The sequence below is a fragment of the Lathyrus oleraceus genome, chromosome 1 (genome assembly GCF_024323335.1).
Source record: "Lathyrus oleraceus cultivar Zhongwan6 chromosome 1, CAAS_Psat_ZW6_1.0, whole genome shotgun sequence".
Lineage (NCBI taxonomy): Eukaryota > Viridiplantae > Streptophyta > Magnoliopsida > Fabales > Fabaceae > Lathyrus > Lathyrus oleraceus.
The window spans coordinates 399,191,354-399,263,442 of NC_066579.1; the positions used below are offsets into that span (position 1 = coordinate 399,191,354).

The 72,089-nt window shown below is 39.3% G+C and overlaps 1 protein-coding gene across 1 annotated transcript; it reads left to right on the forward strand.

Moving 5' to 3' along the window:
* Positions 1-37,085: 37,085 nt before the first annotated feature.
* On the forward strand, positions 37,086-38,678 carry LOC127074796 (uncharacterized). Its single transcript, XM_051016163.1, has 2 exons — positions 37,086-37,333; positions 37,651-38,678. The coding sequence occupies exon 2, from the start codon at positions 37,729-37,731 to the stop codon at positions 38,302-38,304; it is 576 nt and encodes a 191-aa protein (XP_050872120.1). The 5' UTR covers positions 37,086-37,333; positions 37,651-37,728; the 3' UTR covers positions 38,305-38,678.
* The last annotated feature ends 33,411 nt before the right edge of the window (positions 38,679-72,089 follow it).

The window sequence follows — 72,089 nt, forward strand, 5'->3', positions numbered from 1 at the left end:
GATAGAAGAATCCAAGAACCTTGCTAAAATGAAGTTGGAGGAACTTCAAGCTTCATTAGAGTCTCATGAGATGAGATTGAAGCAAAGAATTTCGAAAGGGGGGGAAGGTAGCTGAGGAGGCTTTACAAGCAAAGTTTGCAAAGAAATCTGGAAAGGGAAAAGAGAAACAGAAAAGAAATCAAGTTGTAGCTGAGAGTTCAAGCAAGAATTTAAATAATCATAATGATTCCACCAAGAAAGACATGATAAACAAGTATGCGAGGAAGAAAGTTGACATGAAGGGGGTGTAGTGCTACAACAGTCAAGGATTAGCTCATTATGCACGGGATTATCGAAGAAAGAAGGAATTAAGAGCAAAAGATGATGAAGAAATGCAATATGCACATGATGGAGAAAGCAAATAAGATGATGTGTTACTCATGGCCAATACCCATTCAAATGGTGAACAAGTCAATATGTGGTATTTAGACTTAGGATATAGCAACCACATGACTGGGAATACAATTTAGTTTATCAAGCTAGATGATTTAGTTAAGAAAGTGATCAAGTTTGCAGATGGTAGATATGTCAAATCAGATGGAAAGGAAACATATTTATGGTTAGAAAGGATGGGCGAAAGGCTAGTATCAATAATGTATTGTATGTACATTCGATGACAATAAGCATGGGTCAATCACTTGCAAAAGGGTACAACATGAAGTTGGAAAAGAATCATAGGAAGGTGTATGATGGAGAAGGAAATATGATCTTGAAAGCACCACTAGCAGACAACAAGACCTTCAAAGTAGATATTAACATGGTTGATTATCAATGTCTAAACTCGACTATTAATAGAGACAAAGACTGACTTTGTCATCATAGATATGGATACCTAAACTTCAGAAGTATAAGTATGCTCAACCTGGAGAAGATGGTGTATGGTTCACCTCAAGTAAAGGAACCAAGTCATGTGTGTCAAGAATGCTACAAGTCAAAGCAGGCAAGGAAAGCATTCAAACATAACTTGCCCATGAAGTCGACACAGAAGCTAGAACTTGTTCACATTGATATGTGTGAACCTTTTGAAGTCATATCAAATTGAGGTAATTGTTATTTCCTAACTTTCATAGGTGAGTTTACCAGATATATGTTGGTGTGAGCCTTAGAGGCCAATACTTTTGGTACTTGTATCAAATTATTTATTAATAATAAAAAGATTTTTCTTTATTATGTTTGTTTAATAAAGTCCCTAGAATAGCTAGTCCGTTTAATGTATCAAGTGTGACTTAATCATGAGATCCCATTAAACATAAGGACAATATTCTTAAAGTATCCGTAGTCGAGCTTTGTTGTGAAGTAGGATAACATTAAAACATTAAGACTATTATGTACATAGACTGATGATCACATTTCATGGATCATGGATAAGGAGTTATCAAGTCTTAAACATAAGTATGAATATTATGAGTAATATTTATACTGGATTGACCCAATATGAGAATACTACATAGAATGTTATGCAAAGTGTCATAAGTTATTCTCATGGTGATAATGGTGTATACCATCCTTTGACATAAAACCACTATGGATCCTAGATGTAGAGTTGAGTGCTTTATTGTTGATCAAACATTGTCCTTAACTAGATGACCATAAAGACAATTGATAGGTACTCCACGAAGCATGCTGAGGGACATGAGTGAACTAGGTGGAATTTGCACATCCTGCATAACAGGATAAATGTCTAAGGGCCCAATATTGAACTGGACAAGGATAACACGGTCTATGCCTTGTGTTCAATATAGACATAAGAGCAAAAAGGGTAATTGTACACACAAGTATTATCATAAAAAGGATTTGTCAGATCACGTGACATTTTCGTGTCTTGGGTAGCAGTGATGTGTTGCTAGACACCTCTCGTCGTTTATTATGTTAAATACGTGATTTAATATAATTGCCAATGTCGCGAAAACCTACAGGTTCACACACAAAAGGACGGGTTGATGAGAGATAGAGTAAATAAGGAACACCATAAGGTATGGTGCACTTAAATAAATTATAGAACATCGTAAGGTACGATGCACTTAAGTAGAATACAAAATATGGTAAGGTACCACGCGCTTAAGTGATTTTCGGTATACCATAAGATATGAGCCACATACACTTAAGTGGGTATCATACCCCAAAATTTGCCCGTCGATACTACAAAGCATTCCTCAAGACCCTCTGACTTGTTCCGCAAGGCACTGATATCAAATAGACAAAAGCCCAGCTCACAACAGGCCCAGTCCAAAGGCGGCCCAAAACAGCTTGCTCGCTAGGCGAGCAGCTCCTTCGCCTAGCGAACATTTCATCATGCCGCTCGCCCAGCGAAGCATTGGATCCAGAGAAAAGCCCAGACCTAGCTTGCTCGCTAGGCGAGCAATTCCTTCGCCTAGCGAAGCTTGCGAGAATTTGAAGTTTTGGACCTCATTTTAAGCCCATTAGGTCACCACTACCACTACTATAAATACCAGCTCCTCTGCCACGAAAAAGACACACACAGACCCAGAGGGAAAAACACGGAAACACACAAACAGGCGGACGAAGGACGAAACCCTGGTGCAAAAACCCTGGCATAGAAACCCTGAAGGCCGCTCATTCGCTCTGAAGCTACCGCCGCCCAACTCCGCCCGATACCAAAAGCCATCTGCCAATCCAGTGTTACCGTTCAGCTGCCACAGGTTTGCGCATCGCTATTGCTTTATGCTTCTAAATTATAATCTCTATATACATAAAGCATCATGATTGAAGTTTCGAATGCAATTTGGTTTCACATGCAAATTTAAATGTACTTGAATAATACTGCCATGCTGTTCATACAATTAAAATGCTATGAAGTCCAGGGTTACAGAAGCCATGCTATTGTCAAACTCAAAATCTGTTGCCGCTCGCTAGCACATCGCTAAGCGAGCCTGTAGCGAATGTTCGCTAATCCTTCGCTAAGCGAAGCAGAGGCGAACGTACCAGTAGCTGTTCTTAGGTTTCGTTTTATGTTTGTCTTATTGTAATCATGCATTATTTGGCCTTGTGACTATTGTGTTCATTCTGTAGTGCAATTTTCCATTGCACTTTAACTTGGTATTCTCACCCGTGTGTTTAATTTGTGTTAAAGCTCGCATATTCTCAAGGAAGTGGCTGGTTAGGTACTCCACTTTATGTGTGGGAGACTTTCATGGAGATAGATTCTAAATTATTTCACTTTAATGTGACGATTCATATTGATTGCCTAACCAATTTTAATGTATTGATTCTTAATGTATTGATTTTAATGTATCGATTTAATGCGGAATCATCATAATTACCTAATGAACTTAAAATATGGACTTTAAATAAACAATATCGGACCTCTCTTTATTACCCCACGATTACGATCTTACGGTCATGTCCCGCGAATATGGGGATATCCTTAGCAAAGACCCTTCGGTAAAATCATCATAGTCCCTCGGACGTTGCCTTCGAAAATACGATTTTGTCCCTCGACGACCCTTCGGTGTAGCCTACGGTTAAATGATGATAGTCCCTTCGAATGCTAAGGTATCCTCACAACTGTTGCCTTCAATGACCTATCGATGACCCTACGATGACCCTTCTACATCCCAAGGATAAAACTACTTACTTCTCAATAGTAAGGACAGTTTTACCCTCATAAGGATAGGAAATGCCCGGAAAGACCTCGGACAGGTATAACCTTAATTGCTCATTCATAATCTAAAAAAATACTTTTTCACACCTCACACCTTTCAAACATCTTTTTTTGGAAAATCACCACTTAGCATACATCCGTACTAGGATCATTGCCGAGTTATATTTTTCTAAACTACTTTCAAAAAACTAAACGAGATAACCACTTTGTATACATTCATGCAAGAATCATTACAAAGTTAAATTCTCATTTTCAACATATCTCCTACACATTTCTCAAAACACTTCTTCAAACAAGGAAAACATAAATGATTGAGCAATTAAGAGCCCATGGATAACCATGGATAAAAAGGGTGCTAATACCTTCCCTTTGTATAAAGTACCTCCCGAACCTAAGAATTTAAATTAAGGTCTTTCCTGTTCTTTTCCACCTTTCCTTATGGGATAAAAGAAAAGTCGGTGGCGACTCTTGCTAACCGCGACATTGCGATAAAAAAAAAAAAAAAAAAAAGTCCAGTTCACCGTATGACAGAACTGGCGACTCTGCTGGGGATGCTTGATTTCAAAGAGAGGTCCATCTTAAAAAAAAAATCATTTATGTTTTCCTAATTTTCCTTTCGTTTAAGGGAATTGTTGAGTGAAAGATCCTACACCCGGATCTAGTGTACCTTAGGTAAGTAGCAATAGATCATCGCGACTATCCGGCGTATACTGGAATGGTTAAAATGATGGCTACGGTTAATGTGACACTTTGGTTGTCCTGATGTTCCTCATGTTACTTGAGGAAAAATTTGGCTTCCGCGTGGTGTCATCAAAGCATTAACCAGACCTTTAGAACCCTAATTGACTCATCCTAGCCATTAGAAAGTAGTGAGATAACTGGCTTCGGTTCCGACTGAGTTTGGTTGATACTCGATACTACACTCTTTGAGATTGGACTTTAGGGAAGCTTCGGTCAACCACTTGGTGTTGCACTGAAGTGGACTTAAAGAAAGGTCGATGATCTGAGATCCTTCTAGAACCCGGTTACTACTCTAGGACAGGTTGAACCAACCAAACTTCAGTGGGGAGGGTACTTACCTATGGAACTCATGCAAGCCTTAAAACCTAGGATTGATTGTTGTGTGACATGTCTCTGCTTGCATAACAGCATAACATCATAACATCATAACATCATGGCATTATACTAACCATTTCAAGGACTTAGGAATTTAGCTTTGCTCTGTTAAACAGGTCATGGCTTCCAGGAAGACTATCCGGATCAATCTTGTAACGATCTCTCCTCAACTCAAGGATTTGGTGTCAGAATTTCCCGATCATGCTCAGTTCAACAAGAAACATGGTCGTCTCCTCAATTTGGTTACCACTGGTTTCAAAGAAGATATGATGAGAGTCCTATTCCAGTTCTTCGATCCTAAACATCATTGCTTCACTTTCCCAGATTATCAGTTGGTACCCACATTAGAAGAATTCTCCCAGCTGCTTGGGATACCTATCCTGGATCAAATACCTTTCAGTGGTTTAGAAAAGATGCCAAAATCCGAAGAAGTTGCCGCAGCTTTACACATGACAAAGTCTGACATTGAGACCAATTGGGTAACGAGAAGTGGAATGAAAGGTTTACTTGCCAAATTTCTGATAAGTAAGGCCCGAGAATTCCTAAAAGTTATGAATGTCCATGCTTTTGAAGATGTTCTAGCATTGCTAATCTATGGTTTGGTGCTATTCCCTAATCCGGACCAATTCATAGATGTGAATGCTATCAAGGTATTCCTCACTCATAACCCTGTGCCTACCTTGCTTGGAGATGTCTTGCATTCCCTTCACACTCGTACTACGAAGAGACAAGGGACTATCATGTGCTGCGTACCTTTGTTGTCTAGGTGGTTTATTTCGCACCTTCCTCAATCAGTCCTGAAGAATGATCAAAATCTGAAATGGTCTCAAAGGATAATGGCACTCTCTCATTCAAACATCCGGTGGTGTTCTAACCTCAGAGAAAATGTTATCATCATCGACCGTTGTGGAGAATTCCCTAATGTACCACTCATGGGGATAAGAGGAGGTATTACTTATAATCCTGCCTTAGCCTTACGTCAGTTTGGGTATGCTCGAAGAGATGGTCCGCATGAAATGATTATTCAAGGTATAGTGTTTGATTATGACAATGACTCTCAAGGTCTCCGCCAAAAGTTTGTGCGAGCTTGGGGCATGGTAAAAAGAAGCAATTTAGGACAGAAAAATTCTATTCCTATGGAGCCTTATCTCAGATGGGTACGCGCCAGGGCTCGTGAACTCGTCATGCCATATCTTGCAGTCGGACCATTGATTGTTGAATCAGAGGTCGAGGGAGGTACTTCCCAGATCATTCCTTATCCAGATATGCCTACTGATGTTGAGGAATTGAAAAGATCCTGGACCCAGTTGAGAGAGGAGAGAGATACTTTCGAAGCTCAGTTCAATGCAGAAAGGAAGAACGTACTAGAGCTCACCAGTCAGCTTAACGAGGAACGAAGACTCAATGCATATCTTCGCCCAAAAAGAAGTCGCCCCTGGGAGACTTGAGCTTTCATTGTATTTTATTATTATTCCTTTTGTAATGAACATTGATCAAAAATTAGCAATAAACATTTCTCCCTTGTTGGTGATTTACGCAAAGTTAAATTCCAAAAGTCCTTGAAAACATTTCATGCATTACATCGCATAACATAACATAGCATAACAGGTATTCCAAAGGACCATATTCTCACGGTCTGCCTCTTAAACAGAAAAATGGATCTCGAACAAACTGTCAAAGATCTCCAGGCTCAGAATGCTCAATTCAAGGAGATGATGCTAAGCTTATCCAAGGGGCAGGAGGAACTGAAGGCTCTTTTGGTCGAAAAGAAGAAAGACAAGAAAGCTGTGAGTTTCATTAACCCGGGAAGAAGGCGTAAAGGACAGGCTACGGGAATCAAATTTGGAATCCCGAATGGCCCAGAAGAGGGGGCGGAAAATGATTCAGAGGAGGAGAATGCTGATTTCTCTAACCCTGAGGATGATGATGAAGAGTATGAAAATGAACAGTACTCTCCGAGAGATGATAAGCACAAATTGCTGGAAGAACGTATGCTAGCCATGGAAGGTCAGAAGGCGCCTGGTCTAGATTTCGAAAGTTTGGGTCTGGTCTCCGATGTGACCATTCCCCGCAAATTCAAAATCCCCACTTTCACTAAGTACGATGGTGCGTCCTGTCCTCAGATGCATCTAAGAGCTTATGTGAGAAAGATTCAGCCGCATACCACTGATAAGAAATTATGGATCCATTTCTTCCAAGAAAGTCTGTCTGGCACTCAGTTGGAATGGTATTATCAGCTCGAGAGCTCTGACATCCGCACCTGGACTGATTTAGCAACAGCTTTCTATAAGCAGTACCAGTACAATTCTGAATTAGCACCTACTCGGCTACAGTTGCAGAACATGGCCATGGGATCTAAAGAAAGCTTCAAAGAGTATGCTCAGAAATGGAGAGATTTGGCCGGCAGGGTCAAACCCCCTATGACTGACCGAGAATTAGTAGACCTGTTCATGGGTACCCTGACTGGCCCATTCTACAGCCACCTACTGGGGAGTTCTTCATCAGGTTTCACTGAACTTATATTGACAGGTGAACGAGTGGAGAGCGGCATTCGAAGTGGAAAATTACAGGCAGCTACTTCTACAAGCAGTAAAAAGTCCTACCATGGGAAGAATGAATCGAATGCTGTGTATGGACAAAAGAATCCTAACAAGAAAAATGGTGACCATGCCGTTGGAGCAGTAACGATCGCAGCTCCGCCAGCTCAAAACTTCCAGCAAAGACAAGACAGACCAAGAAGGCAGTTTACCAAGCTCAATATGACTTTAGCACAAGCACTGCAAAGTATGCTAAAGGTAAACCTAATCACTCTCAGAGGTCCTCCTGCAAATGTCAACACTGCTTCGCCTCGTTATAATCCCAATGCCAGGTGTGCATATCACTCCGATAGCCCCGGGCATGATACAAACGATTGTTGGCTGTTGAAGAATAAGATTCAGGACATGATCGATGCTGGGGAAATTGAGTTCGAGCCTCCGGAAACTCCTAATGTCATCACTGCTCCTATGCCTAATCATGACAAGGTTGTTAATGCTCTCGATGACGATTCTCTCATCACTACTGTAGCAGACTTAACATCTCCTCTCCCGATCATAAAGAGGAATTTATTGCGAGCTGGTTTATTTCCAGGTTGTACTGAAGATTGCAATCTCTGCATACTCCGGCCCAAGGACTGTCTGAAGTTGAGGAATGGTATTCAACAGCTGATGGACGATCACACCATTCTCTTTGAAAGGGTTTCTAAGACGAAAAACCTTATTGAAGAAGTATCTGTGATTGCAAGGTCCAAGGGTCCAGTGAAGATTACTGCTCCCCGAATACCTGTGAAGATTATTGCCGAGCCCAGGGTAGCTCCTCTAATCATCACTGCCCCTGGCCCAGTACCGTATTCTTCAAGCAAAGCCATTCCGTGGAACTATGGAGGTGATGTTTACATCCATGGCGTAAAGCAAGTTGGTGACTCTGCTAATCCTAATGACATTGTGGGGACAAGTAAAGTTACTCGAAGCGGAAGGATCTTCCCTCCAGAGATCTCGCCTCCGGTTCCCGATAACCGAGGGAAGGAACCAGTCAACCCTTCTCAGTCAGAGATACCGATCAAAGCTACTACTGAAGACGTTGCCAAACGAGAAATGGAAGAAATGCTGAAAATCATCCGCAAGAGTGATTTCGATGTGGTAGAACAGTTGGGGCATACTCCTTCCAAAATCTCAATGTTGTCCTTGTTGTTATCTTCCGAATCTCATGCCAATGCCTTGATAAAATTCCTGAAGACTGCTCATGTACCTCAGGAGACCTCCGTCGATCAGTTCGAAAACTAGGTTGCTAATCTGACTGTCGACGGTGGCCTAGGTTTTTCCAATGCTGACCTGACGCCGGCGGGAAAGAATCACAATAAAGCTCTGCATATCTCCATTGAGTGTAAAGGGATCACCCTGTCTCATGTGTTGATCGATAATGGATCCTCTTTGAATGTGTTGCCGAAAGCCATGCTCGATAAACTTGACTGCAAGAGCATTAAATTGAAGCCTAGTGACATTGTGGTGCGTGCTTACGATGGTGCAAAGAGTGTTGTCCATGGTGAAGTGGTTCTCCCTATCAAGATAGGGCCTCAGGTTTTCGACACTACTTTTCACGTAATGAACATTCGCCCCGCTTATTCCTGCTTACTGGGACGCCCTTGGATTCATGAGGCAGGTGTTGTAGCTTCGTCTCTCCATCAAAAGCTGAGATATCCAATAGAGGGTAAGATCGTCACTGTGTGTGGGGAAGAAGAATACATTGTCAGTAGTGTGCATACCTTCAGATACGTTGAGATGGATGGTGAATTCTTCGAGACTCTGACTCAGTCATTTGAAGTGGTTCCTCCGCCTAGTCCTGTCCTTAAGCCAACTCCCCTTGTGCCCGAGGTTGTTCGAGCTCCTCCTGCCATGGTTTCCCTGAAGGACGCTCAAGCTGTGGTTGAAGATGGTGGCTGTACAGGCTGGGGTCAACTGATCAGCATACCCTACAAGTCTGATAAATCTGGTCTGGGATTTAGCTCTGAAAAGATGGTCAAAGATCAAATCAATGCTGTAGAAGATGCTGACAGTGATTGCGACCTGGATAGCTGGATCTTCCCAACAATTGGTGACGGACTCAACAATTGGAAGGCTGAAGACACTATCCCGATCTCCTTTAGTCAGGAGTAATTGTTATTGCCCATTTAGTATTGCAAATTTTAATTTTTCAATTGAACTTCTTAAAGCGTTGTGTCTATGCCCGGGGCACAATAGCTAATTTGTTAAGGGTTTTGTCATTTTCATAAGCATATTCATATTCAATAAATCAATGGACTTTTTCGCATTCGAATATTGCGCTCTTTATCTTTCCTGTCGTCTTTCAAACAAGCTATGCTTTCTTACACACACTCACGTAACAAATTGCAGATCTGTATCCACTCTGGATCCTATTGATAATAATTCCGCTACTGTTCATTATGACTTTGAAAATCCAATCTACCAAGCCGAAGATGGAAGTGAGGAAGATTGTGAAGTCCCTGGAGAACTTGCCAGACTATTACTGCAAGAGGAAAGGACTATACAGCCGCATGAAGAGCCCCTCGAAGTTGTAAATCTGGGTACTGAGGTAGACAGAAAAGAAGTCAAAATAGGAGCAGATTTGGAAAACAGTGTAAAAGTAAGATTGATCCAGATGTTGCACGACTATGTAGAGGTTTTCGCCTGGTCTTATGAAGACATGCCCGGGTTGGATACTGATATAGTGGTGCATCGGCTGCCTACGAAGGAAGACTGCCGTCCTGTCAAGCAAAAGGCTCGCCGCATGCGTCCTGAAATGTCTGAGAAAATCAAAGCCGAGGTTATGAAACAATTCAATGCCGGTTTCCTATCCGTTACTTCTTATCCCCAATGGGTTGCTAATGTGGTGCCAGTGCCCAAGAAGGATGGTAAGGTGCGAATGTGCGTAGATTACCGAGACCTGAATAAAGCAAGTCCCAAAGACGACTTTCCACTCCCGCACATTGATGTTCTGGTAGATAACACCGCTCAACACAAAGTATTCTCATTCATGGATGGATTCTCGGGTTATAATCAGATTAAGATGGCACCTGAGGACATGGAGAAAACTACGTTTGTGACGCAATGGGGCACTTTCTGTTACAAAGTGATGCCATTCGGTCTAAAGAACGTCGGGGCCACGTACCAGCGTGCTATGGTGGTTTTGTTCCATGATATGATTCATCATGAGATAGAAGTATATGTGGATGACATGATAGCTAGATCTCATACTGAAGAAGAACATCTCGATCATTTATACAAACTGATTGAGAGGTTGAAGAAATACAAGTTGAGATTGAACCCGAACAAGTGCACCTTTGGCGTAAGATCCGGTAAACTCTTGGGCTTTATTGTCAGTGGTAAAGGAATTGAGGTTGACCCAGCTAAAGTGAGAGCTATTCAAGAAATGCCAGTCCCTCGTACGGAGAAAGAGGTCAGAGGTTTCTTAGGACGCTTGAACTACATTGCCCGATTCATTTCCCATCTGACCGCTACCTGCAAACCCATCTTCAAATTATTGAGGAAGAATCAGGAGATGATATGGAATGACGAATGCCAAGAAGCTTTTGACAAAATCAAGAAATACCTCCAGGAACCTCCGATTCTGATACCACCAGTTGAAGGAAGACCTCTAATCATGTATTTGACCGTGTTAGAAAATTCAATGGGGTGCGTATTGGGGCAACATGACGAGTCTGGTCGAAAAGAGCATGCCATATACTACCTGAGCAAAAAGTTTACCGACTGTGAAACAAGATACTCACTGCTCGAGAGAACTTGCTGTGCTTTGGCCTGGGCTGCTCGCCGACTAAGACAGTATATGTTGAATCATACCACTTTGTTGATTTCTAGGATGGATCCCATCAAATACATGTTCGAGAAGCCTGCTCTCTCCGGAAGAATAGCAAGATGGCAGATAATCTTAACAAAGTACGATATCCAGTATACTACCCAGAAAGCAATCAAAGGAAGCGTGCTCGCTGATCATTTGGCTCATCAAGCGGTGGATGATTACCAATCTATGAATTTTGAGTTCCCAGATGAGGATGTCATGCTCGTTACTGATGAGGCAAAACCTAAACCGGATGAAGGACCCGAACTGGGATCCCAATGGACTATGGTTTTTGATGGATCTTCTAATGCATTGGGCCATGGTGTTGGGGTTGTACTCATTTCTCCCAGAGGTTACCATACACCTCTCACTGCTAGACTATGTTTTCATTGTACCAATAATATGGCTGAGTATGAAGCATGTATTTTTGGACTCAAAGCTGCTATAGATTGGCGAATCAAGTTTTTGAGTGTGTACAGAGATTCGGCCTTGGTAATCAGTCAGATCAACGGAGAATGGGAGACTAAACATCCAAATCTCATCCCTTATCGAGAGCGGGTGATGACATTAATCCCATACTTTGAAGAGATTACATTTGAACATATTCCATGGGAAGAGAATCAGTTGGCAGACGCATTGGCTACCATGTCATCTATGTTCAGAGTCAGATGGGACAGCGAAGCTCCCATGATCACCATTGAACGGTTAGATGAACCAGCATATTGTTATGAACTTAACGCTGATGGAGTAGAGGAGAAACCTTGGTTCCACGAAGTAAAAAGATATTTGGAAACTCAGGAATACCCTGAAGGGGCATCCATCAATGACAGGAAATTCCTGAGGAAGTTCTCCGCTAAATTCTTTCTGAGTAATGGAGTGTTATACAAACGTAATCATGACTCGACTCTGCTTCGCTGTGTGGATAAAAAGGAAGCAGAAAAGATTATGGAAGACATGCATGACGGTATTTTTGGGACTCATCCTAATGGACATACCATGGCCAAGAAGACTCTGAGATCAGGATATTATTGGTCTACCATGGAAGCTGATTGTCACCATCACTCCAGAACCTGTCACAAGTGTCAGATCTATGCGGATAAAGTACATGTGCCTCCTGCTCCATTGAACGTGTTAACAGCTCCTTGGCCCTTTGCAATGTGGGGCATCGATATGATCGGAGAGATTAAACCTACGGCTTCTAATGGACATCGCTTCATTCTCGTCGCTATTGATTACTTCACGAAGTGGGTAGAGGCAGCCTCATTTGCTTCTGTCACCAAGAATGTGGTGGCACGGTTCATCAAGAGTAGTCTTATTTGTCGGTATGGCATCCCTGAAAGAATTATCACTGATAATGGTACTAATTTGAACAACAAGATGATTACTGAACTCTGCACGCAGTTCAAAATTAAACACCATAACTCTTCTCCGTACCGGCCAAAGATGAATGGCGTCGTGGAGGCTGCTAATAAGAACATCAAGAAGATCATACAAAAGATGACAGTTGTAACACCCTTCTACCCAAACGACATATTTAAATAGATTATCAGAGTACAACATGTAGAAGAGTTTACATTTCATAAAAACATAACACTCATTTCATCACAACATAAATCATATTATTTGTTTTATTAAAACTTCGCAGCGGACAACAACATAATTATTTATTTATAATGTGCCAACATGATCTCAACAAATCATTCATCACAAACAACGTAAATAACAATAATATGGCTATCGAATCCCATAATCCCCGGTGTCACATGACCAGAGCATTGACTCGACTCTGTAGAATGACTCTACTCTTATTCTTCGAACCTCAACAATAGCTACTCCACATTATCTGCACATTGCTCATCATAGATGAACAGAAACACATGCAGAAGGGGTGAGAATTACATTATTAAATAATAATATAACGACAGAAATATAAACATAAATATATGTTTCACATAGGCACACACAACTCATCATCATCATCAAAATTAACAAACTCATGAACGTCAACAAAGCAACACATCAAATGCAATGCACAAACCCATGCATGACTCAACACGACTCGGTATACCCATTTTGTGATCAACTACAGGATCACCACTCCCAGATTCATCACCATAGAATCCGAGTCCCCCGTAAGGAACCAAGCCTCTCAACAAGCCCGGAGTCAACAACATCATTGGAACTCATGTCCGTTCATCACTAGGCATCGGCCTTTCATGAATGCATGCACATCAAACATGCATCATAATCATCATAGCAACAACAACATCATTGGTCATGTTATCATCATCATTAATATCATGACATACAACTCAACAAAACAACAACAACATCATAACGATATCACATCGTCACAAAACATATTCATAATTAAACACATAAGTTCAACGTAGCATCATCATAACACCTCATACAATTCATATAATCACTATTAATGGTTTATAGTACAACTACAGCGACTTACTAAGAGTCTCGCAACTCAACGTACTCCAAACCCACCAGCATTAGCTTCTGCATTTCGCCAGTTCGCGCCGCCAACATAGGGACGCGCCGCGAACTCTCCAATACAACACAGTTCGCGCCGCGAACGAAGGATCGCGTCGCGAACAACTTATTTCGCTTCAGTACGCGCCGCGAAGCAGGGTTCGCGTCGCGAATAATGAGTTACAGAACTCCTCTAAATCCTGCCCAGTTCGCGCCGCGAACTAGGCTTCGCGCCGCGAATCGCGCGCGACAGAACCCCTCTGCTGCAGAATTCAGCGCAGCTTTGCTTCTCTACTCGCCATAAACCGTACCCCACAGCTAACCAACCAAAATCGACATTTAACAGACATATATACACAACATACTTCGACTACAGTACATATAACGCAACAGAATTCACAAATCGGAGGGTTTTCCCTCAAAACCCCAACTTTCTCAATCTCCCTAAAATCCCCAAAATCCATCAACAATCACACAGATAACACGAAATTGCTCGCATATTATCGTTTCATAATGGTTCAGACCCCTTACCTCTTTGGATTGAAGGAAGCTCCGAGCAATCTTTGGCCTTTTCCTCTTCCTTCTCTTTCTCTGCAGCTTTTCCCTTTCTCTCTGATTCTGAGACACAATACGTGAAAACAACCTAAGTTTCACTTGGACTCTTTCATCCCCTTTCCACTTTTGCCCTTCCACTCTTCATATTCCCTTTATTTATTTATTTAATTATTATTAAAATAAATAACATCTTATAATAATAATAAAATATTCCAATAATCCAACTTTATTTAATTAAATTAATAAAATAATATTAACTCAATTAAATAATTCCCTTATTTTAATCGGGGTGTTACAACTCTCCCCCACTAAAAGAGTTTTCGTCCTCGAAAACATACCTCAAGCGAATAGAGCCGGATACGATTCCTTCATCTGATCTTCACGCTCCCAAGTCAAGCTCTCACCAGCTGGACCTCCCCAAACAACTTTCACTAGAGCAATCTTCTTACCTCTCAGGGTCTTCTCTTCTCGGTCATCTATCCGAATTGGCAACACCTCAACGGTCAAATTATCCCTCACCTGGATATCATCCAACTGAACAACATGCGAAGGATCCGCAATATATTTTCTCAACTGAGATACATGAAACACATCATGTAGATTAGAAAGCGACGGCGGTAAAGCTATCCGATACGCCACTTCCCCAACCCTCTTCAAAATCTGATACGGACCCACAAACCTCGGAGTAAGCTTTTTAGACTTTAAAGCTCTGCCCACACCTGTCGTCGGAGTAACTCTCAAGAACACATGATCTCCCTCTTGGAACTCAAGTGCCTTTCTCCTATTATCATGATAACTCTTCTGACGACTCTGAGAAACCTTCATTTTCTCCTGAATCATCTTAATCCTTTCAGTCGTCTGCTGCACAATCTCAGGTCCGAGTACAACACTCTCACCTGATTCGTACCAACACAATGGAGTCCTACACCTCCTACCATACAATGCTTCATATGGAGCCATACCGATACTAGCATGAAAACTATTATTATAAGTAAACTCCACCAACGGCAAATAACTATCCCAAGAACCACTCTGCTCCAACACACAAGCTCTCAACAAATCCTCCAAGGATTGGATGGTTCTTTCAGTCTGACCATCAGTCTGAGGATGATAAGCTGAACTCAACCTCAACTTAGTCCCCAACGCTTTCTGCAAACTTTCCCAAAATCTAGAAGTAAATCTGGGATCTCTGTCAGACACAATACTGGATGGAATACCATGCAGCCTCACTATCTCCTCAATATACAACTCTGCCAACTTCTCTAAAGAGTGATTAATCTTCATCGGCAAGAAATGCGCCGACTTAGTCAATCGATCCACAATCACCCAAATAGAATCATTACCTTTCACCGTCCTCGGCAATCCCGTCACAAAATCCATGGAAATGCTATCCCACTTCCATTCAGGAATCTTCAAAGGTTGCATCACACCTGCCGGTTTCTGATGTTCAATCTTTGACTTCTGACAAGTCAAACAGGCATACACAAACTTAGCAACATCTCTTTTCATACCAGCCCACCAAAACAACTTCTTCAAATCTTGATACATTTTAGTTGCACCTGGATGGATACTCAATCCACTCCTATGACCCTCTTCAAGAATACTCTTTTTCAATTCAGACACCTCAGGAACACAAACTCTACCTTTAAATCGCAGGATGCCATTCTCATCAATCTCAAAATTACCACCATTACCCTGGTTAACCATAGTAATATGATCAACTAGGGCGACATCAACTTGCTGACCATTCCGAATATCTTCCAGAATTCCACTAGTCAACTTCAGCATACCCAACTTTACGCTATCAGCGGGAACTTCACAACCCAAACTCATATCACGGAACTGTTCAATTAACTCAAGCTCCCGAACCATCATCATAGACATATGTAGAGACTTTCTACTCAGTGCATCTGCAACTACATTAGCCTTATCGGGATGATAACTCAATTCAAAGTCGAAATCCTTCAGTAATTCTAACCACCTTCTCTGCCTCATATTTAACTCTTTCTGATCAAACAGATACTTCAGACTCTTGTGATCACTGAACACTTCGAATCTGGAACCATACAGATAATGCCTCCACATTTTCAACACAAATACAACAGCTGCAAGTTCTAGATCATGCGTAGGATAATTCCTCTCATGAACTTTCAACTGTCTAGAAGCATAAGCTACAACTTTACCATTCTGCATCAAAACACCACCAAGACCCATCAAAGAAGCATCACAATAAACGACGAAGGACTCACCAGGATTAGGCAAGATCAACACTGGAGCACTGGTCAACCGCCTCTTCAACTCAACAAAACTCGCTTCACAAGCTGCATCCCACACATACACTTGACCCTTCTTAGTCAACTGCGTCAACGGCAATGCCAACTTAGAGAAGCCCTCAATAAATCTGCGATAGTAACCAGCTAACCCCAGAAAACTGCGTATCTCAGTAGCAGACTTTGGAGTCTCCCACTGTAATACAGCAACAACTTTAGCAGGATCAACAGAAATTCCACCACTCGAAATCACATGGCCAAGGAAACTCACTTCCTTCAACCAGAACTCACATTTAGATAACTTTGCATATAATTTCTTTTCTCTTAACACCTGCAAAACAACTCTCAGATGTCCTGCATGCTCTTCTTCCGTCTTAGAATATATCAATATATCATCTATGAACACCACAACAAAATTATCAAGGTATGGATGAAATATACGATTCATATATTCCATAAACACACCTGGAGCATTAGACACACCGAACGGCATCACAGTGTATTCATAATGACCATACCTCGTACGGAAAGCAGTCTTCGCAATATCATCTGACTTCACTCGGATCTGATGATAACCCGACCGCAAATCAATCTTACTGAAAACATGAGCTCCAACCAACTGATCCATCAAATCATCAATCCTCGGCAATGGATACCGATTCTTGATAGTCACCTTATTCAACTGCCGATAATCGACACACAACCTCATCGTACCTTCTTTCTTCTTCACTAGCAATACTGGTGCACCCCAAGGAGAAACACTTGGACGCACAAACTTCTTCTCAAGCAATTCTTCAAGTTGCTTCTTCAATTCAACTAATTCAGTTGCCGACATTCTATAAGGAGACATCGACACTGGACTCGTACCTGGTACTAAGTCAATGGCAAATTCGACTTCACGTTCTGGAGGTAATTCACTTACATCCTCCGGAAACACATCCTGAAATTCACAGACAACAGGCAAATCTACACTCACCACTTTCCTATCCGCTTGCAGAGACGCAAATAAAGCGAATACCTGAGCTTCATCTTTCACAAATTCCCCCACCTGCCTAGCAGATAGAAATCTTGCCTCATCATTCTCGCCAACTTCAGAAAACCGCACCGTCTTTCTATAGCAGTTGATAGACACGCCATAGAATTCTAGCCAATTCATTCCTAGAATAATATCAATTTGGTGCAAGGGTAGGCACACCAAATCAACCACGAACTCTCTCTCAAAGATCGTCAAATGACAACCTCGACAGACAACAGAAGTCTTCACAGAACCATTAGCAGGAGTATCTATCACCATACTTCCGCCTAGGGACGACATAATCACACCAATCCTGGTCGCACACTCATACGAAATAAACGAATGAGTAGCACCAGTGTCAACAATAGCAAGCAATTCAACATTATTAATCAAGCAAGTACCTTTAATCAGATTATCTTCTTTAGAAGCTTCAGTCCCACTCAGAGCAAACACCCTACCAGTAGTATGAGCCGCAGTAGCCGCCTTCTTCGGTTTCGAGCACTGCGAACTGATATGGCCTTTCTCGCCACAATTAAAACATGTCGGACCAGCATCCTTACATTCCGTAACTCTATGACCAGCCTGACCGCATCGGAAACATCTCAGCACTTTCTTGGTACAGCTATCAGCACGGTGGCCTGGCTCGCCACACCTGAAACATTTACCAGCTATGGGAGATCCTCCCCCACTTGGCTTCTTCTCATCTACCACTTTCTGCTTACCTTTACCATTCGGAGATGCATAAGGACTACCACGATCCTTATTCTTCTTCTCACTAAGACTCTTGTAATGAGCAGTCCTAGCCTTGCTATCTTCATCGAATATCCTGCACTTATTAACCAGTGTAGGAAACCTACGAATCTCCTGGTAACCAATGCCTTGTTTGATCTCTGGACGCAACCCATTCTCAAACTTGACACACTTGGATTCCTCAGCATCAGCATTATTATAATGAGGACAATACTGCACCAGCTCCTCAAACTTCGAAGCGTAATCAGCAACAGACATGTTACCCTGCTTCAGTTCTAGAAATTCCATCTCCTTCTTACATCGCACATCAGCAGGAAAATATTTCTCCAGAAAGGCCGTCTTGAACCTTTCCCAAGTCATCTCAGTACCTGGTACTGCAATTCTCTGGCGAGTGTTATCCCACCAGTTTTCAGCCTCTTCAGATAACATATGCGTACCAAACTGCACCTTCTGTGCTTCAGTACACGTCATCACCCGGAAAATCTTCTCAATTTCCTTCAGCCAAATCTGAGCACCATCTGGGTCATAGCGCCCTTTGAATGTAGGAGGGTTATTCTTCAGAAACCTTCCCAAATTCCTAAACTCGTCGACCGGCGGATTCTGCTGCGCCTGCATAGCCTGCGCCATAGCAGTCAAAGCCTCAGCAATCGCACGGTCATTTTCTCCAGCCATACTCTGCACAACACAACCACAACCGTTAAATATCGACAGTGTCATTCACACTAATCGACCAACAGGGAAAACCTCACATTACGACTCGACTGGACTGACCATGCTCTGATACCACTAATGTAACACCCTTCTACCCAAACGACATATTTAAATAGATTATCAGAGTACAACATGTAGAAGAGTTTACATTTCATAAAAACATAACACTCATTTCATCACAACATAAATCATATTATTTGTTTTATTAAAACTTCGCAGCGGACAACAACATAATTATTTATTTATAATGTGCCAACATGATCTCAACAAATCATTCATCACAAACAACGTAAATAACAATAATATGGCTATCGAATCCCATAATCCCCGGTGTCACATGACCAGAGCATTGACTCGACTCTGTAGAATGACTCTACTCTTATTCTTCGAACCTCAACAATAGCTACTCCACATTATCTGCACATTGCTCATCATAGATGAACAGAAACACATGCAGAAGGGGTGAGAATTACATTATTAAATAATAATATAACGACAGAAATATAAACATAAATATATGTTTCACATAGGCACACACAACTCATCATCATCATCAAAATTAACAAACTCATGAACGTCAACAAAGCAACACATCAAATGCAATGCACAAACCCATGCATGACTCAACACGACTCGGTATACCCATTTTGTGATCAACTACAGGATCACCACTCCCAGATTCATCACCATAGAATCCGAGTCCCCCGTAAGGAACCAAGCCTCTCAACAAGCCCGGAGTCAACAACATCATTGGAACTCATGTCCGTTCATCACTAGGCATCGGCCTTTCATGAATGCATGCACATCAAACATGCATCATAATCATCATAGCAACAACAACATCATTGGTCATGTTATCATCATCATTAATATCATGACATACAACTCAACAAAACAACAACAACATCATAACGATATCACATCGTCACATAACATATTCATAATTAAACACATAAGTTCAACGTAGCATCATCATAACACCTCATACAATTCATATAATCACTATTAATGGTTTATAGTACAACTACAGCGACTTACTAAGAGTCTCGCAACTCAACGTACTCCAAACCCACCAGCATTAGCTTCTGCATTTCGCCAGTTCGCGCCGCCAACATAGGGACGCGCCGCGAACTCTCCAATACAACACAGTTCGCGCCGCGAACGAAGGATCGCGTCGCGAACAACTTATTTCGCTTCAGTACGCGCCGCGAAGCAGGGTTCGCGTCGCGAATAATGAGTTACAGAACTCCTCTAAATCCTGCCCAGTTCGCGCCGCGAACTAGGCTTCGCGCCGCGAATCGCGCGCGACAGAACCCCTCTGCTGCAGAATTCAGCGCAGCTTTGCTTCTCTACTCGCCATAAACCGTACCCCACAGCTAACCAACCAAAATCGACATTTAACAGACATATATACACAACATACTTCGACTACAGTACATATAACGCAACAGAATTCACAAATCGGAGGGTTTTCCCTCAAAACCCCAACTTTCTCAATCTCCCTAAAATCCCCAAAATCCATCAACAATCACACAGATAACACGAAATTGCTCGCATATTATCGTTTCATAATGGTTCAGACCCCTTACCTCTTTGGATTGAAGGAAGCTCCGAGCAATCTTTGGCCTTTTCCTCTTCCTTCTCTTTCTCTGCAGCTTTTCCCTTTCTCTCTGATTCTGAGACACAATACGTGAAAACAACCTAAGTTTCACTTGGACTCTTTCATCCCCTTTCCACTTTTGCCCTTCCACTCTTCATATTCCCTTTATTTATTTATTTAATTATTATTAAAATAAATAACATCTTATAATAATAATAAAATATTCCAATAATCCAACTTTATTTAATTAAATTAATAAAATAATATTAACTCAATTAAATAATTCCCTTATTTTAATCGGGGTGTTACAACAGTAACGTACAAAGACTGGCATGAGATGTTACCGTTTGCTCTCCACGGTTATCGCACTTCAGTACGCACTTCGACAGGGGCAACTCCTTTCTCTTTAGTCTACGGAACGGAAGCCGTCTTACCAGTGGAAGTTCAGATTCCCTCTCTAAGGATCATGAAAGAGGCGGGTTTAAGCAAGGACAAATGGATTCAGACTCGACTCGATCAGATAAACTTGATGGATGAGAAGAGACTTGCGGCTGTTTGTCACGGGCAGATATATCAGAAGCGCATGACCCAAGCATTTAACAAAAGAGTTAAGAGACAGGTGTACCAACTGGGCGACTTGGTGGTCAAGCGTATCATTCTACCACAAAGTGATCCCAGGGGAAAATGGACTCCCACATACGAAGGGCCATTTGTGGTTAAGAAAGTATTCTCTGGTGGAGCCATGATACTTGCTACAATGGATGGCGAAGACTTCCCGCATCCTGTGAACGCGGACATAGTTAAAAAATACTACGCATAACAGAGACCCGCTAGGTCGACGTACCTAGGCAAAAGTAAGGGCATCCCGGCGAACCAAAATGGTTCGGGCAAAAATTAGGGATAAACACATAAAAATGTACACCCGGCAAGTCGAAAACCTGAAAAGGCGGCTTGGGCAAAAAGGGGTATCCCGGTGGACTGAAAACCTGAAAAGACGGTCCAGGCAAAAGTTAGGGATTAAAGCGTATGACTATGCCCCGTTCTCTGTCAGCTTCAACCAAGTTCAAGGGACTGAACAAGCCAACCACTTCTATCCGACAGCAGGAGATGAGACGCTTGAAGACATTATAACAGTAGCAGAATTAGAACCAATAGGACCTTTCCTGCATAACTCTCTCTTTTCTTGACGGTTTCCTCTTACTAGGATTTCTGTCTCCTTGTACACAAATTGCCTGTTTACAGGCCCTCTTTCAAAATCAATCCAATTTTATTTCCAAAAAGATGCTTTTACTTCCTCTGTTTTGATTTGCGTAAACGTCCATTGATTTAATTTGAATTGATTTATGCATTTGAATATGATTAATGTTTATCAAAAGTACATGCCTAAAATGGAAATTGCAATTACTACGAGACTTCAGGACCAAGGAGAAGGTCTAAACGCGCTTTCCAATGAATCCGTTGCTAGTTCGATTCCCCGGCAACACCAATTATCCCCCAGAAGAGGTCGGCACCACCAGACAGACAGGTCATCTCTTCTATCCCCCAGCCAGGCTCTATCAAGTGTTTCTACCATCAGACAGAAGTCAAATCCCAGTTAAGGGAGGGTCTTCCCTACAACTATCTCCGACCAGCAGACTGAGATTTATTTCCCCAGTAGAATTCCCTGGAGGAATGTTCAGACGCATAGTGCATTTATTACATCATTTCATATTACATACCTGCATACAATGCTCACATTTGCTTCATTCCGCATCATATACTTTACATCATTTCATAACATATACATGCATACAATGCTCGCATTTATTCCAGACGCATAATTCACTCATCACATCATTTCACAGCACACGCATGCATACAACATTTGCATCTCACGCATCATGACATTGCATGAAACTAACTCTATTTTTCAGGCTGATTATCCTCCTGATCGCATTCAAGATTCGAATACAGCTCTCAGATATAATCCATCTGACGAACGTTCTGGCATCTTCCCAATGGTGGCATCTCTAAGCCCACCCCAGATATTCATTGCAAATACAACAAAGATTATCAGATACAGCCTAACGTACGGTTCATTCTGATTCAGCCCAACATATGACTCCTCCAGCTCAGATACGATCTAACGTACGATCCATTCTGACTGTCAACAACTCCAATACGGTCTAACGTACGACCCATTTGGACCCTCAAATCCTCAGATGCCGCCTAGCGTACGGTATATTCCGGGTTGTAGTCTAGCGTACGACTACTCTCTTCTTCAGATACAGCCTAACGTACGGCTCATTCTGCAACTCCAATACGGTCTAACGTACGACCCATTTGGACCTCCAGCTCAGATACGATCTAACGTACGATCCACTCTGATCTTCAACAACTCAAGTAAGGTTTAATGTACGACCAAGTTAAACCTTCATCTCCCTTACTCAGATGCTACCTTCGGACAGGTACATTTCTGAATGGTAGTCCAGTATACGGCTACTCCCTTACTCAGATGCTACCTTCGGACAGGTACATTTCTGAATGGCAGTCCAGTATACGGCTACTCCCTTACTCAAATGCTACCTTCGGACAGGTACATTTCTGAATGGTGGTCTAGTATACGGCTACTCCCTTACTCAGATGCTACCTTCGGACAGGTACATTTCTGAATGGTAGTCTAGTATACGGCTACTCCCTTACTCAGATGCTACCTTCGGATAGGTACATTTCTGAATGGTGGTCTAGTATACGGCTACTCCCTTACTCAGATGCTACCTTCGGACAGGTACATTTCTGAATGGTAGTCTAGTATACGACCACTCCCTTTTCGGCAGATTCAGCCTAACGGACGACTCATCCTGCTCAGATATGGTTTAATGTACGACCAAGTTAAACCTTCATCCCCTCAGATGCTACCTTCGGACAGGTACATTTCTGAATGGTAGTCTAGTATACGACTACTCCCTTTTCAGCAGATTCAGCCTAACGTACGGCTCATTCTGCAACTCAGATACGATCTAGCGTACGATCCATTCTGATCTTTCATCCCCAGCAAAGTCATCCGCCTAATGAACCGCTCACTCTGGTATTCAGACACGGTCTAATATACGATCCATTCTGATCCCTTATCCCCAGCAGTATATAGCATACTCTGACTCCCCAGCGAAGTCAACAGCATAATGGATGATTCACTATACGGTCTAGCGTATGACCCGGTATGACATCCATATCTTCAGACATCGTCTAATGTACGACACAATCGGAAGCTCGTCATCAAACTTCCTGGATGGCATCTCTAAGCCCATCTCCATCAAGACTCGCCCCTGATTGACAATCGCAAATTTTGGGGCATTATAGTGTTCAATAATCTTTCACCTCCAGACCACAAACGGCACATACCATTCTACTCTCTCGGTTCAAGAATATTGAACAGGGGCAGCTGTCATACCCCAAAATTTGCCCGTCGATACTACAAAGCATTCCTCAAGACCCTCTGACTTGTTCCGCAAGGCACTGATATCAAATAGACAAAAGCCCAGCTCACAACAGGCCCAGTCCAAAGGCGGCCCAAAACAGCTTGCTCGCTAGGCGAGCAGCTCCTTCGCCTAGCGAACATTTCATCATGCCGCTCGCCCAGCGAAGCATTGGATCCAGAGAAAAGCCCAGACCTAGCTTGCTCGCTAGGCGAGCAATTCCTTCGCCTAGCGAAGCTTGCGAGAATTTGAAGTTTTGGACCTCATTTTAAGCCCATTAGGTCACCACTACCACTACTATAAATACCAGCTCCTCTGCCACGAAAAAGACACACACAGACCCAGAGGGAAAAACACGGAAACACACAAACAGGCGGACGAAGGACGAAACCCTGGTGCAAAAACCCTGGCATAGAAACCCTGAAGGCCGCTCATTCGCTCTGAAGCTACCGCCGCCCAACTCCGCCCGATACCAAAAGCCATCTGCCAATCCAGTGTTACCGTTCAGCTGCCACAGGTTTGCGCATCGCTATTGCTTTATGCTTCTAAATTATAATCTCTATATACATAAAGCATCATGATTGAAGTTTCGAATGCAATTTGGTTTCACATGCAAATTTAAATGTACTTGAATAATACTGCCATGCTGTTCATACAATTAAAATGCTATGAAGTCCAGGGTTACAGAAGCCATGCTATTGTCAAACTCAAAATCTGTCGCCGCTCGCTAGCACATCGCTAAGCGAGCCTGTAGCGAATGTTCGCTAATCCTTCGCTAAGCGAAGCAGAGGCGAACGTACCAGTAGCTGTTCTTAGGTTTCGTTTTATGTTTGTCTTATTGTAATCATGCATTATTTGGCCTTGTGACTATTGTGTTCATTCTGTAGTGCAATTTTCCATTGCACTTTAACTTGGTATTCTCACCCGTGTGTTTAATTTGTGTTAAAGCTCGCATATTCTCAAGGAAGTGGCTGGTTAGGTACTCCACTTTATGTGTGGGAGACTTTCATGGAGATAGATTCTAAATTATTTCACTTTAATGTGACGATTCATATTGATTGCCTAACCAATTTTAATGTATTGATTCTTAATGTATTGATTTTAATGTATCGATTTAATGCGGAATCATCATAATTACCTAATGAACTTAAAATATGGACTTTAAATAAACAATATCGGACCTCTCTTTATTACCCCACGATTACGATCTTACGGCCATGTCCCGCGAATATGGGGATATCCTTAGCAAAGACCCTTCGGTAAAATCATCATAGTCCCTCGGACGTTGCCTTCGAAAATACGATTTTGTCCCTCGACGACCCTTCGGTGTAGCCTACGGTTAAATGATGATAGTCCCTTCGAATGCTAAGGTATCCTCACAACTGTTGCCTTCAATGACCTATCGATGACCCTACGATGACCCTTCTACATCCCAAGGATAAAACTACTTACTTCTCAATAGTAAGGACAGTTTTACCCTCATAAGGATAGGAAATGCCCGGAAAGACCTCGGACAGGTATAACCTTAATTGCTCATTCATAATCTAAAAAAATACTTTTTCACACCTCACACCTTTCAAACATCTTTTTTTGGAAAATCACCACTTAGCATACATCCGTACTAGGATCATTGCCGAGTTATATTTTTCTAAACTACTTTCAAAAAACTAAACGAGATAACCACTTTGTATACATTCATGCAAGAATCATTACAAAGTTAAATTCTCATTTTCAACATATCTCCTACACATTTCTCAAAACACTTCTTCAAACAAGGAAAACATAAATGATTGAGCAATTAAGAGCCCATGGATAACCATGGATACAAAGGGTGCTAATACCTTCCCTTTGTATAAAGTACCTCCCGAACCTAAGAATTTAAATTAAGGTCTTTCCTGTTCTTTTCCACCTTTCCTTATGGGATAAAAGAAAAGTCGGTGGCGACTCTTGCTAACCGCGACATTGCGATAAAAAAAAAACAAAAAGTCCAGTTCACCGTATGACAGTGGGCTTTTTAGCTTGCAGCCCACACAAATGGTTCTATAAATAGAACCCTTGTGTATAAGCATTTAATTAGATGAAATTTTATCTCTCTCTCTCTCTCTATCTCTCTCTCTCTCTCTCTCTCTCACACACACACACACACATACACACACACACACACTCACTCACTCACTTAAAGCCTCTATTCGAAGCAGCTAGCACGGAGACTGAAGGAATCTGTTCGTGTGGACTGAGTAGAGGCGTTGTCACCATTCAACGCTCGTGATCACGCCTTAGATCTGCATCAAAGGTTTCAATCGCCACAAGAGGTAACGATTTCTATCACTGATTATGTCCATTCGTAAGGATCACTAAAGGATATTTTTTTAATTTTCGTTGTGTTTGGGATCACAATTTTCCTTCAATATATGTGGATTTATCTTATAAGAAGAAAGAGTGAGGTATTCACACAATTCAAGAAGTTTAAGTTGCATGTTAAAAACAAAGTAAATGCAAGTTCAAGAGACTAAGAAATGATAGTGGAGGTGAATACACTTCTATGGAATTTGCAAGATTTTGCAATGAGGTCATTGCACCATATACACCTCAACATAATGGAATATTTGAGAGGAAACATAAAAATATATTGAACACGGCAAGGATTATGTTGAAATCCAAAGAAATGCCAAAGATATTTTGGGAATAAGTAGTTTAGACAATAATATACATACTCAACAAATATCCAACCAAGAAAATAAAGCACAAGACACCTTATGAGGCTTGGGTAGGATTGAATCCAGATGTTAGTCACCTTAGAGTATTTGGATCAATGTGCTTCAGACATGTATCTGAGCAATTGAATAGGAAGCTAGATGATCAAAGTCAAGCCATGATACTCATAGGTTATCATTCAACTGGTGCATACAAGTTGTATTCACCATATGATGAAAAACTTGTGATCAATAGGGATGTTTTGGTGGACGAAAGCAAATGGTGGAATTAGAATCAATGGTCAGTTCAACATGAGCAATAGACTGTTACAAATATGCTTGAATCAGACCAACAAGATAAAGCCACGACCACTCAAAATGAAGAACCACTCGAGAAGAATGTTAGAAGATCGACTAGAATAAGAACTGAATCGACAAGGCTAGTTGGATATGAGAGACTTCTAGATTAAGTAATTTATGCAGATGGTGACCTCATAGAAGAAATGATGATGATGGTTGAATCATAACCAATAAATTTGGATCAAGCCATACATGATTCAAATTGGTTGGCAACCATGAAAGAAGAACTCGGGGCAATTGAGAAGAACAAGACATGTAAACTCGTTCAAAGTTCAAGAAAAAGGGCAATTGATGTGAAATGGGTCTATAAGTTGAAACTTAGGCCAAATGGTGATATTTCTAGGTACAAAGCCAGGATGGTGTCTATAGGCTTTCTACAAAAACCTAGCATCAACTTCAATGAAGTCTATGTACTTGTCGCGGGATTGGGCCATTAGAATTGTTATAACTACTGCAACAAATAGAGGATGAAAGATATACTAATTGAATGTAAAGTCAGCATTTCTAAATGGACCATTAAATGGAGAAGTTTATGTTACCCAACCACCGAGTTTTGAGATCAAAGGACATGAGTAAAAAGTGTACATGTTAAAGAAAGAATTGTATGGTTTAAAGCAAGCTCCTAGAGATTGGAACAAAAGAGTATATAATTTCTTGATCAAGGCATGATTCACAAAATGCACTTCAGAGCATGAAGTGTAAGTCAACAATGCAAGTAGACTCAGTCAATTCATTCTATGTTTGTTTGCAGATGACGTATTGATCACATGTGTAGATGAGGCAGAGATAAAGAGGTTTGAGACTAAACTGATGCATGAATTTGAAATGTCAGACCTAGGGAACTTGTTGTACTTCTTAGGGATGGAGTTTAAAAATACAAGTTAATGAGTGTTCTTGCACCAAAAGAAGTATGCTCAAGATATCCTAAATAGGTTCAACATTAGCAAATGCAATGAAGCAACCACACCATTGGAGACATGAGAAAAATTAAGAAAGGATACAAATGATGATTTTTCAAATGCTACATTGTACAAGAAAATCATTAGATCCTTAAGATATATGTGGAACATTAAGTCCGACATTTTACAAAGTATTGGGTTGTTGAGCATATTCATGGAGAAACCTCAAGAATGTCATCTAACTGCAGTCAAGAGAGTGTTAAGATACATAAATGGCACAATTGACCATGGCGTGTTTATGTCATGGCAGAAGAACATTAGTACAAAAGAAGAGATACATGGTTACACTAACTCAGATTTAAATGGATATCAAGATGAGAAGAAGAGTAATGTGTGTTACCTATTCATGATTGGAATTGCTCCAATCTCTTGGGGCTCAAGAAAGAAAAACATTGTAGCATTATCCTCATATGAGGCTGAATATGTAGTTGCATCCTATGTAGCATGCCAAGCATTGTGTATAAATAAGCATGTGATGATGTAGAGTCATAAGCATTGTATAACAATTTTCTCTTTTCTTAATACAAACATTTTTCACTTTACTCTTTCTTCTTTATTCTTAAACAACCTTTTGTTCCAACAATTTGTTTCCAACTGTTTCTTTTTTATGAGCATCAATTTTGACACGTTTCTAATTTATCTATAACAAATTATTTTGTTTTCAATAAGTTTTATTGACACAGTTTTAAATAAAATTAATTAAATGTTTATATTTAACTTTCTATTGCACTAACTTTTACTTTGATGTCAAAACGTTAACTCGGTTAACACTATATCCTTACTCATTGTTTTTTCTCTTCCCATGTCTGTTTTTTTTTTGTATAAACTGAGCATCCTCTACACATAAGTGTAAAGACTAATCCCTTGAGTCGTGTACGACCATAATAGGAGGAAAAACTCTCTCTCAAGAGATTTAATATTACTCAGAACTGAGTTCAAACCGATAATTTTTGTTAAGTTGAAAGATACCTCCCGCTATCTCATCCAAGTGCTCTTGGATATAAATATTTTTCTTTTCTAAAAACGTTATAATAAAATCTACTATCTATCATAATATATTAAATTAGAAACGCATATTCTGATGTTAACACTTCAAATTAAATTGTGCCACATCACTCATATTTTATGTGACACCTTTCAAAATTAATCTTCATTTTCAAAAGGTAAAAATTACATAGTGTTAGAGGTCATGGATTTCAATCCTTACATATATATATATATATATATATATATATATATATATATATATATATATATATATATATATATATATATATATATATAGTCAGGATCAAATGACACAAAAGTGTTAAATTTAATAAGATGATATCTCCGATAACTCTTCAGCGTATATTCGTAAAACAAAATTCACCGTTGGATTGATATGCATTATCATATAGATCATCTCTATAAAATTTAACATCAATCGATTTTTTTTTTAATATGTTAACGAAATGTATAAAAATTAATGTATTACAAAACTTTAACAAAACCGTTAAATTTGATGTTTCTCTTTAATATATCAAATGATTTTCAATTGATGTTAAATTTTATAAGGATGATCTATATGATAATATCTTTTAATCAAACGATGAATTTTGTTATATGAATACGCGTTAAAGAGTTATCAGATGTGTTATGTTATTAAGTTTGACAATTTTTTATCATTTGATCATCACCCATATATATATATATATATATATATATATATATATATATATATATATATATATATATATATATATATATATATATATATATATATTAACAATTATTTATTAACTTTGATACATATAATTTTTTTCAAACTTATAGAATAATATTTCTATTTTTCTTGCAATCATTTTTTAATTATAAAAATTAATGAAAATAAATTTTGATATATATTTTTTATATAATATCTTTAAAATTATTTTATATTATTTCTATTTATATTCTTTATATCACGTGAGACAAATAAATTCAAGATAAATAACAATATTTTTTATTTTTCATATTATAGTTTGCCCAACATTTTATAATAGTCGTAGGGAGTATAATAAAAAACATAGGTAGTAATGATTAAAATAAGAACTCTTATTTTTCAATTAATATCAACAACAAAATCATATAGAATTTTTACAATATCATTAATAACAAATTAAGATAATTTCTTTTAGAAAAATAACATAAAAAATTTAAATCTAACAAATACTTACTAACTTTAATATATAGTATTTCAAAGTAACGTCGCTAAAATAATTTTAGATTCTTTCTATTCTACATTCTTCATATCATATCAAACAAATAAATTAAAGACAAACAACAAGAATATGGAGTTTATAGTTTGCTCAATTTTTTATAACAAATTATAGTGTATAATAAAAAATAAAAAGAATATTTTTTTTAAAGAACTCTCATATTTCAACTAATATCATCAAAAAAATCACAAACATTTTTCAATAGATTAATAACAAATTAATAAAGTAACTTGTATTTGAAACACTTTTATTCACTATATAATTAGTGTTTGATAATATAGATAAATTTGAAAAACTTTTGAAAGTTTTATTTGATAATAATTATAAATAAAATTTAAATTTGATTCAATATTGAAAATAAATACATATCATTATCAATCTAAAATTAAATATCTAAAAAAGAGACTAGTTCCAAAAAGACATGAGAATCAAAATTTTAAAAAAAAAATCACAAGTGATACCTTTTTGAATTATTTAATTTTTCAAAATTATATTCTAGATGTTATTCTTAACTTACAAGTATATATTTTTTCTTTCAAATAAAATGTATTTTTATTTGTGATTAATTGATATCGCAGTCTCAATTATAATTTATAATAAATTATTAATAATATAAAATTACTGATCATATTTATTAAAAAAATATTTTTAACATAAATAAAATTCAATAACAAACGAATAAAATTAATTTACAACACCGTATCGTTTAGGTCTTAATCTAATTATTAATAAAACTCTAAACACAAGAAGTAGTTAGACAAAGAAAATGAGAGAGTAACATTGATTGAAGAAACATAAACAACTCAAGTTAAAGAAATGCAAACAACCGTAATTAAAGATGAGATTAATTGAAATACACTGTCAGTGTAAAAGGGTTTTACACCGTCAGTTAATTATAGACGTTGGATATTAAAAGAAGTTTGACTTTTATTTTAAAAATTTATAAAGTAATACAAACGGGTGATGGTGATGAACCGACGGTGTAAAACTTTTTACACTTACAGTGTATAGTAATTAATCTCATTAAATATACAAAATAAACAGAAAAAGACACATATTTAACAATAATGAAAATGAATTTAAGAACAATTAAATGAGATGGTAATATATGTATTTCCTCTTTAATCGGAGGTTTTAGATTTGGGTTCAATCATTAGCATGCAATAGAGAATTTTATTTTTATCTAAAAAAATAAAAAAGAGAAACAAGAGAGCAAATACCTACTAAATATCCAAACAATTAAAAGAATAATAGCACCATTGATTAATCTTGCAAGCAAAGATTTTATCATTGTATTTGAGTACTTAGGATAAATTCTACTGTTTTTTAACAAAAGATCAAAATTAAAAACCTTTTGCTAAAGAATGATAGTCTTATATTTTCAAAATTAATCAAACACATGCAAGAGTGTGATCAACATGTTATATTAGTCAAGACGCTTTGAAACCTAAAACAACCTAATATAGATCTCCGGGCCTCGCTAAAATATGATCATTCACCCAATAAATGATATACAACTTCCTATTTGTATCCAAATTCTCATTTGACAAAACAATATTGTAATTCACCAAATTGTTTCTGGTGGATAATTTGTTACTCAATAACTTCCAAGTATTTTTAAGGGAATCAATTTATTTCACGTTACATCATGAAATATTGATAAGTCTCCTTAAAAATATTCAAGAAGACCTAATATGCTTCTCTAATTAAATACTCATTGTCAGAAGACGAGTTTCAATTTCAAGAATTTTTCACACTAATCTACAAAGAAACATTAGATAACAACAATTGGAATCTCTAGTTGTTGAATATCCTTCAATCAAATGGAGTATCTACTAAATTCTCTAACCACTTCACCCTCTCAAACCCTATATTTACAGGATGACACATTATACCACAATTTATTCCTACCAATCTTACACCACAAATTTCATTTATCTAAAAAAGGAAATTTAAATGAATGAATATTACAAGCATCAGACTCATCTTAATTATATGATCTCGACAAATTTGTTAGGCGGCATGATCTATATAATCTAGAATGAGTTTGTTATGTGCTAATGAACAAATACAAATTGAAAGCCACTTAATAGAATGCAAAACTAAAAATTTGAAAAATAATAAGCAATATAAAAATTTAGACACTTACCAATTGATCTTGTTTTCCTATTAATAGAAAAAATCATGAGATCGCACAAACACCATGCATCAAATGCAACACATTCCTTATCTTTTGCTAATGTGACTCTTGTTACACATTGCATTGAGTAGTTTGGCGCAGTGTGTTTTTTCCAATAGCTCACAAGGAATGTGACTTCATGAAACATAATGATAATTTGAAGATTTCATCAGGTTATTATTTTCTCATAATTCTTGTGTCTAAATCTTGCACCATTACTGTCATAGTAACTTCTACCATGAAAAATCCATAAAGTCTTTTTTGTTAGAGTAATTTTGAAACAGATCGAACTTTTCCATAATGTTTTGTATCCTAATTAAAAAGTTACAAAACCACAAATTATTAGTTTTTTTAATAAAGATAATTTATTGAATAAAAAAAGGAATATAAAAAGGATGGATGAATAGAAAGTGAATTCCACGAAGTGTCATAATCAACCAATTTTTTTTACATTGGCTAATCTAACATGAAAAGTGTCTCTATCAAAGTCAATTTTACCATTTTGAACTTGATATTATTTTTTTGTGCCAAGTTTTTCAAATAATTATTATGATAAGAGTCACAAACAAAATCTGAATTTGAGAGCTGCAACTTCTACCAACAAGTTTAAATAAACTTTTGTAACTAATTTTATCAATGTTCGTACCAAACAACCGCTCCATCAAATTTAAGAAAAGTAAGGTGTACCCACATATAACAAATAAGTGATATGAAATTTTCATATCATGATTGCAGAGAAGGCACCTCGAAACCATATGCATTCTCCTTCAAAGCAGATTGTCTTTTGTTGCAATAACATTATGCATTAGCTTCCAAGTAACAAATAACTTCATATATAGTATGTAGGAATGTCAATTGAATTTTGTCCATGAAGGCTCAACTTGATCCCTCATGATATATTCGTATGCATCTTTAAAAAATATATCTCATTTGCAGATCCTATCCATATGAGTTTATTAGCAATAATATTATCAAATGACAATTTAATTTTCAAAATATCTTTAACAATTTGAGGAGGCAAATGGATAAGGCATAAGGAATGTTAAATTGATGTCTTGGATAATTGAATTGCTCTGAGAAGTTTTCATAAGTTGAATATCCATTGGCAATACTAGGTGTAAATCTTTAATTTTGTATTTCAACCAATTGTTAACCCGTAAAATAATTTTCTTCCCATTACCAAACCGTCATCTATTATGTTCCTCTAGAGAGGAAAATGAATGGTTAATGTCATGTCATATTGAAGAAGAAATATGATGCATTATTGGTTTTTTATTCCTAAAGTATCTATCAATAAGCACACAAGATCATTGTTTATTGATAGTTAACAACTTCCAATAAAGAGATACATAACCAACTTTTTTTTATTGTCTTAATTTCTCCCAGACCAAGATCTCCTTCAAACAAAGGTGAGTAAATAACCTTCCAATATGTAGTAATCAACTTTTTAATGTCTACGCTACCTATCCCCACAAATTTTTTGATGCAGAAATATAGTTTGTTAAGAAGATTTATTGTCCATTTATAAATTCTAAGACTATATAGAAGCATACATTTTATGACTGACTAGACTAATTAAACTCTACCCATGATAGAAAGAAGGTGGCCCTTTCAAGTAGCTAGTTTGCCCAATACTATATTTCCTATGATCTGAAGATAATGAGTTCTAGACTTACCTTTGAATATAGGAACTCCGAGATAGTTAAATGGTGTCTGTCCCACAGTGAATCCAGGAATATTTGCAATGTGTCTCAGTCTAGATAAAAAAGCACCACCACCATAAAGCTCACATTTAGTTGGATTGATGTGTGAACCAAAATTTTGATCATATTCTTGAAGGAGATGGTTAATGACTTAAGCATTTTTTTATGGTAGCCTTACAAAATATCATAAGGTCATCTGCAAAAAAAATGAGGCTAGGAATGGTTGTCTTACCAACGGATATACATGTTGAAATTTTGTTCTTATGGGACAGATGTTGGACACGATGTCTGGGAAAACATGTGCACCAATTTAAAATAAATTAAAAGATAATAAGGAATTAAAATAGAAAGCAATAAAAAACACAATATAATCGGTAACCTAGTTCAGTGCAACCACACAAACATTCAGGAGGCTTCTAACCCAAGAAAGAAAATTCACTCTCAATAGTATTAGAAAAATTAGCTTAGATGAATAACCCTTGTTCAATGCCTACTTCCTAATACTACATGTGTATTTCTATTTAGGACTCTCCCTAAAAATGAGAACCCTTCTCACTTTCTCTTAATCATAACCCTAGAGAGGTATGTATATTATACGTCGACGATGTGACTTTATTTATTAATGATACTTTGAAATTAACTTATTCTTTTTTACTTTGTTTGTTACATGACCGTATTGCGCTTAAGGTGCCTACCCATGGGTTAAAGCTGAAGAAATTCTTTGATATGGAGATGCCACCACATGTGAAGGAAATAGTTAGGGAGTGAGGTCTCCTTCCACCGGTTGACAGTTCACTTACCATGCTCGACAATCAACTATTGACAACCTTTGTTGAGCGATGACACAAAGAGACATCTTTCTTACATCTTCCATTTGGTGAGATGACGATCACATTGAATGATGTCTCCTTGCTTTTTCATATTTCGCTGGTAGGTAGTTTCTTCACCTCTCCTATCATTAGTTAGATGGCCGCACATATGACAATTGTACAATACTTGGGGGTTACTGAGCAGCAGATGATAGATGAGTTTATGCATATGTGTGGTGCTCACTTTCGCCTATCTTGGCTCCAGGATATGTATAAAGACCTAGTGCGTGAGGGTGTGTATAAGGAAACCGCTAGGGAATATATGCTACACCTTGTAGGATGTACTATATTAGCGGATAAGTCTCATGTATATATTGATGTGAAGTACATGTGGCTGTTCAACAATCTTGAGCATTTCAGCTGGGCATGAAAGTGTGTTGTATTGATTGTTCTATATGTTTCCCTTGGAGAGGCAACTGTTTTTAAGACCAGGAAGCTTGCCGGTTATATGAGTCTATTTCAGATATAACTAAATTATTAATTATTATTATGTTAGTTCTATTTGTGACATTATTTCTTATTATTTGAGTCTTTGTTATTGTGCACTACTGGATATATGAGCATTTACCGTCCATTTGTGACAAATGGGTCATTGCTGCTATTATTGGTTCCCATTGGCCAATAGATGGAGGGAAAGCATGCACACCTAGAAGGTGTTGTGGAGTACATAAGGAGGAACGATGAACTGACGGTAGGTGATGTCATTTGGACACCCTACACAGGACATGTGGTGGATAAAGGGGACAAGGAGTTCGATGACGCTATACTGTTTTCTAGTTATCTACGATGGGATGAGTTAATGGATAGACACTTACCTGAGAGGTGTATGCACTAGTATGAATACGTCTAAGACATCCCACGACTAGTACTTGTTATCTCATTTGAAGGGCATTGGTAGCTAGTTTAGTGGTAGGTGCCATTAAAGATCGTGTTATGGAGGTTCAATTCCCTACAGAGTTTCTGGATGGGTATTTGGAATGGATACCTTAATGTATCACACCCTCACATCATCCCATCTAGCCAACATGGAGATGATGTTGGACCTTCTCATGTAGGATCTTCACATGTTGGATCTTCTCAGGCGGATGTTGGGGTACCTTCATGACGTGTCGCCACCTCCACCGCCTCCACATGATGCAAATGACGGTCAACGCTTGCAGATGATATCACTCATTATGGATAACCTCATGGAGTTGGTTAAACCAGATGGCGGCGTTTATAGTTTGACATCGCATGAATCACACATATCTCACGGGGACCTATTTAGACATTATTATTGTTTTTATGTATTCGTTGCATATTATGTGTAACATTACTCAAACATCTACACAATACTTTTTATTAGATAACATTTTAGAACTTATATTGATGCATGATGAACATAACTTAACATTTGACAAACAGTTACATAACTTAGATAGAAGATTACATAACTCAAGAAAACAATAATAAATAAGAAAACATAAACACTACCAGATGATTCTGAACGTTTCAACATCTTGATTATGTCGTCAGAAAATCTAGAAATTCTCGCATCAAACTCGATAGATCCCTTAGTAAGCCTATGGTGATATGATATCCTCATAACTTTCAAATCTTCATCGATCTTCAAGTTAATAAGGTTATATTTCACCATTCCATCAATACCAATCTAGTCTTCACGAAACTCAATATTAGTCACCTTTCTGTTATCGGTGTCAGACAATAAATCATTCAACTTAGATCTCAAGACGGAGAGGCATGCAGTGCCCATCAAAAGTTGAAACTCAACGAGAGGTTTCACTCTATTGAAGTACATATCTTCCTTGATCGAAAACTATTACCCATATTTATACAACTTTGGGTTCATTTGGACCATACAAAATGGTTGGTGCAATCACAACCGTACAAAAGTGTCGGCAAAATCTTAACCTTTTAATTATCATTCTTTTATAACTATCATTTTTTTCAATCATGGACAGTACCTTCCAGATGTTTTAAAGAACCGATACAATTATATTTTTCTCTTATTTTAAAAATTTCCTTATACCGAATATTTTATTCGGATTTTGACTCAATTTCTCACAACAACAACATTGTTATTATTGAAATATGAGAGATGTCAGGTATAATTTGGGGTGACAAGAAGAAACGTAGACAAAATCTGATAGGATTGTTATCACAAAAGCCCAATCTACATCTTTGTGAATAGGCCCATCATTCACTAAAGACTCCCTTGTGAAGTTGTATCACAAACCAGTTGGAATTCGCAGTGATATCAACTCGCCGGAGAAAGCAAAATCTGGCCGGCAAATCAGGCGGAGCATCGTCGCAGGAATTAAGGGTGAGAAAGTTCGTTATTTTTCCGGCTTTAACTTTTCCTTTTTAGCTTCCACTCTCCTCGTAGTTACATCACAGCAGATTAATTTGATGTTTAGGGTTTAGATTTCAACATGTACTTTGCATATATTGACACATTTCATGGGAATTGGAATATGAATTGGGAATGTTTATTGAAATTGGATGTAGTTTGAAGTTGATGTTTCATGTATTTAGCTTTCTCTGCCATTTTCAGGATTATATGAACCAATTTGATGCCATATTTATAATCTACAATGTTTTAGAATTAAGGGGCATGAACTGTTTGTTTTTTTGTTTCAGTGGAAAACTGGTTTCTGTTCGCATGTTAAAACTGCATATATTTTCAACAATTAGTCTCCATTTTGATTGAACAAAGACATGAGGATTACCACCCTTTCGAGATATATCAGCCGTCTCTCTCGGCCTGGAGCATTTGCGCCTTTGCAATCTCGAGCCTTCCAGCCTGATGTTGCTACTAGAGATTCTAATGCCAGACCAATTAAGTACAAAATTCCTCAATCTTATGACCCTTATGGCCCTAGACCTCCACCTTCAGACAAAATCGTCCAGCTTGCAGAACGTATCGCAGCACTATCAGAAGAAGAACGCGGTCATATTATGCCTGCTTTGTCAGAACGATTAAAGCTTCCAAAGTTGGAGCCAATTTCAACAGAAGGTATGGACTTGGGTTCAGAAGGCGGTGGTGTGGGACCAAAGGTTGAGGAGAAAAAGGCAGAGAAAACAGCTTTTGATGTCAAGTTACAGAAATTTGATACTGCTGCAAAGATCAAAGTGATTAAGGAGGTAAGAGCATTTACTAACCTGGGATTGAAAGAAGCTAAAGATCTTGTTGAAAAGGTACCAACTGTTCTTAAACAAGGAGTCACAAAAGAAGAGGCAAATACTATTATAGAAAAAATAAAAGCTGCCGGAGGAGTTGCAGTTATGGAGTAGATTTTTCAGTCGTTGGGTTATTGGCCTAGATCACAAATTTTACATGATGGTCAATGTGTTTTTAAGTTACCATATGCATGGTGAATTAATGGTTAGAAGAAATTTCTCAAGGGATGAAGTGGATTTAAAGTTTGAGAACTGATTGTTGGATAATCTATTTGAATAAAAAAAATTCTTAGTCTGAGTTTTTCTTGGTAATCATGCTCTCACATGTAACTGTTGTTTTAGTTTGACATTTGTAATAGTCGCATCTATTTTTACAAATGGGAATTTTCTGGAACTGTAGGGAAAATTGTGGATTATCTGATATTTCTGTGATTGATATACCAAACTTTTTGGTCTTCTATATAGATTGATGATCTACTTATCTAGAATTGAGCCTTTATTTTATGTTATACAGTCTTTTAATCTAGGCTTCTTCATTCTTCTGGTTATGAATGTTTTTTGTTTATCATAGTTCTTTTTAGATTATTTAAGTATGGCTTTTTGACATGGGGCATGTAGATTTTCGGTACTGAATTGGAATTGGAATGTCACCTTATGATTTGTTGATTGCTGAATATTGAAGGATGACTTGAAATTTGAGTATGATATAGAACACAACCTTCTTTAATCCATGGTTATGTACTAATCAATTTTTCTTTTCCTCTGTCTTGTGTCTGTCAAATGGGGAATCGATATTCTCATAATATGAGTTCGATCCGCCTTCAATTGAAAAGAAAAGAAAATAGGTTTACAGTGAAATAAATGGAGAAAGGACAGTGAAATAAAATGTATTTTTAAATATATATGAGATGGAGAAAGGAAAAGAAGAGAGAAATTTTAATATTTAAAAATTATAATTTTATCTCTCAAATAAAAAAAATATTATTAAATAAAAGATATTGCATTGATAGTCATGTGAGATGGAACACTTTATAATCCTAACGAGAGCTTAAGGATAGAAATGGAATAGCTTTAACATAATTTTTATGGGTGAATGAAGAGTAATTTGTCTTTTTTTTCAGTCTAAAATAAATTTAGTATTAGGTATTTATACCTTATTGTAGCGGTGTATTTGTGACCATCGAACTATTGATTAATTCGACGTCAATAAAACTCAGAGTTTTAAAGGAAAAAGGAAAAGTACGAACAAAATCCAAAGATATTAGCATCTAAAGTGTTATGTCTATGTACCAACATAAAAATGAGGGATCAAAACCCCGTAATTCGTGGTAAAAACTTCAAAGAGATTGGTGGATTGATTTTAACAAAAATTTAAAGATCTTTTGTTATCAATGGGAGAATACTCAACCAAACATCCACCGATAATGACTGCTTTACAATATTTAAGAGGGAGGTCTCCAACTCGGATTCAATCAACAAGAATGTCACTGACCCCTAATAAATGGAAAGAAATCAAAATATCATGGAATGGAAGAATTATATCTCAACCAAAGATAACTCAAATCTAAATACTTTCTTTTGAAAAGTTTAAAAGAAAAAAAGGCACAAAGTGGCCAAAAGGATTAGATGAAGTCGTTAGTTCTTTTTGCCTTTTGAAATTAAAGTCAATATAATTAAGTTTATTCATAAGTTTGATTAAGAAAATATTTTGAAAATCAATGGCATTAAGGCAAAGGTTTCTACTCATTAAAACAAGTCCAAGTTGAAAATACAAACAAAGAAGGTTTTAAAATGAGGGAGAGATTTTGAAATTTAAGAAGGAAAGGAGGAGATGAAGGGACTACCCTAGACAAGATTTAAAAGTTTAAAGTTGAAAAGATCTTACCAATAAAAAGCAATCCACAATACAAGAATGTCATATAGAAACTCATTTCCTTTGGACTTTTGAGCAAGCAACAAGCATAAACAGCATCCAAGCAATTAAATAGAAGACCAGATGACATCAAATAAAGATAACCAACATCCAAACAAGCACTCTAAAAGCAAGCAGTCTTCAGTGTCTTCAAATGTATCAGATGAAATATTCATTATGGCAAACTCATGGAAACAATCATCAGACATAAACAATAATAACAGGATAACAATTTAAGCGAGACAAAGTAACAGATAAACCAAGGGAGCTCTTAAGGCTTGCATCAGATGAATGACATTGGTCAAGATAACTGAGTCTCAAATAATGACATTGGTCAAGTCCTTCAAAGCATAGGTATGTTGCCTAATCTAAGTCCAAAAGTTTAGCTCAAGTCAAGGGCAGAGGTCCAACAGTTCACCAACATATTTTTTAAGGTTTTTGCTGTTATTAGGTATTTTAAGATCCTAAGACCACAAACAAAACAAAATCACAAGCACACAATATATACAAGCACAAGAATATGGCTCAAGTGAGCAAAGTGAAGATGACTGAAACATAAACAAGTTGTATGAAATATAAATGGCAATGAATGATAAATGTACTAAAATTTAAATTACATTAAGTAAATGACATTAAAGATAAAGCAATGATAGAGAAATGTTAGTGACATGTTAATGAAGAAAACAAATGTTTAAGTCATTCTTTGGAGAATACTCAGTCATCCATTCATAAGTATGAAGACATGAACCAAGACATCATCTATGGGAAGGACTCCAACTTGGATAAATCTACAAGTATACCAATAGCTCTCACAAATGGAAAAAAAGGTTAAGTCTTTACACAATACCATGAGGGATGAGAGACTTACAATCTCACTTACAATAATGCATGCCTTTTTAGACAAATTTAGCTCTATGTTAAGCAATCGTAATTGGACTTACGTAGAAGTCACAACTATCTGAGGTCGGACAATAAAAATATTGGTGTTAATGCATTCTAGAGACATGATACAAAGAACTAAGTTCCTAAAGCATACCACACACAAAAATAAAATGGGATGGACCTATCTCAATCAAGCTCATGTTGATTCATCTGACACAAGGTCATTGATGAATCAACTAGCATTTGAATATTTGAGAATTCATTGGTCAATGAGGGATTGGGGAAGAAGGAGATGAAGATGAAGATAAATGGAAATGGAAACCCAAATTGATCAAGGGAGGAATTTCATCTGATCAATACTATCCATTCATCTCGAGGGATGAAGTTTACACTTCATCAACCCCCTAAATCCAATAGTATTGATCAAATGGAAGTTCAAATCAACCGTGGTCAATGCCAAACAGAAGATGAAACAACACAAGGTCAATCAAATGGCTCTGTCGCATTACGCGAAAAACCGACGGTAAAAAGAAACAACAGAGCCGCCATCATGCGTTATTTATCCCAAAAGAGGGAAAGGAAACGCTCGAAGTAAACCTGGAAAGGAATGGTCTCACGACCAGAGAAAGATGGGATCGGGAGTCGGTTATGCGAAGGGAAGGTATTCGCACCCCTACGCATCCGTCGTACTCGACGGGATCCACGCACAAAAGAAAGGATAAGGTTGCTAAAAACTGCTCAGACACTGCACAAGGCTGGAAGGAAACACAGAAAGACGGAAGAAACGGAACTCGGCAGGATATCGCATCCTGGGCCTACATAGTCTGTCAGGCACAGACATCAGAGTCGACGTAGTTCGGTACAGGGGGAAACGTGCTCGCTAGGATGTCGCATCCTATGCATACGTATCTTCTCTAACCAGAGAAGAATCAGAGCACTCGTAGCTCGGCTAACGCACGCCAAACAAAACACAAACAGGAAACCGACTGCCAATCGCTGGACTTATGTCAGACTCCACACAAACAGGCAAACATGGAAACCGAATGCCAATCGCTGGACTTACATCAGACTCCGAACCAACAAACACACACTGGAAACCAAATGCCAATCGCTGGACTTACATCAAACTCCAAGCACACGACAAACAAACACACACAGGAAACCGACTGCCAATCGATGGACTTATGTCAGACTCCAAACACACACAAAGGGGTTGAAAAAGAAAAAGGGCGCCCAGAGAGATCAGCTTATCTCCTGCCTACGTACCTCATCTGGTATGAGGATCAGGGCGACGTAGTTCCCCTAAATAGGGAAAGAACTCCTAACCTAACCAGAGACAAGGGAAGATAACAAGCTACTAGGGAGACTACGACTCGAGCCTAGAAGTTGTCATGCATACGATCCCTATGTTGAGGTCTCTATCCTAACTTGCACAGGAAGCAAGCTAGCCTAAACAGCACAATAGCAAACACAAGCAAGCACACACACTATATGCAAACAATTGGCTCACACAAGACTAGGCTTTAGTCAAGGGGTCATGTCAACCTTGACAAACAAGCCAACTGGAATGAGGTGTGGTTAGCTCTTAACCCTAACATTGAGAGTTAGGGTGAAGCAGATGAAATAGGAAGTGAGGGTAAGACCTCACAGCTCTTATCCCTGGCCTGGGAGAGCTTGACTCAAAATAGAAAGCGTGGGAGTTCAGAATGTAGGAACTCTTCTCCACAGATGACTGACACAACAAGATCTTGGGTTCTTATTCACAATGCATCAACACATGGTGTGTGAGCAAAATGAATGACACAACTGAATAGCAGGGGATGGATTGCACATCCCTTTTATCTACCAATTGCCTCTTAAGAGGTCTTTACCTGCTTGGCACAAAATTAAATAAACACAAACATTGCCTCCTAAGGAGGGCTTCAGACAGGTGCCCGCCCACATAACAGGACAGGTCTTCCAGACTACATGAAGTCAGAGAGTTATACCTAGGTGGTAAGCAAACCACAAGCCAAGTTAGGCAACTCAAGCAATAAGTTATAGCTACTAAAGTACCTGTGCAAATAACCAGACAATCAGTACACAGTTCAAACAAACAGACAACAGTCATCAGGCAATAATAAATAGACAAAGCAATCAGGCAACAATGAGCAAGCCACAAGCACAAGGGGATTTGTTCTCAAAACCTACAAAACAACACAATGTTAGCCAACATCAACCAATTAATCAAACTCAAAAGAATGAGCCACTCCAATCATGGCAATGTGCATCTGAACCTGAAATCCACAATCCAAACAGTGAGTCCAAACCACTAGGTCAAAGCCTAGGGTCAAAAGAGGGTCAAACATTCAAAACAGAACTTGAAATTTAACATGAATCATCCTCATTCAATCAAGAACAAAACTCAAAAAGTCTCACATCAAGATCATTAATCACATTCATTTCATGAGCAAAACATGGCAAGGTATGTAAATGGTGATCACATTGAGACATCAGAAGAAACAAATGCACATTAAATCAAAAATGACTCAAATAATCTTGGCAAAATTCATGAGTAAACAGGACATATAACATGATCATCACACAAAAAAAATTAGAGGCATTGGACATCATTAGGCATGGCAATCACCTAGCATAATTCAAACAATCATATGTGTGACACAAATTGTCACACCAAGTTAGCATGAGCATGAAACAGAATGGGAGCATGGGAAAAATCTCAAACCAAAGCCAAAATGTCACTCAACATGTCTAGAATCCACACACAAAATTTCAGAGGCATTGGATCATTTTTGAGCATTTTATGATCAAAGGAACAAGGCAAGGCCAAACATGTATATGCATTCAATCACCCTAGAGAAAAATATTTTTTAAGCCAGGCACAATTTGCAATTTAATGATCATAAAAAAGTAGACAAGATAAGGAACACAATGCAAAAAATTGGAGATCAATTGGATTAATTTTCAATTTTATGTGATTTTTTGAAGTTGAGAGAAAAATTTGAAAATGAAAATGGAGCCAAACATGAAAATAGGAGGGAAAGTGATAAAATGGCATTGTATTTGAAAAATGTCCTTCGCTCGGATTCGAACCCGACACGTTTTTAAATTCCAAGCGCGCCAAAGCCAAACGACAGCGTTTTGCATCTAACCCTAAGCGCCCAGATTTCGTAGCTAAACATGAACTCGTAGCAAATCACATGAAGAAACCGTAGCTAAATCCTAGCAGATCTAGAAATTGCATGAAGTTCATCCTCTTCTTCATGAACATGATGAACAATTTTCCAGAAAATCATAAAATAGTCCAGAAATTGTTGAAACCTATACCAATCAACTCATCCTTCCATGTACATCAAAGATCAAGCAACGATTCATGCAAAAACTTCATAATACGTTCAGATCGAAGGAATCAAAACTTGACATCAAAACTTTAAACATGCATAACTTCCACAATACGACACCATTTCACTCGAAATTTGCATCAGAATTATCACCACTAAAAGCTTTATACAAATATCACAAAGAAATTGAGAATTAAAGAGGTCGAATTCTGACCTTCTTGATGAACAGAAGTTGGAATCGTGTGATGTAAGGCTTGTAATGGCTCAATTCTTCTCTAGGATGCTTGTAGAGGTAATTGATGATGAATTTGAAGCTCAAGGATGCACGAATCCAGCTTAATTTGCACTTGCCATGGAACCTTCAAGCTTTGCATATGAACAAATATGGCACGATTTGATCCAATTCCAAGTCCAATTCTACTCAAAAACACCTCATGAACACGAATCAATCAAGAGAAACTGTTCTTGTTTGAAGAATTTTGCAAAAAATTTGAGAGAATTTTTTTGTGATTTTTGTAATTCAGATCTGAAATGTTGTTAATGATGGAAAACAGTTATGCTTAACCATATATACTCCATGCTAATCATGTTTAGGAACTGTTTAGGTCAAATCCAAATGAGATTAATCCATTTTGAGGTGTATGTGCAAAATAGGTTTTCACCTCCCATGCATGCCATGCACGTGAACAGTGCATATTTCTAGCCCAATTCCTCTTAAACAAAGCCCATGCACACATTAGGATTGGTTTTGCATGCCTATGATCATTCAATATGATGTTATGCAATTTTCTTCCAAAAACTTCATGAATAAGCCAAAGACCATGCAAATAAAATTCATGTCATGTAATGGTATGCTTGGAAAGTACATGTTATAAGGATCAAAGTGCAAAAAGAACCACTCATTTTGGAGCTTTGGTTAAAAAGTTATGTCCATTTGAGTTTTGAAACACACTTTGCCATGATTGGACCATATCTCCTCAACCACACATGAGAAATCCCTGATTTTGGACTTTTTGGAAATGGGAGAGAAAGATCTTCAACTTTCATGTTGGACAAAATTTCATTTGAAGCTTTCTTGGTGATGTAATCTTGAGTTGAAGTTGGTCCAAAACCTTTCCATTTTTGGAAAGTTCAAATTACAGGTCACCTGCTATTTTTGGAAAATCTTGATCTGACTTCAAATCCTTCAATGTTGATGTTTGAAATGTCAAATGAGCCTTGTTTGGACATGATGAAGAATCTCTAACCACTTCCCACCTCCAAATCCATAGTTGACTTTGTAGTTGACTTCTGTTGACTTTTGTGGGCCTCAGATGATTTGATCATGTGCTGATGAGTTCTGAGCCTTCAACACTTGGCCAAACCACTTCAAAATGATCCTTGAGTCATGCAAGTTCATTGGAACCAAACCTAGGGCTTTGATCTCATGGACAAGGCTCTTGTTGCTTTGCACAGTTGAATCTCCTGACCAGTCTTGCCTGATGATATGCAATGGGCTATGCAATGACAATGCAATGTTAATGACCTAAAAATGAAATGTATATACAAATGGGAGGTGCAAATTTGAGGTGCTACAGCTGCCCCTATTCAATCAACTGGGAACCTGAACGGATGAGAGCAACGGCTGTCAGACCTTCAAGGTAAACAGGGATTGAATACCAAATAACCGTAGAAATTTGCACTCTGTGGGGAATGAACATGATATTTGCAACAGTAACCAGACAAGACATTTACCGACGACTCTACTGGGGATTTTGATTCTTATCAACGAAAAGATACAGCCAAACGTCAATGGACGAATGGGAAAAATTCAACGTTTACCGACACCAACGGAGAGGTGACCAGACATCAACGAATGAATGGGAAGACTCGACCAGACGTCAACGAACGAACGGGAGAAGCTCGACGTTTATCGAAACCAACGGAGAGGTTACCAGACATCAACGGATGAACTGGAAAAGCGACTCGATGTTTACCGACATCGAAAGATGATGCGTACAAAAGTGAAGCAAGACCAGACATTTACCGATGACTGGAAGAAAAACTCGACGTTTACCGACATCGAAAGATGATGTTTACCGACACCAAAACAAAGGGTAACCAGACATTTACCGATGACTGGAGTAAGACTCGATGTTTACCGACACCGAAACAATGGTGTTTACCGATACCAAGGAAAGAAAAGGACGACCAGACATTTACCGATGACTGGAGTAAGACTCGATGTTTACCGACATCGAAAGATGATGTTTACCGACATCAAAAAAAGACAACCAGACATTTACCGATGACTGGGAAAAGAAATGCAACCAGATGTCAACGGACAACTAGGAAAAACTCTACATTTATCGACACCAACGGGGAGGTGACCAGACATCAACGGATGACCTGGGGGAAGGATACAACTAGACGTCAACGGACGAATAGGAAAAACTCCACGTTTATCGACACCAACGGAGAGGTGACGACTTCACTGGGGAAGAGGAACAACTAGACGTCCACGGACGAATAGGAAAAACTCAACGTTTATCGACACCAACGGAGAGGTGAACACTTCACTGGGGAAGGAAAAGATGTTATGAACATCGGAAGATGATGTTTACCGACATCAAAACAAGGACAACCATACATTTACCGATGACTGGGATGGGACTCGATGTTTACCGACACCGAAACAATGGTGTTTACTGACACCAAAGAAAGAACACACACGGGTGCAGACATGACACTTACCGGTATCACAAGAATGACATCTGCAATATGCCAATGTAAGGCTAAACACTTGCTGGGGACCTCACTGGGGAGAATCAAGCTTTCCTTTCACTGCGGATGAGGACATAAACCTCTCTGGGGAGTTATCAATCCTGAATACTGTCAGAAGCAACTGTAGCAAATGTGCTGTACAGGTGTTGAACAATGATCCGCCTCTGCCGGGGATACGGTTTGATTAGGTTTAACACATGAATGCATATGTTTGAATTTTTCTATGGCGTAATGCTCCATATGAACTGGAAATGCTACGCGATTTGAGGATGCAATGATTACTACATGCAAGATGCAAATGCTGAAACACCTATTGAGGAGCAAACGGATTGCTCTGCTGAGAACACAAACTGACGAATTCTCCAACTCTGTGGGGAGACTCTGTCTGAGGAATACTCTGCGGGGAAAAAGCACCAACTTATCAAACGTGCTGGGGAATAGCACTGCTGCTGGAGAAAGAATAGATCCCACCGGGGACAACCTTCACCAAATCCAATTCACTCGGGGACTCCGCTAGGGAAACAACCAATGCTCACCTCTGCTGAGGATAGCTGTCAATCCACAGGTAGGATAAAATCTACTGGGGATAATATTCACCGAACCTGATCCACTCGGGGAACTTGCTAGGGAAAACCATCAACACAACCTCTGCTAGGGAGATCTGCTAGGGAAAAACATCCACAACCCCAGTAGGGAAAGGCATAACTCTGTTGGGGAAATAATAGACCAGACCATGCTGGGGAAGGACATCCACAACCCTTCCGGGGAAAAGTATTCACGACCATGCTGGGGATAGCAGTACTTCAAACCAGACTGCTGGGGAACAAAATACTCCACTGACACCTCCGCTGGGGATACAACATCCTTCCAACTCGGTGGGGATTAACAATCTTCAAGCTAGCTGGGGATAAACCCATTTCCAGGCCTGCTGGGGAATCAAAATCCTTAGACCTGCTTGAGATAGAATAGCCTTGGATCTTGCTACTGAGGGACACACTATCCACAGACGCCTCTGCAGGGGAAAATAGTTCTGATAGCTTCCAGACTTGCTTGGGGGAAACAGCCTCACTCCTGCTGAGGAATTCCTGATCTTGAAAATGCTGGGAAGACAAGTCCCGAACTTGCTTCAACTGTTGGGGAAACCCCTCTCACACTACTGGACGGTGTTGACACATCCCTGAACAAACCATGACTTATCTGCTTCAGCCAGGAACCAAAGGTGATAACCTGCAAACAACAAGGCAAACATGCCCTAGGGGATTGCATGGACAGGATACACTCAAGTGTACTCAACATTCAAAATGATTTTCAAATGTTTTATCTTTCTGCACGTTATTGTCTAGCCTTCATGTTTTTATATGCAATGTTTATCAAAAATTCGGACGTTTTTGCAAACAACGGTAAAAATAAAAACAAGAGAGCAATTTATCTGAATAACGACTTTTATTGATTGAAAATGGGCCTGAAAAGGCGAATACATCGGGAAGCAATTCCTAGGAAGAGGTAATTGCGCACAAAAGGAAAATTCTATCCTAATGGCAATGTGAATACGGCATCCACTATTTCCCAATTCTGTTATGACTCACAGATCATCAATTTCTCCTCACATTCCTTGCTTTCTGAGAAGAATGACTGAACCGATCACATCCTTGGAGATGGCAGACGACGAAGCGCGATGAAGTACAGATAACTCAGACTGTAGTCTTCGCTTTAATCCCTCTTTTGCCTGGATCGCCCTTTCAGGTTTTCAATCCACCGGGATACCCATTTTTGCCTAAGCCGCCCTTGCGGGTTTTCGACTTACCAGGTGTACATATTCTTTTCATTCTTTATCCCTAATTTTTGCCCGAACCTTTTTCTTTTTTTGGTTCGTCGGGATGCCCTTTTTTGCCTGGACTCTTTTATTCTTTTTGTCCAGCGGGTCAATTTATGCGAAGTATTTTTTGACTACATCTGAGTTAACAGGGGACGGAAAATCTTCACCATCCATAGTTGTAAGCATCAAGGCTCCACCAGAGAAAACCTTCTTAACAACATATGGACCTTCATAATTCGGAGTCCACTTGCCCCTGTTATCTGTACCGGGAGGAAGGATCCTCTTCAAAACCAAATCACCAGTCTGATAGCTTCGAGGACGCACTTTCTGATCAAAGGCTCTCTTCATCCTTATCTGATACAACTGCCCATGGCACACAGCTGCTAACCGTCTCTCTTCAATAAGGCTCAACTCATTAAACCTTGTTCGAATCCATTCAGCTTCGTCTAGCTTGACATCCAACAGGACTCTCAGAGAAGGAATCTCCACTTCAACAGGTAGGACCGCTTCCATACCATACACAAGGGAGTACGGGGTTGCCCCGGTCGACGTACGTACTGAAATACGGTACCCATGCAAAGCGAAAGGCAGCATCTCATGCCAATCTTTGTACGTCACGACCATCTTCTGCACAATCTTCTTAATATTCTTGTTCGCCGCCTATACAGCACCATTCATCTTTGGTCTGTAAGGAGAAGAATTGTGATGTTCGATCTTGAAATCTCTGCAAAGCTCTTTCATCATCTTGTTATTGAGATTCAAACCATTGTCAGTAATGATTCTCTCAGGAACCCCGTAACGACAGATGATTTCCTTCTTAATGAACCGGGCAACCACTTGTTTGGTAACATTAGCATAGGAAGCTGCTTCCACCCACTTGGTGAAGTAGTCAATCGCAACCAGAATGAAGCGATGTCCATTAGAAGCAGTAGGCTCAATCTTCCCAATCATATCAATGCCCCACATCGCGAATGGCCAAGGCGAATTCATGACATTCAGAGGGCTTGGTGGTACATGCACCTTATCAGCATAGATCTGGCATTTATGGCACTTCCGAGCGTACTTGAAACAATCGGATTCCATAGTCATCCAGTAATAACCGACTCTCAACAATTTCTTAGACATTGCATGACCACCAGCATGGGTACCAAAAGATCCTTCATGCACTTCTTGCATCAACATGTCTGCTTCGTGTCTATCCACGCATCTGAGCAGAACCATGTCAAAGTTTCTCTTGTACAACACGTCATCCTGATTCAAATAAAAGCTTCCAGCTAGCCTTCTCAGGGTTTTCTTGTCATTCTTTGACGCACCTTCAGGATACTCCTGACCCTTGAGGAAGTTCTTGATGTCAAAGTACCACGGCTTCTCATCCACAACAGACTCGGCTGCAAACACATACGCAGGCCTCTCGAGTCGATTCACCGCAACATGTGGCACATGATTCCACCAATGGACTTTGATCATAGAAGATAAAGTAGCCAAGGCATCAGCCATCTGATTTTCATCCCGGGGGACATGATACAACTTCACCTTCTTGAAGAACGTCAGTATTCTTCTGGTGTAATCTCTATAAGGAATCAAATGCGGCTGATGAGTATTCCAATCTCCATTGACCTGGTTAATTACTAGAGCGGAATCTCCATAAATGTCCAGCGTTTTGATCCTCAGATCAATGGCTTCTTCTATACCCATGATGCAAGCCTCATACTCAGCCTCGTTGTTGGTTACATCAAAAGTCAGTCTGGCAGAAAAAGGTATATGAGCCCCTTTTGGATTAATAAACACTGCCCCAACACCGTTGCCATTCATATTCACAGCCCCATCAAACATCAGTGTCCACTTGTCATCAGGATCCGGTCCTTCCTCGACAAGAGGCTCTTCACAATCTTTCATCTTTAGATACATGATGTCTTCATCAGGGAATTCAAACATCATCGGCTGATAATCATCAATCGGTTGCTCTGCGAGGTAGTCTGACAGAATACTACCCTTGATGGCCTTCTGCGACGTGTACTAGATATCATATTCTAATAAAATCATCTGCCAACGGGCAACACGTCCGGTGAGAGCCGGCTTCTCAAAGATGTACTTCACTGGATCCATCTTAGAAATCAATAAGGTAGTATGGTTCAACATATACTGCCTCAGTCGGCGAGCAGCCCAGGCCAAAGCACAACAAGTTTTCTCGAGCTGTGAATATTTGATTTCACATTCGGTAAACTTTTTGCTAAGGTAGTATATGGCATGCTCTTTTCGACCAGACTCGTCATGCTGTCCCAATACACACCCCATCGAGTTCTCAGTCACTGATAGGTACATTATCAGAGGTCTCCCCGGAACGGGAGGTATAAGGATTGGAGGTTTTTGTAAGTACTCTTTTATCTTGTCAAAAGCTTTCTGACAGTCATCATTCCACCTGATTGCTTGATTCTTTCTTAGCAATTTGAATATCGGTTCACACGTGGCAGTTAGGTGAGATACAAACCTTGCAATGTAGTTCAATTTCCCTAAAAACCCACAAACCTGCTTTTCAGTTTTCGGTTCAGGCATCTCTTGTATAGCTTTGACTTTTGCTGGATCAACCTCAATCCCTCTCTCACTGACAATGATACCCAACAGCTTACCGGATCTCACCCCAAACGTACACTTGTTTGGATTCAGCCTCAGTTTGAATTTTCTCAGTCTGTCAAACAACTTCTGCAAATTGACCAGGTGCTCCTCTTCTGTCTGCGACTTCACAATCATATCATCCACGTACACTTCAATCTCTTTGTGCATCATGTCATGAAAGAGAGTCGTCATAGCCCTCTGATAGGTAGCACCGGCATTCTTCAGCCCAAATGGCATCACCTTATAGCAGAACGTGCCCCAAGGTGTAATGAATGTCGTCTTTTCCATGTCCTCTGGCGCCATCTTAATCTGATTATAGCCAGAAAAACCGTCCATGAAAGAGAAAACCGAGGATTGAGCCGTGTTATCAACCAATACATCGATGTGAGGTAATGGGAAGTCATCTTTCGGACTCGCTCTGTTCAAATCCCGGTAATCGACACACATTCTGACTTTGCCATCCTTCTTCGGCACAGGAACAATGTTGGCCACCCACGGGGGATAAGTGGTAACTGATAAAAAACCCGCATCCAACTGCTTCTGAACCTCTTCCTTGATCTTAACAGCCATATCAGGACTAGTTCTCCGAAGCTTCTGCTTGACTGAAGGACAATCTTCTCTGAGAGGCAGCCTATGCACCACAATATCTGTATCCAGCCCAGGCATGTCTTAATACGACCAGGCGAATATCTCCACATACTCTCTCAGCATCTCAATCAACCTTCTCTTGACATCTTCTTTCAAAGCAGCCCCGATCTTGATCTCTTTTTTGGCGTCCTCAGTACCCAGGTTGATAATCTCCAACTCCTCCTGATGAGGTTGGATGACCCTTTCCTCCTGCTTCAATAATCTGACAAGTTCTTTAGGGAGTTCACAGTCTTCCTCACTCTCCTCTTCAGCTTGGTAGATGGGATTATTGAAATCATACTGAGCCATAACAGAACTGTTCCTAGTGGAGTCCGTAAGATCACTTCTGCATGTTTAATGCTTTATTTTAGAAAAAAGAGTTCAAGAAAGTCACGAAAAACAAAAACATTGCCATTTTTATTGTTTTGAAAAATGAAAAACGAAAACAGAAAGACAGGGATCACAAAATTGTTTGCAAAACATCCTTTATTAATGATATCATTGAAAAACATGATGAGGCCCTACAATGAACCACTACGCCTTGGGCAGAACGTAGGGTTTTGTGCAAAATGAAAAACAAAAGAAAATTACTCTGTTTGAAGAGTAACTTGGACCACTTCTTCTGCTGTCCAATTGTTAATCGACTCCCCTGGTGCACACGGGTGAACCCAGTTGTCCAGATCACAGTCACTATCGCAGTCTTCACCACCGGTTGCAAAGACATCACCGTGATTCATCAGCCCAGCGCTGGTAAAGGTACTCGGACCTTTCTGCTCCATCTGCTCTGCCTGCAGAGGTTGATAACCAATACCGAACTTGTCTTCTTTGACGGGCAGGTCCACCATCTTTCCCCAGCCTTCTGCATTACCAGAGTTGACAACCTCCATAGCCTGCTTATAGGATGCAATTGAGGCACCTGGCTTCTTCTACTCAGCAAAAGCCACCCTCTCAAGAGCAACAGTCTCGAATGCCTGGCATAAAGTTTCATGGATCTCGCCATCCACCTCTACATACTTGAAAGAGGATAGGTGACTCACCAGAATGTCTTCCTCGCCGCACACAGTCACAATCTGACCGTTCCAAACATACTTCAGCTTCTGGTGGAGAGTTGACGAAACTGCCCCAGCCCCATGTATCCAGGGACGCCCCAATAAACAACTATATGCTGGTTGGATGTCCATCACATAGAAGATAATATCAAAAGCCTCCGGGCCAATCTTCATAGGCAATGTGACTTCTCCAAAAACAGACCTTTTGGATCCATCAAAGGCACGAACAATCAAATCACTCGGAGTAAGGACAACCCCTTCCACATCTATCTTGCTTAGGATCTTCTTAGGCAACACGTTCAACGAAGATCCTGTATCCACCAGCACATGAGACAACACTGCACCCTTACACTCCATGGTGATATGCAGGGCTTTGTTATGATTGCGACCTTCAGGCGTTAGATCCAAATCTGTAAACCCCAAACCGTGCCTGGTGCTCACGTTAGCAATGACCCCCTCCAACTGATTGACAGAGATATCTTGAGGCACGTAAGCCAAATTCAACATCTTCAACAAGGCATTACGGTGTGCCTCAGAGCATAGCAGCAATGAGAGTATAGAGATTTTGGACGGAGTTTGATTCAGCTGATCTACAATCTTGTAGTCACTCTTCTTAATAATCTTCATAAACTCCTCCACATCTTTCTCAAATGACCCTTCAGGCGCTTCCTTCTGAACAGGTTCTTCATCAACCGCAACTTGTCTACCTTTAGCTTTGGCGAGTGCCTCAGCATTATTATCTCTCAACGGTTGTGGTGCAAACAGACGACCACTCCTTGTAAAACCTTTTGGTCCCCCAACATTGTCCGCAACTGGACCAACAATCACAGGAACTCTAGCTGGCAAACCAATAGTCACCGGAGACTGATTCACTGGCCTTGCTCGACCTTCAGCCCTTCTGTTACTGCGGTAAGCATTATCATACTTCCACGGCACAACCCTACTATAAACAGCCCTACCAGACACAGCAATGGTAGTGGGAGCACTGACGGTTACTGGCGCAGAAATGGTAATAGGAGTACCAACAGTTGTGGGTGCACTAACAATTCTCTGGCCACGTCCCTCGGACGGCTTGAAATAAATGGTGACGGTTGACACCACCCCACGATCCTTCACGACCCGAGCAAACTGCAGACAACCCTCATCCATCAATCTCTGGATACCAGCCCTCAACTGTATACAACCGTCCTCTGAACCTTCACAATCTGAACAACCCTGATCACAACCCGGGAACACTCCCCCACTCAATAGACGATTCTTCACAACCAACAATGAAGTCTGAACATCTTCAACATCAACTATCAAGTCTTCGGCCTCCTCCCCTTCCACATTGTTCACCCTATGCTCACCATGCTGAGGCATAGGGTTATTCACAACATTAGGCACAGGAGCAAAATTGATAGTTTTGGCGTCAATTAAGTCCTGGACCTTATGATGAAAAGCCCGACAATTCTCAATATGATGCCTCGGTGCAGCAGAGTGGAAATCACAACGAACGTTGGCATCATACCCAGGTGGTATTTTTGTCAACGGAGCCATGGTACGCAACTCCACAAACCCCAATCTGAGCAATTCGGGCAGCAACTCCGCATAGGTCATCGGCAACGGGTCGAAACGACGATCCGGAATTCTCTGTCTCTGCTGAAACGGACGTTGTTGTTGTTGTTGTGGCGGTTGTTGAACTCTCTGTTGTTGCTGTTGTCGCGGTTGAGGTGCTGGAATGGTTACAGCAGCAACCTGGCGATATTGACCTCTGTTCACATTTCTCCGGTGTTGCACAGCATTGGTTTCACCCTCTCTCCTGCGAGGTGCCCCAGAAAACGGCTTCTTTGAAGATGAGGAACCAACATCCTGAATCTTCCCAGCTTTGATAAGGCTCTCAATCCTCTCCCCACAAATTACAACATCTAAAAAACTACCGAACGAGCAACTCCCCATCCGGTCCATGAATACACCTTGTAATGTCCCGATAAACATGTCAGTCAACTCCCTCTTCAGCATAGGGGGTTGCACCCTCGCGGCCAACTCACGCCATCTCTGGGCGTACTCCTTGAAACTCTCTCCAGATTTCTGACATAGACTCTGCAACTGAGTCCGGCTCGGCGCCATGTCCATATTATGTTTATATTGCCTCAAGAAGGCTTCACCCAGATCTCTCCAACTCCTGATGGATTCTCTTTTCAGCTCCATGTACCAATCCAAGGAAGCTCCAGACAAGCTATCCTGGAAGAAATGCATCCACATCTTTTCATCATCTGTGTAGGCAGAGATCTTCCTGTAATAAGCCTTCACATGGGTGCGAGGACAAGAAGTACCGTTGTATTTATCAAAAGACGACGCCTTGAACTTGTAAGGGATCCTCAATCCATCCACCAGACCCATATTAGTAACATCAAAACCCAAAGAGTTCTGACACTCCATGGCTCTGATCTTCTCAGCCAGGGCATCCACCTTCTGATCCCTCTCTTCGACCCTTCCAACCTCGTCATCTTCACTGAGCAGGGTAAACATGTCCTCCTGCCTGTCAACTAGCGGAGCAGGATGATGAACGGGAGAACGGGTTGCTCTGGCATTAACAGTCTCTGCAGCAAGAGGCTGTCCATTGATTCTGATTCCCCTCAACTCATCACCTATGACGTAATCATTGACGGGAGCAGCAGCAGCAACACCATCATTCACAAGAACACCCACTGGCGAAGCACGACTAGGAGGTGGGAGCACGGCTTCCTGTCTCTGGGCTAAGGCACGCAACTCTTCTTGCCCTTGAACGACCCCTTGCATCATTGTCATGAATTGGGCCATGTTAGCCCTCATCTCAGCCAACTCAGCTTGCACTTGGTCCATGTTCCTCTGATGATTCAGTCGGGTTGCGTAACGGTGCGGACGTTGATCAGCAATCCTGCCTAAAACAGGAACCAGAGTGAGAAGTCTCGATCAAGAACACCTGTAATGCAAAATGATATGGGTATGATGCTTATGATGCGTATGATGCACATTATATGCTCATTTCTCAAGCATTCAAGAGCCCAATTCATCTTTCGGGAAATGGCAACCTGCAACAAGAACAACACAAAAGCATTCTACACAGGATAAATGAGCACGAGGTGAAACATCAACAATCTCATCTATAAACATGAGCAACAAGGGTCATACAACAATATTCAGACAAAGATCCAAATGATCAGAGTACAACAATGAATCCCATCCAACAAGCCTGGAGGTGATTCTCAACATAAACAACAGAGATACAAGCTAAGACAAATGTCCTCCAGGAATGAGCGTCTTCAGATAATGGCACTGGTCTATCAACAGGTCACATTCTGAACACTCTGGCGTTGGAGGAATACTCGTATATCTTAGGATTCGAAATTAAGGATCATGTTCCTTTTGTTAGTATCAAGGAATTACCAAAGTCTCATCTTTTAGCCGAAGTTTTGCATCTAGAGAAGAAGGAAGTGAAGCTTAACCTTAAGCCTAAGGATGAAACTCATGTTTTTCTTTGAATTTTTTGGTTGAGAAAGCCATTGCCTTTGCTGATGTTGGGAGTTGGATAACTTTCAATGTTGTTTTCGATGTGCTCATCTATGGGATAACGTTGATTTTTAGTATGGAAGACTTCGTGGACTTGGCATATATTCATATCTTCATATCTAAGAACCTGTTCCTATGCTTCTTGCTGACACTTAATACTCAACTCATATGAGGATTCATAAGAAGAATGGTATTATGGTGTGTTGTGTTCCTTTGTTGCATAGGAACTTTATTTCACACCTACCCAACAAGGGTCCTTTCGTCGAGAACAAGCACAATCTCAAGTGGTCTCATAGGATCATGTCTCTAACCGCTAATGATATTCTATGGTACTCTATAGCCTACGATGATGTTAAGATTATCCTGAATTACGGAAGTTTACCCAATGATATTCATAGGTACAAAGGGTGGAATCAACTACAATCAATATTAGCTTTATGTCAGTTGGGATATCTGTTGTTGTGCAAGTCAGATTCCGAGCATGTGGAGGAGTTTGTGATGTATGAAGGGGTTGACAGTCAGGAGTTTCTAAGGAAGATCGTTAGAGCTTGGAGATAAGTTCGTCCTCAAGGGAGATCTCAATTAGGAAAGAAGAATTTCATCGCTAAGGAAGCTTATACGCAGTGGGTTAAGGATAAGGTTGAATAAATTCCACTGTCATTCCCGTTTGAGTCATCTATGAGCATCTTGCAGCCTGTGCTTGTCGTTGTTCCTACCTCTGAGGTTGGAAAACTCAAGGAGACTATCAAAAGTTTAGAGAAGGAGAACACCGATCTCCGATCTAATCTTGGTAAGCTCATGAGGGAAAAGGAAGACTTGGAGCTTAATCTCAACCAAAAGAGAGCCATGACATGCTAAGCAGTAGAGGAATCCCAGGAGGAGCAGTTCAAAATGAGGAAGGTAGTTGACACTTTGAAGGGAACCATGGACAGTTTGTTCATTAAGAAGAAACATCTCACCGACGCCCAATCTCAAGCATGCGAGGTGGAGATCAATTGCCAAGACCAGCTCAAAAGGCTTCAAGGACAACTAGAGGGTTGCAAGAAGGCGCTAAAGGAGGAAAAAGTTTGTACTAAGAAGTTAGAGGTTTCTTTATCTCATCACCAGACAGAACTCGACAAGCGGTTTGAAGAGATTCGAGGGTCATGGATAAAGCGCATCAGAGTAGATGGAATACTGATCAACTTCAGCAAGAAGCTACGCATTGGGAAATAAATAGTCATTATCTGCAAGTTCTTTTGGATCAGAAGGAGGATGTGCTACAAGACCTTTTGAGTAGGCCAACTCAGTCTATGCCTTCAAGAATACGCAGTGGTGGTTGACCCGATTTTAGTGAATGCTTAGTTATGCTTGAGGGATTTATTTAATATCTTGTTAAACATACTTGTTGTAGCCCTTGGGGAAAATATGTAATAATTGTACTCTTTGTTTAATTGCTATGATTATAAAAGGGTTTTATTCATTATCAGTTTTATCTTGCGCCTTTAATTCTTATGCTTTATGATTACTTGCGACAAATAAGGACTTAAGAATTCTTTGGAAAATTATATAATAATTAAAAAATATTTTACATAAGCATCTCATTCATTCATATTCACTTTTCCATCCAAAATGAAAAATGCTTACATCCATTTTCATCCTCTTCAGAAAGACGACGACTCACCGGTACTTCACCAGATCCCGCAAACAAAGAATTATGTCTAATTTTGAACAAGAGAACGCTACAACAATGGATGCTCTAGCTCTTCTCCAAGGACAGATGGGTACCATCATGGTGAAGGAAAATTACGATGCAAAATGCAGCGGAAATTAAAATTTTTCCTTTAGTGATCCTTACGAATGTGCATGATCAGTGATAGAAACTATTACCTCTTGTGGCAATTGAAACCTTTGATGCAGATCTAAGGAGTGATCACGAGCGTTGAATGGTGACAACGCCTCTACTCAGTCCACACGAACGGATTCCTTCAGTTTCAGTGCTAGCTGCTATGAATGAAGGCTTTGTGTGTGCGTGTGTGTGTGTGTGTATGTGTGTGTGTGTGTGTGTGTATATGTGCGTGTGTGTGTGTGTGTGTGTGTGTGTGAGAGAGAGAGAGAGAGAGAGAGAGAGAAATAAAATTTCATCAAGTGAAATGCTTATGCACATGGGTTCTATATATAGAACCACTTATGTGGGTTGCAAGCTAAAAAGCACACTTAAGTGTATATGGCCCAGAAAATCACTTAAGCGCGTGGTATCTTACCATATTTCGTATTCTACTTAGGTGCATTGTATCTTACGATGTTCTATAATTCATTTAAGTGCACCATAGCTTATGGTGTTCCTTATTTACTCTATCTCTCATTAATCCGTCCTTTTGTGTATGACCCTGTAGGTTTTCGCGACATTGACAATTATATTAAATCACGTATTTAACATGATAAACAGTGAGTGATATCTAGCAGCACATCACTGCTACCCAAGACACTAAAATGTCATGTGATCTTACAAATATCTTTTTTGTGACAATACTTGTGTGCACAATTACCCTTTTTGCCCTTATGTCTATATTTAACACAAGGCATAGACCGTGTCATCCTTGTCTAGTTTAATATTGTGCCCTTAGACATTTATCCTATTACGCAGGATGGATAAATTCCATCTAGGTCACTCATGTCCCTTAACATGCTTCGTGGAGTACCCATCAACTATCTTTATGGTCATCCAGTTACGGACAATGTTTGATCAGTAATAAATCACTTGACTCTACATCTAAGGTCCATAGTGGTTTCAGGTCGAAGGGTGATATACACCACTATCACCATTAGAATAACTTATGACACTTTGCATAACATTCTATGTATTATTCTCATAGCGGGTCAATTCAGTATAAATATTACTCCTAATATTCATACATATGTTTAAGACTTGATAACTCCATATCCATGATCCATGAGATATGATCATCGGTCTATATACATAATAGTCTTAATGCTTTAATGTTATCCCACTTCACAACAAAGCTCGACTACGAATACTTTAATATTAATGTCCTTATGTTTAATGGGATCTCATGATTAAGTCACACTTGATACATTAAATGAACTAGTTATTCTAGGGACTTTATTAAACAAACATAATAAAGAAAAATCCTTTCATTATTAATAAATAATTCGATACAAGCACCAAAAGTATTGGCCTCTAGGGCTTACACCAACAATCTCCCACTAGCACTAGAGCCAATCAGGCATACCCCTAATACCCATGGATCCAATATGGCTATCATGCTTCTGCTGCACATGAGGCTTTGTCAGTGGGTCAACAATATTGTCAAGTGTATGCACTCTGCATATTTTCACATCTTGTCTATCTATTATCTCTCGATTGAGGTGATAATACCTAAGTATGTGTTTGGGTCATTAGTGAGATCTAGGCTCCTTAGCTTGTGTGATAGCACCATTGTTATCACAACGGAGATCAATGGGATCCACAATGCTAGGAACTATGCCAAGTTCACTAATGAACTTTTTGATCCAAACAACTTCCTTTGTTGCACTTGAGGCAACAATATACTCAACCTCAGTTATAGAATCAGCAACTGTATCTTGCTTTGAACTTTTCCAGCTCACAGTGCCATCGTTTAAGCAGAACACGTAACCAGATTGCGATCTAAAGTCATCCTTATTTGTCTGGAAGCTAGCATCGGTGTGCCCAATTACAACAAGCTCTTCCTGACCTCCATATATTAAGAATGAGTCCTCAGTCCTTCTCAAATGCTTAAGGATATTCTTGACAGCTACCTAATGAGCATCACCAGGATCATATTGGTACCTATTGGTTGCACTTAAAGCATACAAGACATTTGGTTAAGTACATAACATGGCATACATGATAGATCCAATTGCAGATGCATATGGAATCTTATTCATGTGATCCCTTTCTTCCTTAGTTGAAGGGTATTATGTTTTGGATAGACACATGCCATGTTTCATATGTATGAATCCTTTCTTGGAATCATGCATAATAAAGCGTCTCAGCACCTTGTCTATGTATGTACACTGACTTAGGCCAAGCAATTTTTGTGATCTATCTATATAGATCCTGATTCCTAATATATAGGATGCTTCACCTAGGTCCTTCATAGAAAAGCATTTCCTTAACCAAGTCTTTACTTATTGCAGGGTAGAGACATTGTTTCTAATGAGTAATATGTCATCTACATATAATACCAGGAAGACGATCATGCTCCCACTAACCTTCTTGTAGACACAAGTCTCATCTTCATTCTTGATGAATCCATGTTGTTTTACTGTTTCATAAAAACAAAGATTCCAGCTTTTGGAAGCTTGCTTCAATCCATAGATTGATCTCTGTAACTTGCATATCTTTTGGGCTTCTTATGGTATGTCAAACCTTTCAGGCTATGTCAGGTACACGTCCTCAAGAAGATTCCTATTAAGGAAAGCAGTATTAACATCCATCTTCCATATTTCATAATCATGATATGCAGCGATAGCAAGTAAAATCTGAACAGATTTAAGCATTGCAACTGGTGAAAAGGTTTCATCATAATCAACCCTATGAATTTGTTTATATCCTTTTTGCAACTAGTATTGCCTTATAGGTATGTATCTTACCATCTATGCCAGACTTCTTTTTAAAGACCCACTTGTATCCTATAGGGTTAACTCCTACAGGAGGCTTTACCAAGGTCCAAACCTGGATTGTGTACATGGAATCCATTTCAGATTTCATGGCTTCTAGCCATTTCTCAAAGTCATGACCAGTTATGGCCTCTTGGTAGGTCACAGGCTCATCTCGATCCATGAGTAATACATCACCTTGATTAGTTATGAGATATCCATGTCTCTCAGGTAGGCGAAGTATCCTGCTTGACCTACACTAGTCTTGTTCTACTTGAGCAGGTTGCTCTTCCATAACTACTTGTGTTTCTTGCTTTAATTCCTCCATAGGTGTATCAATGCTTTGTGATTCTTGAATTTCTTCAAGTTATGCTTTCCTCCCACTGATTCCTTTGGAAATAAAATTTGTTTCCAGGAAAACTCCACTTCGAGCGACAAACACTTCTCCCTCAGAAGGATTATAGAAGTAATATCCTCTTGTTTCTTCAGGATATCCCACAAATAAGCATTTGTCAGATTTGAGCTCAAGCTTAGTTGAAATTTGTCGTTTCACATAAACTTCGCAACCCTAAATCTTCATGTAAGACATATGTAGTTTCTTACCACTCCATATCTCATATAGTGCATGTCCCCAAAATGAGTTTGGAAGATTGACGTGACTCATCATGGATCGAACCATGTCTAACAAGGTTCGATTTCTTCTCTCAGATACATTATTCCATTGTGGTGTTCCAGGAGGAGTAAGTTCGGATAGAATCCCACACTCTTTTAGTTGGTCATCAAACTTCAGGCTTAAATATTCACCACCTCGATCTGATCAAAGAGTTTTAATATTCTTACCTAGTTGGTTTTGTACTTCATTCTTGAATTCCTTGAACTTTTCAAATGACTCTAATTTGTGTTTCATTAAATACACATAACCATATCTACTGAAATCATCAGTAAATGTGATGAAGTACTGAAAACCTCCTTTGGCTGGTATGTTCAGTAGTCCATATACATCAGTATGTATGAGGGCCAAAAGATCATTAGCTCTTTCATCTTTTCCTGTGAATGGAGACGTTGTCATCTTTCCAAATTAAACAAGACCTGCATGTCTCATATAATTCATAATCAAAAGAGTCCAAAAGTCAATCTTTATGAAGTTTAGAAATGTGTTTCTCATTTATGTGGCCTATTCGACAATGCCAAAGGTAAGTTGGATTTAACTCATTAGGTTTCATCCTTTTAGTATTAATGTTACAAATAGGCATTTCAAGATCAAGGGCATATAGTCCATTGTTCATTTGTGCAGTAACATAGAATATATCATTCAAATAAATTTAGCAACAATTGTTCTTTATCATGAATGAAAAACCAAACTTGTCCAAACAAGAAACATAACTAATATTACTGCTAATTGCAGGTACATAATAACAGTTCTCTAACTGAATTATTAAACCACTGGGTAAAGTCAATACATAAGTTCCTACGGCTAAAGCAACAAGCTTTGCTCCATTGCCAACTCGTAAGTCAACTTCACCTTTTGCCAAATCTCTACTCCTTTTTAGCCCCTGCACATTGGTACAAATGTGAGAACCACATCCAGTATCTAATATCCATGATACATAAGTAGATAAATTAATTTCAATAACAAAAATACCTGAAGTTGAAGTCTCTACTCCATTTTTCTTATCTTCCAAGTGCTTTGGGCAGTTTCTCTTCCAGTGTTCGGTCTTACCGCAATGGAAGCAAGTTCCATCCTTTGCTATGCCTCCACTAGGCTTCAAAGCAGGAGCAGTGGGCTTGGGTTTGACAACTTCCTGGTCTTTCCCTTTACCACCCTGCTTGGTGGGCCTTTTGTTCAGTTTCTTTCCATTTCCGATCATCAGAATGGACTTCCCTTTTGACTTCAGATTCTGCTAAGCATTTCTTAACATGCCTAGAAGTTCAGGAAGAATTTTTTCCATATCATTCATGTTCAAATAAAGGATAAATTGACTAAATCTCTCTGGCAACGATTGCAAGATCAAATCAGTCGCAAATTCCTTTCCGAGGGGAAAACCCAACCTCTTAAGGTTCTCCACATACCCAATCATCTTTAGCACATGGGGACCTACATGGGCTACTTCAGCTAACTTGCCTTGAAAAAGGGCTTTTGGAACTTCAAACCTTTCATGTCTTGCCTGCTCTTGATAGAGCATCTTTAGGTGTCCGATCATATCGAATGCTGCCATGTTCTCATGTTGCTTTTGTAACTTCGAGCTCATGGTAGCTAGCATGAGGCAAGCAGCTTCATTGGCATCATTGATATGCTTCTTATAAGCATTTGTTTCTGCCTTAGGTGCAGAACTAGGAGGTTCCTCATCAGGAACAGGTTTCTCCAAGACATACAACTTTTTATCATACTTGAGGACAATCCTCAAATTTCGGTATCATTCCAGAAAATTTATCCCAGATAATTTTTCCTTATCAAGGATTGATCGTAAAATGTTGTTAGAGGTGTTTGTTGTCATGGTAATCTACATGAAAAATATGAAAATATAAGTATAATTAAAATAACATATTTAATTAGGCCTTTAATTAAATATGCTCCCACTATTTTAATCAAAACATATGACTCTCACCATTTGATTCGGAAAATCCCGTTGGAAGATTTTCTAGTGGGTCGAGATCCATATTTCACTTTGTTTTAAGTATGCATAGGAGGATTACACAAAACTAGGTTATTAGGATATGAACTCCTTCCAATTGTATCGAATACAATTCTCTAATATTTTAGTTGGGTGAATAACTCCTTATTCCAATCCATCATATGGATCATTTCCACCTCTTGCTTTTAAACTTATATTATCTTATTATAATTTGTTTAGTTAAGTTTGACCCATTATTTTAGCAGTTGGATATTACAATTATCCCATCACACCTTACTAATATAGAACATGCACCTCGCGTAGGCGAAACCTACATTATTCGATACTAGTCTTGATGAGTGCTAAAACTTGGAAAGCATAAGCTTAATATTTAATTTGAGGGAATTTGAAATTATTTTGATCTCGCCGGCTTATTTATCATATAAATCGTATCTCACATGCGTCAATATACATTCACATGTATCAACATACATACAAAATGAAACAGTTATGACCTTTATCGCAATTGTTCTCCCAAGCCAATAAGAGAGCCTAAGCTAACCTAATAACGATCTAAGCTTCTCCACGCAAGATCTTCAAGGTTATTCTCCTTTGATATTATATTCTTCTTTTTCTTCATAACATTACATTACCTAAAAGAAACTCGTTTTACATATGAGGGAGTAAGATGAGAAAAAAAGTTACATTAAGAGATTAAAAGAGAGGCACGACACACATGTCGTATTTTAAAATCCCAAAAACAAAATAAAGGAAAACTAAGGTCATAACTGATCACCACAAGACAATAATAATAAACACATTATTACTATTAATTTAAATTTTGTTAATTAAATAAACCAAATAAAATTTTGGTGATTGATCACACTACGCAGAGTTAGCCAGGGGTTCCGCTTCCCTGTCAGCGAAGGGTAGGTCAAGGGGGCAGTACCTCCTGTGAGGTTGTCAGGGGAAGATCCCCGGCACAAAATTTTAATGAATAATTCATTTGAAATCGATGTTGTTTTTCGTATCAACACTTGATACTTTAAAGCACAACTCTTGTGCAGTCACAACCCTAATCACATAACTCTTTGATAGCACAACCCTTGTACCGTCATGAACCCTAATGCAACAATTTCATACCGTCAAACACACCTTGATTAATAATTCAGTATGATTGATCAACATGTCATTGCTTCACCATACTAATTTCGGATTCCGAAGCGAATGACCATTGATCGCTCAAAGGAATAACAATCATTAATTGTTTGAATGAACGAAATAGAAACAATATATCATATATACCATATTTTGCATCAGAATTACTTATATCATATATATAAATTGATCGATCTCATTTGTGTAACCTATGGACGATCGATGTATCACTACTTCACCATACTAACGTCGGATTCCGAAGCATCGTCAACATCAATCATCCAAATCATACACACATGATGCTAAATTTAATTACTCGTTTATCATTTAATTCAGTCTGTCTTTTAATCGTATTAATACAGAAAATATAGGAAATAAACAGATATTAGATGCATTGTTTTGTAAGTGGCTCTGATACCACTGAAGGAAAATTCCGATCCAAAATGCAACATAAATTAATTTTTTCCTTTAGTGATCCTTATGAATGGGCATGATCGTGATAGAAACCATTACCTCTTGAGACGATTGAAAGCTTTTATGCAGATCTAAGGAATGATCATGAGCGTTGAATGATGACAACGCCGATCTACTCAGTTTACACGAATAAATTCCTTCAGCCTCAGTGCTAGCTGCTACGAATGAAGGCTTTAAGAGAGAGAGAGAGAGAGAGAGAGAGAGAGAGAGAGAGAGAGAGAGAGAGAGAGAGAGAGAGAGAGAGAGAGAGAAACTAAATTTCATCAAGTAAAATGATTATGCACAAGGGTTCTATTTATAGAACCATTTATATGGTCTGCAAGCTAAAAAATCCACTTAAGTGTATGTGGCCCATATCTTATGGTATACTGAAAATTACTTAAGTGTTATGTACCTTACAATGTTTTACAATTCATTTAAGTGCACCGTATCTTACGGTCTTCCTTATTTACTTTGTCTCTCATCAACCCATCCTTTTGTGTGTGACCCTGTAGGTTTTCGCGATATTGGCAATTATATTAAATCACGGATTTAACATGATAAACAGTGAGTGGTATCTAGCAACACGTCATTGCTACCCAAGACACGAAAATGTCATGTGATTTGACAAATACCTTTTTGTGATAATACTTGTGTGTACAATTACCCTTTTTGCCATTATGTTTATATTGAACATAAGGCATAGACCGTGTCATTCTTGTCCAGTTCAATATTAGGCCCTTTGACATTTATCCTATTATGCAGGATGGGCAAATTCCATCTAGGTCACTCATGTCCTTCAACATGCTTCGTGGAGTATCCATCAACTGTCTTTATGGTTATCCAGTTACGAAAAATGTTTGATCAACAATAAAGCACTCGACTCTACATCTAAGATCCATAGTGGTTTCAGGTCGAAGGGTGGTATACACCATTATCACCATGAGAATAACTTATGACACTTTGCATAACATTCTATGTAGTATTATCATAGTGGGTCAATCCAGTATAACATTACTCCTAATATTCATACACGTGTTTAAGACTTGATAACTCCTTATCTATGATCCATGATATGTGATCATCAGTCTATATACATAATAATCTTAATGCTTTAATGTTATCCTACTTCACAATAAAGCTTGACTATAGATAATTTAAGAATAGTGTCCATGTGTTTAATGAGATCTCATGATTAAGTCACACATGATACATTAAATGAACTAGCTATTCTAGAGACTTTATTAAACAAACATAATAAAGAAAAATCATTTTATTATTAATAAATAATTCGATACAAGTACCAAAAGTATTGGCCTCTAGGGCTTACACCAACAATCTCTTAGGGGAGACTATTGGCTATCATAAAGTTGCAAGGTAGTAGAAGAGCGCAAAAAATAGGTGGTGGAGTTGTGCCTCACGAGCCTTCTCTGTGGAATAATCCCACCTTTAATGTTATGGAGTTCTCTAATCACCACTTCTCCTTCTCATAGAATTTTCCTGGTGATTATCAGTCGCTCCTTCGCATGTCTTCCACTAGGTTATTTGACATGCTAGAAGTATGGCTCTTAAGGTGTCTCTTGGTGGGAAAGCTCAAAGGGAGAAAGATTTCCATACTATTCGAGGACTATATTCTAAGATGAACCGTGCAATAAGGAGTACTCGCGATTTCTTAAGTAATTCCTCGTGTTTTGATATTTTTGTAATTTACCCCTTACTTACAATATTGAGCAGCTCGCCGATTTATTAAATTCCATTAGTGTAACCTTATATATATGTATTTTAGGGCACAATGATCTACCCGGGGGAGGGGGTACAAGGGTTTTTCTTTTGTCCCCTATCATTATTTTCAATAGCATTGAGCAATTTATATCTCTTTAATTCTAGTTGGGGTCCTCCATGAAGACTAGCTATTCTGCCAGACAAAGATCCCTCTTAAGAGTCCATAACCCCACTTTCCTCTTCAGGAGAAAAGGATCCCACTTAAGGGTCTAACATTTATATTAAATCATAGGGAGACAAGGACCCCACGTTACATATCTAGCACTTTGATCACCTCTTATGGCGACATAGATCTTACTTATGGATCCAGTGTTTTGATGTCACATAGGGTTGCAAGGATCCATCATTTTAATTGCCTTATAGGGCGGAAAGGATCAAACTTAGGGATCAATCATTTTGATTGCCTTATAGGGAGGCAAGGATACAAATTATAGATCCATCATTTTGATCGCCTCATAGGGAAGCAAGGATCCAACTTATGAACCCAACATTTTGATAACCTCATATGGTGGAAAGGATCCTACTTAGGGATCCAACATTATGGTTTCCTTATATGGTGATGAGGATCCCACATAGTGATCCAACATTTTGATCGCCTCATAGGGCGACAAGTATACCACTTAGGGATCCAAAGTTTTCATCGCCTAAAGGGGCAGCAAAGATCCCACTTAGGGATCCAACGTTTTGATCACCTTATAGGGAAACAAGGACCCCACTTAGGGATCCAACATTTTGGTAAACTCATAGGGTGGCAAGGATCCCAATTAGGGATCAAAAAAATTTATATCCTCATAGGGTGATAAGGATCCCACTTAGGGATCCAACATTTTGATCTCCTCATAGGGCGGTAAGGATCCCACTTAGGGATCCAACGTTTTGATCACCTCATAAGGAAGTCTTCTCTCTAACTTTTAGGTTTCCTACAAAGAAAGGAATAACCAACAAACATTGATTCTTTAAGATAATAAAATGAGGTGCCTCATTAAAAACCCTCATCGTATGAAAATCGCAAAGGGAAAAGAGTGCACCCCATAAAATAACTTATCATTACAATTGGATGAGATGTAATACTCACCTATAAAAATCAACAACAAAATAGCTAAATAGTGGTAAAGAGAAGCAAATAAATGAAAACAATGCAGGTGGCACTAGAGGTCATTCCTTATAGGCCTTTAATATTTGATCTCCTCACTGGTTGGAGGATGAGCCTTTTTCCCTTGAAGGTTCCTCCTGGCGACTTTATTCCTGAGCCCACTTTCCTGGATTTCACGCCTAGAGTGAAGAGATTTTTCAACTTGAGGATCTCTACGTAACATTTTCTAGAGATCTCTTAATCTCATTGGATAACTCTCACTTGCTCATTATAGAGTGGGTACTTCATGAATAAATGCATAGTGGACAAGGAGACACCCAACTGGTTAAAAGTTGGTCTCCCTCTAATCATATTGTTAGAAGAGGGATGTTGATAACCAAATATCTGACCTTTATTTCTTTGGCTTGGTTATACTCTCCAAAAGTGGTCTTTAGTATGATGTATCATTTTACTTGTACTTGCTCCTTAGATAATCCAACCAATGAATCTTTGAAGGGTTTTAAGCCCTCTGGGTCGAGGCAGAGTCTTTCAAATGCCTCTCAATATAGAATGTTTGTAGAACTTCCTTGGTATACGAGAACTATTTTGATCTCCCATTCATCGCATATGATAGTAATGACCATGGGGTCATCATTCTGAAGGTAGATGTCAACTGCATCTTTCTTAGAGAAGGTGATTTTGGTCTCTGACGCCTCTGCCTCGAATTAAGCATTGCAAAAACCATATATATTCAAATTTTGGCTAACGTACCTTCTATAGGCGAAGCTAGTCTCCCTGCCCCCTGTGAATCATCCTACTATGGTGTTAAACGTATGACGCACAACTTTACTTCCATCACTTTGGGATGTCTCATTTACCTTGTTAGGACTCGGGCTTCTTGCGTCATCTCTCCCTTATGAGTTGAACTTTTCTGACCCATGGGAAGAGTCACCATTCAGATATTTCTTCAGGTGTCCCTCCTAAATCAACCTCTCAATTTCTTTCTTGAGTTGGTAGCAATCCTCGATGTGGTATCCTTTGACTCTATGGAAATTGCACCATCTTTCTGGCTCAGGACCCATTATATTTGGCTTTGGAGCTAGAGGCATGGGAATGTTGTGTGTCGCATCCGCGAAAAACAACCGGCGGGCTGAAACAAAACAACACAGAGCCGCCACCGTGCGTTATTTATCCCAAAAGAGGGAAAGGAAACGCTTGAAGTAAACCTGGAAAAAGCATGGTCTCGCGACCAAAGAGAATGGGATCGGGAGTCGGTTACGCAAGGGGAAGGTATTAGCACCCCTCACGTACGTCGTACTCGACGGGATCCACGCTCAAAAGATAGAAAAAGGTTGCTAAAACAAACATCACACACACACACCAAAGATAACACAGGTGGGAAAAGAGGAGAGGGCTCGATAGGACGTCGCATCCTATGCCTACGTATCTCATCGGGAATGAGAATCAGAGCCACCGTAATTCAACTCACGCACGCCGAAACAAAACACACGCAAAATAGGTAAACATGGAACCCGAACGCCAATAGCTGGACTTACATCAGCTTCCGAACCAAACAAACCCACACTGGAAACCAGATGCCACTTGATGGACTTATACCGGACTCCAAGCACACAACAAGAGGATACGGAATGCCAATGGCTGGGCTTACATCCGTCTCCTACACACACAAGAAGAAACAACCAACAAGTTACTAAGGAGTCGGGAACTCGAGCCTAGCAACTGTCAAGCAAACACACACAAAAAGAAAAAGGGTTTGCCCGGAGAGATCTCGTGCGACCTCCTGCCTACGTACCTCATCTGGTATGAGGATCAGGGCAACGTAGTTCCCCTTAACAGGGGAGATACTCTCTCCTAACCAGAGACTGGGAAATGACCAACTAAAAGGGAGACTGACTCGAGCCTAATAGTTATCATGTATTCCACAATTGTCCTAGGTTGAGTTTTCTATCTACTTGCACAGCAACAAGCTAATCCTAACCAGGCAAAGCAAAGCCTGCAAGCACAATCAAAACAAAGCAAACATTCACAGTTAGCACACACTATATACAAACAGATGTGGCTCAATCAAGGGTTAGGCTGCAAAAGCAAGCCAACTGTATCAGGGTGAGGTTAGCTCTTAACCCTGACATTGAGAGTCAGGGTGAAGCTGATGAAAGGTGAGTGAGGGGTGTGCCTCCCAGCTCTTATCCCTGGCCAGGGAGAGCTTCAGACAAAGAAGTGTGGGTCCAGAAAGTGGGAACCCTTCTACACTTATGACTCTGACTCAACTGTACAAGGATCTTGGGTTACTATCCTCAAGGCATCAATATGTAATGTGAGCCAAGGGATGACTCAACAGAAGAGCAGGAGATGGATTGCACATCTCTTGTGTCTGCCAATTGTCTTATTCAAAGGACTTTTCCTACTTGGGGACAAAGATAAACAAGCACAATCATTGCCTCTTAAGGAGGACTTCAGACAGGTGCCTGGCCAAGTAACAGGCCAGGTCTTCCAGACTACATGGAGAAAAGAAATTCTACCTCAATTGGTTAACACAACCAAGCAACAGCACAAGCAAGTTCAAAATGAACTAGAGCAACTAAGGTACCTGAAATCAATCTAGCATGATCAGTACTCAGCTCAAACAGTTAAACAAACAAGTTAAAAGTTAATTGTACACAAGCAATGCATCAAGCAAAGCACAAGCCAATGCTCAACACAAATGAATTAGACACCACCTACAAAAAAAAATTAATGTTAATCAACATCATTCACATGAGCAACTCAAACCAAGTGCATTAATTCCTCCATTCCATTTGCCTTTTGTCCTGAAACACAATCCAAACATGAGAAGCAAAACCCTAGGACAAAGCCTAGGGTCCAAAGGGGAGGAAAACCCCAAAACAGAACATGAAAATTATCAAAAATCAAGTTCAATCAATTAAGAATCCAATCCAATTGGTCTCATGTTCATATCATCAACCATTATCATTTCATGAAGCAAATAGTGCAAAACATGTCATTTCAAAGCTCATTGGACCAAACAGAATGCATCAATCCAAACTTCAAACCAAAACAATTCAATAAATCTCCAAAAAGTTTCACAGCTAAACAGCATTCATTACAGGTCAATCACACCAAATTTCAGGTCAATTGGACAATTGGAAGCAAGTCAATTAAATTCATCAAGTTAAAGCATGCTCATGCAAGTCCAAACAAGGCACAATTTCATGTATCAACTTCAAGCAAGCATAAAACAGTGTAGGAACATGATAAATGCACCAAACCAAAACCATGATACACTTCAAGATGTCTAGAATCACTCCACAAAATTTCATGTCCATCCAATACATATCAAGAATTTCACAAATCAATTAAAATCATGACTCACAAAAGGTCCACATTTGGTCAAACAGAAAGGAAATTCTCAATCAAATTGGAAACACATCCAAAAATTCTACAAAAATTCACATGTGAACCTAACATCCAGAAGTATCAACATGCAACATTTCAGCTCATTCCAAGTTCATATGGCATGGTAACAAAATTCATGAAGTTGGACATGAAATGGTGTGACACAAATTGTCACACCTCTAATGATCAGGTCATATCTCATAATCCAGGAATGAAAAAATCACAAATTATATACCAAAATGCTCCTCAAG

Bases quoted from the DNA above. Each gene is read 5' to 3' on its own strand.
- LOC127074796 (XM_051016163.1), top strand. From the start codon at position 37,729: ATGAGGATTACCACCCTTTCGAGATATATCAGCCGTCTCTCTCGGCCT.